General features: G+C 46.9%; 2 protein-coding genes across 2 annotated transcripts in view; both read left to right on the top strand.

Moving 5' to 3' along the window:
* LOC112107416 (SUN domain-containing ossification factor) overlaps positions 1 to 5,029 on the top strand; it is a 78,355-nt gene extending 73,326 nt beyond the window's left edge. The window contains exons 22-23 of the mRNA XM_026656114.2: positions 2,684 to 2,739; positions 3,286 to 5,029. Of these exons, the coding sequence (XP_026511899.1) occupies positions 2,684 to 2,739; positions 3,286 to 3,732 (503 nt within the window). The 3' untranslated portion in view covers positions 3,733 to 5,029. The remainder of the gene's footprint in view (positions 1 to 2,683; positions 2,740 to 3,285) is intronic.
* Positions 5,030 to 44,231: 39,202 nt separating this feature from the next.
* LOC113407502 (tumor necrosis factor ligand superfamily member 6-like) lies at positions 44,232 to 47,022 on the top strand. Its single transcript, XM_026656095.1, has 4 exons — positions 44,232 to 44,495; positions 44,689 to 44,752; positions 46,115 to 46,153; positions 46,628 to 47,022. Exons 1-4 carry the CDS (start codon positions 44,232 to 44,234, stop codon positions 47,020 to 47,022), a joined length of 762 nt encoding a protein of 253 aa, XP_026511880.1.
* The last annotated feature ends 24,762 nt before the right edge of the window (positions 47,023 to 71,784 follow it).

Here is a 71,784-nt window from a genome sequence, read left to right as displayed (position 1 = left end):
GGAATGCTGCATGCTTTACTTAAAAAATAAATAAATAGAGAGAGAGAAACCGTTTGGCATGAGTTACACAGCTGAATTTGGAGTTTCAGAAGTAGACAAGCGTATTCTTTAAGGCAGTCATGAAACATTTTTTTCCTGTAAACCCTGAAATATAGTACTTAAGTTTTTGCTGTTCTAGATTAACATTGAGTTGGATTTCCATTTTTTGGTAGCAAGTGGATACTCTGATACCAGACTAGTAAAAAAATTCTCATTTGTCTTGTTCGTTTTTCTATGTCAGCATAGATACTGGCCAGCAACTATATTTCCAGTCTCTCTCTTTTTTTAATCCCCCATTTTAGTGTACATGAACCTATGTGGAAACTACTTCCTGCTTCAGGAGCAGAGTGTCAGAAAAGAAAAGAGTAAATCAGGAGAGTCCAGTGGTCAATCACCAAGCCTTGAAAATAATCAAGTGGGGGTAGAAATCAGACATTGCAGAGCTGAATTCTTACTCTAAATTAAATGGAGAGCACGTTTATATTTGGGAGTCTTAAGAAACTGGGTTCATTTTAGAATAGTATTGTCAACATTGAATAAACGAATTGTGGTTCAAAGAATATTGCCAAATATTTTTAAACTAAATGAGGGCACAGAATATGTAAACTAACCTCCTATATAAAACCTGTGTATAATTATAGACTTAACTTGAATTTGACTATTGTTATACCTAGTGCCTAAATGCTATGGTGGAAGTTTAATTTTTTTCTCAAAGTTCAAGATTTTCTGAAATGTGAGCCTAAATTTAAGCTCCTAAATAAGTGAGTACACAGCAGCTCCCATTCAATCCATACTTCATCAGAAATGTACACTTACAGTACTCCATACTCTGCAGAGAAGAATGTGCGTTGTTAAATCAGGCATCTGGTTGAGTTTATATAAATTGGGGGATACTAAATTCAAAAAAGGTAATGTTCTGAGATTGCTGTTGAGAGTGTTTTTTCCATTCTTTTGGAGGTCCTTGATGATACTAAGTATACATTTACAAACCCCTCCATTACTCCCCACCAGCAACGGCCAAGCAAAAATATTGTAAACATGTTTTATTTGATATGTTCAATAATATAATATTAAATACCAAGGACTCTACCGTAGTTAGATTTACACTTCATATCTCCTAAATTTGGGGTCACTGTCTTTAAGGAGCTAACATCATCTGCACCTAGCTGTGGAATCTGCTGGTATGTTGCTATTTTTGGAGGATCACTTCCCCAGATCATGTATCTTCACTCTCTAGCACTCCAAAAGCGGGGGGAATTAGCTCATAACTAAGCCATATTATTCTAAGGGGAGCTCTGGAAGGAAAAATCTGAGCCTGATAGAATGTTGACCTTAACTTTAATTTACACTTGTCAGTATCCACAACTCTCTATGTACTAGCATGTTTACAGTTTGTGTGTGTGTGTGTGTATCTGAAAAAAATAAATCCAATATAAAATATAGCATTCTATAATATGTTGATTTGTAACAACCCTGAAGGAGTTTAGGTTCCAAAAACATTTTCTTCAATGTTTTGGCTGCCCAGCTTGAGACCATTTAAAAAGATCATAACTCTCGGTGGTGCTGAACACATCTTAAAATGGCACAAGCTGAGCAACCAAAATATTAAGGCGTCCAATTTCACTAGTGACTTTGCCTCTTTCACAGATGAAATCTTTTTTCCAGCTTTCATGTTAAAGGAAAATGGAATCCAATTTCCTCAGATCAGCGCCCTGCTAAAATAAATGAAGTGCTGCTAATCGCCAATTAACGAAGAAATTGTGCTTTTTTTTTTCCCCTTGTGCTTATGGTATGAGCAAAATCACTTCAGATTTTTTTCTACCTGTGTGAGCCAAAAGAAACCACACAAACAAAAGTGAGAGTGAATTTCGAAAGTGTAGTTATGGAGACCACCTAACGCCCAAATTACTTTCTTTACTAATATCCTACATGTTCTACACCTTTGTGCTTGGCAGCATGATAATGAAAATATTGAAGGCATGGTATGCTGCTGTCGTGTCAGTCTGTTTCTTACAGCCCTAGGTACACATTGTGATGCCTCCAATTATATCCTGCTCTACACATGCTTTCTGTTATGTAGCATTCACTCTTATTGGTGATGTAACCTTTTTCAAAATATTTCTGCAGAAGAATCTTTAGTTATATGGTCTTTCAGCACAAGCAAGTTTGTTTAATACTGAGCTTCTTAGGAAGATGATCAGTGAACTTGTAAGGAGAATTGTGCAAGGAAGCCAAAAAAAAGCACCTTTATTTAATAAAGAAATGCTTAAATCTGCCCCAAATACAGGGTACTTGAACACTCCCCTCTCTTCCCTCTGAAAATATATTCTGCAAATCTTGCCTATGGTCTAATCCTTCAAATGAGATCTGCAATTGCAAAATTATATAATTGGGTAGAAATTAGCTACTCTGGAGAGAGAACTTTATACTGAACGTTTTGATGAGTTTACTTTCCATGCACATGCATCTTGTTAATATCTAATATCTAATCCATAGTATTAAGATATTTGCATGGAAAGCAGAGTAATAGTCCTTGGGAGGAGGAATGAAATCTCCTATATAGTTTCATGGTTTTAGAAATTAGCGTCTGTGGTTTCAGTTAAATTTTATTGCCCTTTCATATGTAGCCTTTCTTTTCTTATAGTGGATCCAGATGACTTCTACATTGTAGAACCTCTGAAGTTTTCACCAGAAAAAAAGGTATAGTAGCTTCCTTCCAGTTTTTGCAAGAAAAAAGTATTTTGAAAACACTACCAGTAGATGGTGCTTTTGTCGGTCACTTATCTACAATCAGGCTTGAAAGAATTGGGCTTTTATCGGTAAATGTCAGTAAATACTGATTTCACCATACACACACAAGCTGATAATAAACATTTACATCAATGATAATAAAAATGTACAGATAGGCATAGCAAGAAAAATGCTGCCTGAGAACTTCAGTTTGATTTAAAGATATTTACTTTGTGTATTTTGCCATGTGATGTTGATGATTTGTTTTACAGTTAAAGCTTTAACTTTTTGAATTTCAGCATCTACAATTATTAAAAAATTCTGGCCCCTCCCCATAATTTACTGCAACTGTGAAAATAAAAATAAAAATTTAAAAATGCTTAAAAATAAACATCAGTATTATCTATCAATTACAAGAGTTCTGCCAAGCCTATGTATGGCCTACCAGTATTCATACTTGAAATTATTTCCTGTTTGCGTTGCACAATCTAATTGTTTCCTTTTTTTCTGCTTTAGAAGAAACGTTGCAAATATAAAAGTGAAAAGATTGAGACTATCAAACCAGCATCAGAGCCTCTGCATCCATTAGCCAATGGGGAAATAAAAGGAAGGAAACCCTTTACGAACCAGAGAGATTTCTCTAATATTGGAGAGGTATATCACTCCTCATATAAGGGTCCTCCATCTGAAGGAAGCTCAGAAACCTCATCACAATCTGAGGAATCCTATTTTTGTGGCATTTCAGCATGCACAACTCTGTGCAATGGACAGACCCAAAAGACAAAAACTGAGAAGAGGGCTTTAAAACGAAGGCGGCCTAAGGTTCCAGACCAAGGGAAGTTCATAAAAACTCTAATACAGACTAAGACAGGATCAATGCCAAGCCTGCATGACATAATCAAAGGAAACAAGGATATAACAGTAGGAACACTTGGTGTCACAGCAGTTTCTGGACAAATCTAAAACTAGTCGAACTTCTCATACAGGAGATTTTTTGTTCATCTGAGAACAGTCTGTATCTTGTGGGAGAGTGGTGGGAGAAGAGATGAACTAACTGGAAAGTATTCAGAAATTATGGTTTCTGCCTCTTTTAAATAGATGGGATTGTGTCAATCTTGGTTATGAGTTTCAGCTTTACAAGGCTGACGACTTCCTATGTGGACAGCTTAGGGGTGGGAGGGATCATTTTATAAAGCCTTTTTCACAATTACTGGGGCAAAGATTGTTGAAGCCCAGTTTGTTGGGTGGAATAGGGATAAAAGCTTAATCCTCTTCCTTTAGCTTTGTTCCTATTTCTTGCACCTTCCCGTATTTATGTGCCTTTTGTCTATTTATAATGCCACTGGAAGAGGGAGAAAGATAAAACTGTCATTTGATTTCTTTTGTAACTTCTCTCGCTTTTTTGAGGATGCAACACTACAGTGCTGTAAAAGGACGTGTTGGCGTTCAGCTGGACTCAGTAATGTGGGCTGGATACTGTAGAAATACTAACATGGTAGACTTGCTGATTTAGATCTCTGTTTTGAAAACTCACTTGGGGAAAATATCTTGTTAGAAGGAATTGTAATGCCATTAATTGCATTTTTAATCAATTTCAGATGTGTATTTTATTTAGATGCGTTAAATTAATGACAGCTGTACAGTAACACTCACTGTATGTGAAGGATCTCATACTGACAAACATGCCTTTGTTTCCCAGACTGACTTTTGGAATTCTCTGTTACGATATTTAACCAAAAAGGATTGATTGCTTTATTTTGGTCACTCTGTTTTCTGTTCTAAGAATTTGGAAATTGGGGACTATCTACAAGGGGAAATGTAAGGGTGACTAGGTACAGCTGAAGATATAACTATCCTAACCAGTGCTGGGTACAAGTGCACATGACAAATGAAAGTGAGTTTGCCAAGCCTTGAAGTCTAACAGCTCAAGTCTATTTAAAAGTGGATATTTCCATAAAGTTTGCTTTTGTATTGGCTAACACATGTGCAGTGTGTGTGTGTGTGTGTGTGTGTGTGTGTGTGTGTTTTGGTACTTTCATATGAGTGTTTTTTTATTTTGACCATGATTGTATATTTGGATAAAATAGAATGTGTGACTGCATAAAATGTTGTGAATGTGTAGCTGAGTGAATGGGACAAAAGGTTATTCCTTTTTGAGAGGAGTTATAGGTTCATGTTGTAAAACTAAGTTAACTTATTAAGCACTTTTAGTGGTACCCTTTTTTAAACAGATCGAATGCCTTTTCTAGGTATTGTATGTAATGTGACTTATTTAAAGCCTTTGTTTTTGCTGCTTTCATGTTAGTTTATAAATACTTTAAAGTGATGTACTTTTAGAGTCGGTCTGCACAATTAGCCATTCAGAGCACATGGATCTGATTTATAGAACATGTAATCAGAAAGAGCTCCAAACAAGAATGAAGAAAAAATGTTTATACTATCTGAGTGCAGCATACAACATTGTGGAACAAGAATATGTAACTACAGAGCTGTAGTGCCATTAGAAACTGTGAATTTCCAAATAAATCTGAACACTTGTCTTATAAATTTAGTGGCTTTTCTTTTCTTTTATAAATCACATGTTAATGGGTTGAAGCTCAAACTCATGAAGCAGTGTGGTTTAGTTCATAGGGCACTGGACTGCGGCCCTAGGAAACCTGGTTCTTCGAGTGCTTGCTCAGGTCGATTCCATTCTAGGTGTGTGCGCGTCCACGTGCACAGTTGTCAGAGACTTTTGTCTTAGCGGTATCCGTAGGGCTGGCTGTGGCGCTCCTTTTGAGTGCCATGCTCATGTGTCAGTATATTAGGCACCGCTGACCCTACGCCCTCTTAGTTCCTTCTTACCGCCCATGATGGTGGGTTGGAGTGCCTTGTCTTGCCTTTAGCAAGAGCATTAGCAGTTCTTCATAGTCTTTTGTTCTACCTAATCTGTACATAGTTAATAGTAGTCAGAGGAGGAACGTAGACTGCATGCCTTGGATGTTAAGCGGGCGCTAGCCTTCTACATCAACAGGACCAAGCCCTTCCATAAGTCTACGTAATTGTTCGTTGCGGTGGCTGACAGTATGAAAGTCACCCTGTATCCGCCCAAAGAATTTCTTCTTGGATCACTGCCTGCATTCGCTTCTGCTACGATCAAGTGAAGGTGCTGCCCCCAGCAACTGTCACCACCCACTCGACCAGGGCGCAGGCCTCTTCCGCAACTTTTCTGGCCCAGGTGCCTATCCAGGACATCTGCAGGGCGGCCACCTGGTCGTCCGTCCATGCGTTTATGTCCCATACGTGCTTACCCAGCAGGCCCGGGCTGATGCTGGCTTTGGCAGAGCAGTACTGCAAGCCGCAAAACTGAACTCTGAGCCCACCTCCATAGATACTGCTTGTGAGTCACCTAGAATGGAATCGACATGAGCAAGCACTCGTAGAAAAAACGGTTACCTTTCATAACTGTTGTTCTTCAAGATGTGTTGCTCATGTCCATTCCATTACCCACCCTCCTACCCCTCTGTCGGAGTTGTCAGCAAGAAGGAACCGAGAGGGCATAGGGTCGGTGGCGCCTAATATACCGACGCATGAGCATGGCACTCAAGGGGGCTGCCACAGCCAACCCTACGGATCCTGCTAAGAAAAAGTCTCCAACAACTGTGAACTTGGGTGCGCACACAGCTAGAATGGAATGGACATGAGCAACGCATCTCGAAGAACAACAGTTATGAAAGGTAACCGTCTTTTCTAATCCTGGCTCGGCCACTGATATGCTATGTGATCGTGGACAAGTCACTTTACTGCTCTGTGCTTTGGTTTTCCCTCCCATCATCTGAGTTCTCTATTTAGATCCTAAACTCTTAGGGCAAGGACTTTTTCTTATTATTTGTTTGAAGAGCACCATGCAACAGGGAGCCCTGATCTCAGGGTCTTTAGATGTTGCTGTAATATTAATAAGCTATTTTACCATTTCTGTCAGATATAAATGTTGATTTATCATTTCAACTTCACTGGTAAGAAATTTAATTTGTGCAACTTTTTCTTGTTCCGGTGTCTTTAATTGTAATTTACCCAGAGCATCATTTGAAGACAAAGTGGGCATACTGTCACAGTTCCTCAGGCAAGAGGTTGTTAGGCCTGTGTTTAGCAAGATGTCAGGATCAAGAATTTTTTTTAATTATTGCCCTGTCTCCTATAGCCTTCTCTTTTTTTGTAAGATTATTGAAGTTGTGATGAAGCAATTGGAGCCTTGAACTTTTGACGCCTTTCAGTTCGGCTTTAGGTGTGAATACAGTACAGGCACTGCACTGGTTGCATTGGTCATTCTCCACAGTGGCCTACAGAAGATAGGTGACCATACTGACTTTTACAGGTGTTGAATTTTGATAATGTTTTTACCATACAATGGTTTTGACTCTATGGACTCTGATGGAGTGTTTGGAGTCAGTTATCTCTTTGAGGTTCCAGTGGGTGGGTTTTAGGTTGTTTGCCACAAGGGCTTTTATTTATGGGTTACCATAAGATTCTATTTGTCATTCTCTGTTCAGTGGGTAAGTAAGGCAATTAGGGAAGTGTGACCAATATCACTGCCAACTCTTGATTCCTGCTTGGGCCTTTGGCGTCTCCCCTTCTGTTCTCCATGTGCCGGTTACTCTGGGATAGGACACCTTTGTGCAGGGTACTTAACCAAGACTACATAGGGGTATGTAGCTTCCTGAAACTTTTTACCATTCAGTTCTTCTCCTTCAAGGTTATGAATATCTCTCTTCTCCGGGGATGTCTGCATGACATTATTCATACAACAATAACTTTAACCAAAAGAAAGATTTATTAAAAACAAGGAATGGGATTTAAAAAACCTGTTTCTTAGGAGCAGCAAAGAGTCCTGTGGCACCTTTTAGACTAAGAGACGTATTGGAGCATGAGCTTTCATGGGTGAATACCCACTTTGTCGGACATCCGACGAAGTGGGTATTCACCCACGAAAGCTCATGCTCCAATACGTCTCTTAGTCTAAAAGGTGCCACAGGACTCTTTGCTGCTTTTACAGATCCAGACTAACACGGCTACCCCTCTGATACTGTTTCTTAGGATATGTCTACACTAGCACTTTTGTTGGTAAAACTTTTGTTGGTCAGGGGAGGTGAAAAAACACACTCCTGACTGACAAGTTTCACTGACAAAAGCGCCGGTGTGGACAGAGCTATGTTATTGGGAGATGCTCTCCTGCCAACATAGCTACCGCTGCTTGTTGGGGGTGGTTTAATTATGCCAGTGGGTGAGCTCATGAGGCCATTTGAGATGTAGTTCAATCAGTATGCAGCGGGAAAACATATTTTTGTCTCTAATCAGAAGCACATACTTTATTCTTCCTTAGGCCTAGCTGAGACAGAGACCTGGAATGAAATCAAACTGGTTGGAGTTCAAGACAGGTGATCCTGGTTGTAAGGAGACGTTTCTAGAGCATATAGCAACAATAGGTTCTGCCCCATTGATTGAGGTGGTATGCCCATATTTCCACAGTAGTGCTTTTGTATCATGGACTGCTTCCAGAATCTTTTATAGCACAAATGGCCACCAGCACCTTTTCATCATACGTTTGTCTTGATAGTAGTGACTGTTTTTACTTTGCCATAGTTGTGTGCCTTTATCTCCAGATAGGATTACTGCCAAGTGCAAACAGGTTATCCTTGAACTTGGAAACTACAGCTAGGGAAGAATATTGCTAATTGCTTGCTTAATTGTTTTGGCCATGTGGAGCATATTACACCTGTTCTCCAAAGGCAGCACTAGCTATTTCTGGTTGCATTTCAGGTTATCAATAAATTCCTTATGACTCGAATCCAAGAAGCCCAATCTCTCCCTCTGTGCTATCATGATAGGTGAGACCAGTGGGGGCTGTTTTATTTATAGACTCTCTACATCAGGGACAGGACATTCTTTCATGAGAATAGAATTGCGAGGAATGCAGTGACCTTTACTCTTGAGTGGAAGTCTTTATCGCTTCTCAATAAGTGGTATATACTGTCTTAGCTCTTGTCTATACTAAGAGTGTGCAGCAAGCTGGGGTATAAATATACATGCACTAGAATGCTGTGAACTCTCTGTATGGATCCTGCAACTTCACACTAAAAGTTCTCTAGTGCATAGTGACCTACTCTTGTTTCAAAGCAGAGTAGATCAAATCGCACTAGAGAACTTGTAGTGCGTGGCAGCGGGGTCCACATGGACAGATGGTGCATTGTAGATTTACACCCTAGCTTACCGTGCACTAACTATTCATCTTAAATAAGTCCTTAAATTTCTACGCATCTCTCGAGACTGTGATAGCTTACCTGGATATTTATAAGATGTGCCTAAGTATTGCATGCCATGCTGTGGAGTCTTCTACGATAAGATCCTTGCCTTCCTGGTAAGTTTAAAATGAGCAATATTTGAATATTTTATGAAGTCACTGTGCATACTACTGGTTGTACTGTACTAGTAGCAGCAGCAGAATTTGTCCTGCCATTGTGGTCGTTCCGTGAGCACAGGCGTCAAAGGTAATACACAACTTGATAGCTCTGTTCCCTCCCCATTGTTAACTTGGATGGAGGAAACTTCTTAAAGACAGTGTGGCTCTTAAAATTCCCCACTGCAGCCTAAAGCCGAAGGCGATGAGAGAGAACTGTTCTATACAATAACTTTTGGGAGTGCTCAGATACCATAGTGATGGGTGCCATATCTAAACCTAGAGCAATAGAACAAAATCCTTCATAAAAGTAAGATTTTTAAAATTCCATTAAACTTCTTATAAAAGGGCATCTTTGACTGAGTGAAATTTGACCGCTCTGATTAAAAGAACCAAAGAGAATGGCAGCTTAGTGACTTTCCACTGGAAGAGAGCTCACATAACCACAACATCATCTTCAAGTAGTGTCTGTGATGCTCCACTTCAGATGCACATGCACCTCTCGCCCTTGATTGGAGATTTATAGCTAGCAACATCTGTTCGGCCCACACCTGTGCCCTCTGCCTCCTCATGGCAGAGACAGGCTACGTGGGGGTTGTGATGGGTTCCCTTTGGGGTGCCACCTGGAACTGGGGTACCTCTGAGCCCTCTGACCCATCAGCCTGGGCTCCCTCTTGCACTGTGCTGCTGTGACAAGCTGCAGACCTACTCCCAGTCTTACACTTCCATCAGCATTCACACAGGCAGGGACAAACCAGATGCAGTTACATGCAAGCTCTGACAAGGCACTGCATGAACCAACAATAGAGAGGCTACAGCCAAAATAGCCACCAGCTTCCCAGCCTAGGACCTCAGAGCTGTACCATCCTGCCCTGGTCCATATCCCAACCAGTATGAATTTATTATCCAGTTCGCCTCCCCCTCAATGGGCAGAGGAAATGCAACAAGCCTGTGTTAAAGCAAGCTGCGACTTCCCCCCTCCCCCCCCACCCCCAACGACTTCACTTAAAGGCACACTGGGTTTAAATTAAAACATAAAACAAGTTTATTAACTACAAAAGATAGATTTTAAGTGATTATAAGGGATAACAAACAGATCAAAGCAGATTACCTAGCAAATAAACAAAAACGCAAACTAAGCTTAACATACTACTTAGATTGGATATGAATTAGCAATTTCTCACCCTGAGAGATGGTACAAGCAGGCTTGCAGATTCTTAAGGGACAAGCAGCATTTGTTTTGCGTCTTGGAATCCCCAGATTTTCATAGGCAGGATAGAAATCCCTTTAGCTTGGGTCCATCACTTCCCCCAGTTCAGTCTTTGTTCCTCAGGTGTTTCCTGGAGTTGTCTTGTATGGGGAGAGAACAACAGATGATGTCACTCCCAGCCTTATATAGCTTTAGCATATGGCAGGAACCCTTTGTTCCAAAACAAGTTTCCAGACCAATGTGTGGAAAAATACAGACTATCCCCAAATGGAGTCCAGAGTCATGTGGCCTGGTCACATGCCCTTGCATACGTTGCTGAGTCATAGCAGCCATTACTTACAAGCTGTCTGGAACAATTACAGGAAGGTTAAGATCTTCCAGGGTCCATTGTCTTTGCTGATTGGCCATCAGCACTGATTGCTTTCTTCATTGTTGTACCTGAAAGGCTAGTTCTTCTTCGAGTGCTTGCTCATATCCATTCCAGTTAGGTGTGTGCGCGCCGCGTGCACGATCGTCGGAAGATTTTTACCCTAGCAACACCCGGTGGGTCGGCTGTGGAGCCCCCTGGAGTGGCGCCGTTATGGCGCTGGATATATACCCCAGCCGACCCAGCGCCCCCTCAGTTCCTTCTTACCGCCCCTGACGGTCGTTGGAACTGTGGAGCGCGGCTTAGCTGATCTCCACACTCCCTAGCTTCTCATTGCTCTTGTTATATTTAGTTATATAGATAGTTGTTCAAGTTAGTTAGTAGTTAGTGTATAGTGTATATATATATAGTTGTATTTTGTTATCGGGGGTTTAGGGGGTGTTTTTCCCCTTTTCCCCCCGGCGCACAGCCGGGCCCATGCCCAAGGCTCCTGGCTTTAAGCCGTGCGCGTCCTGCGGGAAGCACATGCCAACCAGCGACCCGCATAGTTCTTGCTTGAAGTGCCTGGGAGAGACTCATCCAGCAGATAAGTGCCCTATCTGCAAGGCCTTCAAGCCGAGGACAAGGAAGGAGCGGGACTTTAGGCTCAGACAGCTCCTCATGGAGGCGGCTCTGAGTCCGGATCCTCCCTCGGCGCGCCCTGTCCCGGCACCGAGCGCTTCGGTGCGCAGCGCCCCGGCGGGCCCGACCGGTGCGACAGAAAAGACTGTTCGGCACCGACCGACGTCGGCACCGCGCCCGCCCAAAGAGCCTCGGCACCGATCCATTTCTCCGGGCCATAAGAAGACCGCTAAGACACGGGACGTTGCTGCCGCGAAGATACCGGCTCCCCCGGTGCCGGGGGTAGAGCCGCGTCCGCAGCTGGACCGCCAAAGACAGGCAGCCACACCGTCGACTCCGGCACCGAGGCCGTTGAGTCCGGTGCGGACTGTTTCACCACCAAGGCTGGTGGTGGAACCTTGTCTCCCGTCCACCCCGGAGACCTTCGCTACCGCGAGAGACCTGATCGCCCTCACTGAGCCAGCGCCGTCGCAACTCCCGGCACCGGTAGCCCCACGTGTGCTGTAGTCCAGAGGGAAACCTGCCCTGGTGCGCCCACCGTCGCCAGCACAAGTCTCTCGGCACCGCTCCAGATCCCGAAGCAGGTCCCGACGCCGCTCTGAGTCCCGGCGCCGAGTGTCACCTCGGCACCGGTCGTACTCGCGGCCCAGATCTTCCTCGCAGCGCCGTTCAACATCCCGGCACCGCCGTGACGACCGGCACCGATCGGGGTCGAGGCGCAGCTCCCGGCACCGGTATGAGCGCCACTCGGGCTCGAGAGGCCGCTCCCGGTACCACGCCTCCTCCAGATCGTCGTCCCGTTCCAGATCGGGATCCCGGCACCGGAGGGACTATCGGCACCGGTCCAGGTCCCGGCACCGTTCGCCGGAACCGCACAGGGACAGGTCCCCTTACGGTCGGCACCGATCGGCACCGTACCATCCGGTGCCGACGGCATCGGGTTCGGCACCGCCGTGGCCGTCGAGATCGGCGTCGCGGTCTTCTGAGACAGTGGAGCCCGGCCACCTGCAGGAGACCGACGACCCTATGCAAGGACCTGCGCATTGGTCCTTCTGGACTCCTTGGGCCTACCACCAAGCACAAGGAGCTCCCCTATCGGCCTCCCGCTCTGGCCGTTCGGAGCCTAGGGCCCCAGAGTCCACCATCTCCCGCCCTCCTCCAAGGGACGTGGAGGCTCCAGTGCCCGCACCTGCAGAGGCCCTGGACCAGGGGGCAGGAGATGCCCAACACCAGGAACACCTGGAGCAGGATCAACCATTGGACCCCTTGCCACCGGGGGCATCCTCCTCGTCCTCTCCTGATGAGGCCGTAGCGGGCACGTCCACCATCGGGCCGCCATCGATAGACCTTCGGGCCCATCAGGACCTGCTGCGGCGCATGGCTCGCAATCTGGACCTCCAGGTGGAGGAGATTGCGGAGGTCCATGACCCAATAGTGCAGATCATTTCAGCGGATGCTCCATCCAGGGTGGTATTACCGCTGGTCCGCACCATCCAGGCCAACGCCACCACTATCTGGCAGACCCCGGCCTCTATTCCGCCCACGGCCAGAGGGGTTGAGAGAAAGTACTTCGTGCCTTCCAGGGAACATGAGTATCTGTACACTCACCCCCAACCGTGCTCACTGGTGGTTTCATCAGTCAATGCATGGGAGCGCCATGGCCAGCAGGCTGCTGCGCCCAAATCGAAGGACGCTAAGCGCTTCGATTTGTTCGGACGCAAGGTTTATTCTGCTGGCGGACTGCAATTGCGGGCAGCGAACCAGCAGGCGCTCCTGAGCCGCTACGGCTTCAATATGTGGTCCTCGATGGGGAAATTTAAGGAGCTGGTTCCCCAGGACTCGAGGGAAGAGTTCGGGGCCTTGGTAGAGGAGGGCAAGCGGGTGGCATGCACCTCCCTACAGGCGTCCCTTGATATAGCGGACTCGGCCGCTAGGACCCTGGCTTCAGGGATAGCAATGCGCCGAATCTCCTGGCTCCAGGTGTCGGGCTTGCCACCGGAACTGCAGCAGACCCTGCAGGACCTACCGTTCGAGGGCCAGGGCTCTTTTCAGAGAAAACAGACTCGAGGCTCCAAAATCTTAAAGACTCTCGGACAATGATGCGCTCCCTGGGGATGCATGTCCCAGGGCCTCAGCGCAGACCCTTCAGGCCCCAGCCTCAGCGGTTCTACCCTCCCCCGCCTCGTCCAAGACAGGACTTTGCTAGGAGGCGGGGTCGAGGTGGTAGGCGAAGGTCGACCGGCCCTCAACCCGGTCAGAACCAGGGCCAGTCTAGGCCACCTTCAGGGCCTAGACAAGCCTTTTGAAGGTGCGGTCGAGGACGGCACCACGACCGGTACCCAGGATCCGACTCCCCCTTTCCGGGACCGCCTCTCCCGCTTCCACCGTGCTTGGTCCCGTATAACCTCGGACCGTTGGGTCCTTCGCACGGTGGAAAGGGGATACGCCCTCCAGTTTTCCTCGCCCCCCCCTCCCACTCCCCCTCCCCGTCCCTCTTCAGGGACCCTTCTCACGAGCAACTCCTTACACAGGAGGTTGTTGGGCTCCTCGCTATGGGGGCCATAGAGGAGGTTCCATCGGAGCTAAGGGGCAGGGGGTTTTACTCCCGCTACTTCCTGATACCCAAGTCAAAAGGGGGTCTAAGGCCCATCTTAGACTTGCGCGGACTCAACAAATTCATAGTAAAGTTGAAGTTCCGCATGGTGTCATTGGGGACCATCATCCCTTCACTGGATCCTGGAGACTGGTTCGCCGCCCTCGACGTGAAGGACGCTTATTTCCACATAGCGATTTATCCGCCTCACAGGCGCTTCCTGCGATTTGTAGTAAACAGGGTGCACTACCAATTCGCAGTCCTTCCCTTCGGCTTGTCCTCGGCTCCCAGGGTGTTCACAAAGTGTCTGGCAGTCGTCGCGGCCTTCCTTCGTCGACAAGGGATACAGCTGTTCCCGTACTTGGACGACTGGCTGGTACGCGGCCGCACCAGAGACCAAGTGCAGGCCCATGTCCACATAGTGACACGCACTTTCCACGAGCTGGGCATTCTACTCAACAGAGAGAAGTCCACTCTAGTACCAACTCAGAGAATAGAGTTCATTGGAGCAATCCTGGACTCCAGACATGCCCGAGCCATCCTGCCAGACAGCCGCTTTCATACCATTTCAAGCGTCATTCAAGGACTCAGGGCCTTTCCAACTACCACCATAAGGACATGCCTTGCCCTCTTGGGCCACATGGCCTCGTGCACCTACGTAACCAGGCACGCCAGACTGCGACTTCGCCCATTGCAGACTTGGGTGTCATCGGTTTACCGTCCTCATCGAGACGACCTGAGCATAGTGGTCACGGTTCCGGCCGCAGTCTTGGCCTCCATCACATGGTGGACGGATCGCACGGCGGTCTGTGCAGGAGTGCCCTTTCACGCCCCACAGCCCTCCCTCCACCTAGTTACGGACGCTTCATCTCTAGGATGGGGCGCTCACCTGGGGGAGCACCATACCCAAGGCCTGTGGTCGGCGTCCCAACTAGCCCTGCACATCAACGTCCGAGAGCTGATGGCAGTGCGCCTGGCTTGTCAGGCTTTTCTCAACTTCCTGCAGGGCCGTTGCGTGCTGATTCTCACCGACAACACCACGGCCATGTTTTATATCAACAAGCAGGGCGGAGCCCGCTCATCTCCCCTATGCCAAGAGGCCATTCGCCTGTGGGACTTCTGCATCGCCCACTCGATACATCTCACGGCGTCATTCCTGCCTGGAGTCCAGAATACGCTGGCGGACCGTCTCAGCAGGTCCTTCCAGACGCACGAGTGGTCGATTCGCCCGGACATCATATATTCCGTCTTCCAGAGGTGGGGATTTCCCCAGATCGACCTGTTCGCATCTCGGGCCAACAGGAAGTGCCAGGCGTTCTGCTCCCTACACGGGCGAGCCCCGGGCTCTCGGTCAGACGCCTTCCTCATGGCATGGAAAGACCATCTGTTCTACGCTTTTCCCCCATTCCCGCTGGTCCACGGGGTGCTGCTCAAGATCCGCAGGGACCATGCACGGGTAATTCTAGTCGCTCCCGCTTGGCCGAGACAGCACTGGTACACCACACTGCTGGAGCTGTCAGTACAGAGGCCCATCACGCTCCCCTTGACTCCGGATCTCATCTCTCAGGACCACGGCCGGCTGTGTCACCCCGACCTGCAGTCGCTCCACCTCACGGCGTGGATGCTTCATGGTTGAGTCGCTCAGAGCGGCAATGCTCCCAGGCTGTCCAACAGGTCCTGCTGGGAAGTAGAAAGCCCTCTACGCGGACCACTTATTTAGCCAAGTGGAAGAGATTCTCCTGTTGGTGTGAGCAACGAGCTACGTCTCCCTCGCAGGCTCCCATTCCTTCGATACTGGAATACCTCCTGTCCCTAAGACAACAAGGCTTGGCGACATCCTCAATCAAGGTTCACCTCGCCGCTATTTCCGCTTTCCACCCAGGAGAACTCACGTCCTCGGTCTTCTCTAACCCGATGGTCGTTAGATTCCTCAAGGGCTTAGACCGGCTGTACCCACAGCAACGGCAGCCGGTTCCAACGTGGGACCTCAACCTCGTCCTCTCCAGGCTCACAGGGCCTCCGTTTGAACCATTGGCTACCTGCTCGCTCCTGTACTTATCTTGGAAGACAGCCTTCCTCGTAGCCATCACCTCAGCACGGCGCGTCTCGGAACTCAGGGCGCTGACATCCGAGCCCCCATACACGGTGTTCCATAAGGACAAGGTGCAGCTTCGCCCCCATCCTGCCTTTCTTCCAAAGGTGGTGTCGCCTTTCCACGTGAACCAGGATATATTCCTCCCGGTCTTCCATCCGAAACCGCACGCTACTCGCCAGGACCAGCGTTTACATTCTTTGGACGTTCGCAGGGCCCTGGCTTTCTATATTGACCGTACAAAGCCATTTAGGAAGACGACGCAACTCTTCGTTGCGGTAGCCGACCGGATGAAGGGCTCACCGGTCTCTTCACAGTGCCTGTCCTCCTGGATCACATCCTGCATTCGTGCTTGCTACGACCTGGCTGGTGTACCGACGCCACGCATCACCGCTCATTCCACGAGGGCCCAGGCCTCCTCGACTGCCTTCCTGGCTCAAGTACCGATCCAGGACATTTGTAGAGCTGCAGTGTGGTCATCGGTCCACACATTTGCTACTCACTATGCGCTGGTGCAACAATCCAGAGACGATGCTGCTTTCGGGTCAGCGATTCTGCACACAGCAATGTCTCACTCCGACCCCGCCACCTAGGTGGGGCTTGGGAGTCACCTAACTGGAATGGATATGAGCAAGCACTCGAAGAAGAAAAGACGGTTACTCACCGTTGTAACTGTTGTTCTTCGAGATGTGTTGCTCATATCCATTCCAAACCCGCCCCCCTTCCCCACTGTCGGAGTAGCCGGCAAGAAGGAACTGAGGGGGCGCTGGGTCGGCTGGGGTATATATCCAGCGCCATAACGGCGCCACTCCAGGGGGCTCCACAGCCGACCCACTGGGTGTTGCTAGGGTAAAAATCTTCCGACGATCGTGCACGCGGCGCGCACACACCTAACTGGAATGGATATGAGCAACACATCTCGAAGAACAACAGTTACAACGGTGAGTAACCGTCTTTTGTGGGTGTCATCCAGAGTAAGCACATTTGAATACAGATTATATTGTCAATATTCATAACTTTAGATACAAAAATGATACATGCGTACAAATAGGATAATCGTATTCAGCAAATCATAACTTTTCTGATGACACCTCACATGACCCATCTTGTACAAAATGCATCATAATTATGCCATAATCATCATATAATATCACTGTGAAGAATATGGGGTGCAGTGTCACAGGGATTTATGGGCAAACCACCTTCAGTTACTTCTCGATTGCTTCACCTGAGACAGAACACTAGCATGTCTTCCTAGAGCATACTCTGCCTTTTCTCTTTCTCAAAGTTAGTTTGTAGTTTTAGTTTTCTGTTTAGTATAGTTAATTTTAGATGACAGGACTGTTTTTCCCTCATTTCCCCAGGGACACCTGTCTTCTCCTGGCAGAGTGTGCCTGGTTCATCAGTCTTTAAATGTTGCCTCTCTTGCCAGGAGGCTGTAATGGTAAGCCTCAGGCACTCCAAATGTGTAATACACCGTTACATCGATATAACACGACCTGATAGAACACGAATTCAGATATAACACGGTAAAGCAGTGCTCCGGGGGGGTGGGGCTGCGCACTCTGATGGATCAAAGCAAGTTCAATATAACAAGGTTTCACCTATAATGCGGTAAGATTTTTTGGCTCCCGAGGACAGCGTTATATCGAGGTAGAGGTGTATTTCTCAAGAACTAGACCATATGACAAGGACCAAAAATCACTTCTTTTTGGACAACAGTCTTACTCATCCACAACCCTGCAGTTCCAGATGGTGAACTATCAGGTGGTCATGGCCAAACACAATTTTACTAATCACAACAAACTCTCAGCCTTTGTTGAACAGCTGCCACATGACTGCTGGGAGCAATTCCAGTTCATAGCTGGAGGGTCAGCTCTTGGCCAGCGTGGCTCTCCAGGCATCCCTAGATGCTGCAGACACTGCTGCCAGATCCATCTCTGCAGCGGTAGTTATGCACAGGGTGTCATGGTTCCAACTTTTGGGGTTTCCAAGAGATGTTCAAAACACTGTAGAGGACCTCTCCTTTCATGGTCATAAGATTTTCTTGGAGATCACAAATGACTCCCTGAATGCTTTGAAGGACTCCGGGGGTACCCTACGTTATTTGGGCATTTATACACCTTTGAGTAAGAGATGTTTCAGTAGGTCACAGACTGCCCAGAGATCTCACCCAGCTCAGTTTGGAGTACCATCAACTCTCAAAACCCTAAGGAAAGATTTCAGAGGAAGAGGACCACCCAGGTGTCATCTAAACCACAGTTCTGTTAGGTTGGTTGAAGGTTCAAATCCTCTCTCCTCTGATTTCACAGTTGTGCCCGTTAGCCCACCTCCCTCCCTTTGGGGACTGCCTTGTCCATTTCCACCAGGCTTGGGAATGGATCACCATGGAGCATTGGATCTTGGATGTCATAACTTTGGACTACGCCCTCCCTTTCCTGTCCCTCTTTAGGGATCCCTCTTATGAGCTTCTACTGAGTGAAGAGGGTGACTCTCTCCTCTGGCCAGAAGCAATAGAACTGGTCCCTTCCCCTTACAGGAGTAGGGGGTTCTACTCAAAATACTTCCTAGTACTGAAAAGGGATGGATGTTGGAGGCCAATCTTAAATCTAAGACAGCTGAACAAGTTTGTGAAACCTCAAAAGTTCAGGATGGTGACTCTGGCAACTCTTAATTTCTTCACTAGAGGAAGGGGATTGGTTTTCGTCCTTCAACCTACAAGATGCCTACTTCTGTATAACTATACACCCATTGCACAAGAAATACCGATGATTCATGATAGGCCAAGACCGTTTCCAGTATCAAGTGCTCCCCTTCAGCCTATCCTCTGCCCCAAACGTGTTTTTGAAGGTTCTAGTAGTAGTGGCAGCTCACCTTCAGCAGGAAACGATTCTCAGACCTCAGTGACTGGCTACTTAAGGGCTGCTCTTTTGAGGCAGTTTTCGACCCAGAAGGCCCTGGCTCTGTTCTGGGAGTTGGGCCTACAATTAAATGTAAAGAAATCCTGACCATTCCTCATTCCCTGTCTCAGGATATGGGCCGTGCACTTCACCCCAACCTGGCAGTTCTATGCCTCACAGCCTGGCTCCTGGATAGTTGTCAGGAATAGAGGTTTCCTGCTCTATGGAGGTGCAGCAGGTGTTATTAAACAGTAGAAAAACATGAATGCACATTACATACCTGCAGAAATGGAAGAGATTCATCTATTGGTGCACTCGTTCCCTCTGTCCAGAATCCGTTCCCCTTTCCTTCATGCTAGATTACCTGCTAGATCGGAAGACACCTGGGTTATCCATCAAGGTACACCTGGCTGCCATATCAGCCTTTCATCCATGGTTGATGGATTCTCTATTTTTGCTCACACGGTATAGTCCAGTTTTATTAAGGGTCTGGGGAATCTCTTCCCACACATTGGACACCCCCCGCCATCCTGATTCTCAGCCACCTCATGAGACCTCCATTTGAACCAATGGTTCATTTATCTATGAAGATGGCCGCCTTAGTTGCCATCACGTTGGATGGTGGGGTCAAGGAGATTGGAGCCTTGAGGGCAGATTCCCCACCACCTTTTTTGCCATGTTTTTATAACGCTAACGTCTCTACATTCACATCGTAAGCTCCTCCCAATGGCTAAATTGGATTTTCATCTTAACCAATCTATCCATCTACCAGTTATTTTTCCCCAAAATCTCATAGTTCTCAGCATGAATCCTATTTCTATTCTCTGGCCTTTTACCTGGGTGGGATTAAGCAGTTCAGGAGATCTAGACTCTTTTTGGATCTTTCACAAATAGTTCTAGGGAAGCTTCTATTTCTGCTCAAAGGCTTTCAAAATGGATATGCAGCAGACCCCTTTCCCCCCCCACCCCCACTGGTCAGAGCACATTCAACCAGATGGCAGGCATCTGGTACATTTTTGAAGCATGTCCCAGTATATCTGAGCAATGTAGAACTGAACCTGTAGACTAAGGTCCATGTAGTTCAATGCATTATGCCCTGCTCTGTGCTGTCAGATCTGATGCGACATTTGGCTCTGCAGTACTGTCGTCAGTTCTGGAACCTGTTCTGAAGTGCCCTCCTCCTCCTAGGGATACTGCTCGGAAGTCACGGACCCTACTCAAAGGAAATGTTACCCTGTACTGTAACTAATTCTTTGAGATGCGTGTCCCTATGGGTGCTCCACTACTTGTCATCTTTCCCCTCTGCTTTGGTTGTTCCCTAGGCCAAGGGGATGACTGAGTAGAGAAGGAACTGAGGGTGGTTCACCCGTGCACCCATATATAGCCTCGGTGTCTGCCCCAAGGAGGGTGCATACACAGGCCAAACAGACACTGCTAGCTAGAAATCTCTGATGAAGGGCTCCAGAGGAGGGGACACATCTCGAAGAACCACAGTTACTGTATAGGCTGAGTAACGGTTCCTTATGTGGTTTAAAAAACAACTGTTAAACTCATTCTGCTATTCCCAACTGGTGTCCAAGTGAAAATGTAGAATGTTCTAATTAAATAGTACAAGCAGGATAGAAATCTGAATTTCCCAATATGTGGGTAGATCACTTCTGGTATGGTCAGGATTTCAGTTCCTAAATGTTGCAGACACTGGGCCAGATCCAGAAAAACTGGCATCAGGCACACATTCTAGGTCTGTGTGCCTGCTAAAACCACCTGTGTCAGAGGGAATTTATCCAGGGGAGGTTAACTGGTTTGTCACCACTGCTAACAGATCTCCCCCATTTTTTCCACCAATAGGAGGGGGATGGTTCGGGTGTTCCATCAGGTCTCATTTGGAGTTTCATCACCAAGATGTCTTGGGTGTGCCCCCTTTCAGGTCAGTGTCACTATTTTGCAGGCTGCACTGGTCTGACTGTTCAGCAGTGTGGATTGTTTTAAATCAAAACAATTTTAATCAGCGAGCAAGAAACCTTGATTTACATCATTGTTTTTAATCTTATTTTGCATTTGTACTTTTTGGTTATTTTCGTAAAGAAAAGTTGATTCTCATTGGTTAGTAACCATTAAAATGTTGATTTGCAACTAAATAATTTAACCTTTATGCTAAGTTTGGTACTACTTTTTGCTAACTGGGGAATACGCTCTATCTGTACATATGTAACTAATGATATAGCTTAACGTACATTCAGATCTTGGTTTTTACATTTTTATTATGTTAGAAAAAGGTGAATGATGCATTTCTTACCAGCAACGATTAATTTTTTATTTGTGATTTGTGTCAAGCTCTCTTTGGATGGAAATTCAAATAAATTAAAAATCCAGAAAAACAGCATTTTAATTCTATTAAATAAAACTACTCTGAAATGTGCTGAATACACAAGAAAAATGTTTATTGAAACATGTTTTTTATTTAAAACTGATTTAATAAAAGAAGTGTTAGCTGTAGTCAGGGAATTGAACTGGTTGTTTCTGGTTGCCTTGTCCTTCAAGATTTTAGAAGTAGTAGGTCTCATAATCTCTCACCTAGTTTTTATTCATAAATTGGAAGAGGAAAATAAGTGTTCCTGCTTGTTCAGCTCCCAGCTGGCTTCTTAACTTTGAATGAACTAGGCATTGAACTGAACAGGTTGAATAAACTGAAATTAAGAAAATACTCTCGCTGAACCTGCAGAAAAGGCCACTGCTTCAAAAGCTGATTCAGTACTCTGGTTTCAGGTGCTTGGCCAGTGACTTGCACTGTTTTCAGTGGTTTGATTTTTCTTTAAAACTTTGGAAGCAAACCTAGTGTGTAATAATTTTTTTATGTAAATAGTCAATTTAGGCCTTATCATAGGGTTGTCATAATTTTAAAATTAATTTTAAATAGGTTTACTTTTAAAAACAAAAACGTATTTAATTTAAATAAAAATTCAATTTAAATAAAGCTTGTTAAATTTTGTTAATCATTGATTTTTATCTACCCTGCTGTTCGCCTGTGTAGGAGGTTTGGAGTCTTTATGCCAGCACCTGGTTGTCTACCCACCACAAGGGCTTCAGCAGAGTTCATACCAACATCCTTGGGAGAATCTGGTCCACAATCTTTGTTCTGAATTCTGATTTAGTTCTGATCAACTAACCCTGATTTCGCATATGACCAACAACAGGCTCATCACTGGATTACTTATGCTACAATTGAATTCCTTCATTTAAAATTATCTCATATCATGGTCTTTCAAGGTTTGTTCCTGGCAAGTTCATAGTATAGCGGAGCACCAGCTCCACTATATTTAAAGTTGAGAAGCCATCACTACGTAAAAGTTGACTCTTTCAAGTGCTCTAAAATCTGCATGTCTACTCAGAATGTTTACTTGCCTTGAAATTTGGGGTGCCATGCGGGGTCGAATTAGTGATCCACTAGCAAGGGATTCACTAGGGTCTCCCCCCCAAATCCCCCCCTCAGCTTTTCTTAAAGTTGACACAATCTATCACCATTTATTTACTTATTTAATTTTATTGCATTCACCTGGAGCTCAAACCATGGCTTGGATCATCCCCAACTGATCTGTTACTCAACATTTATCCCAGCTAGTGCATCCTTTTGGGGACGCAATATTGAAAATGTGATTTTAAAAATTAGGCACTCTGAATTGGTGCGTGCCAAATGGATTACAGTGCACATGTGCAGAAAGACTAGCCAACAGGGTTTCTAGCCAGCCAGTTGTCCGTGACCTGGATGGCTCGAGAGTACTTGCTGTGGCTATTGAACATGAGCTACAGCCATGCAAATATAAGTTCAAACACTACCTTTAGCAGAAATCTGAGACAGATCTATAGGCCTGTTGCTACAATTTGCCTCTGTCAGGGTCAGTTTTTATTTTAGGGCAATGTAATCTGAATATTGCAGATAATTTGGAGGCATGCAAACTATTTTTGAAAAGAAAATAAATTACATATGTGAAGGCTTGCTGGGAAGGGTTGGGAGCTAGGGACAGAAGGGTGTGAGGCTGCAGCGAGTGGGATAAATGGGAGTAGGCGGTGACACGAAGGGAGGGTGGTAGAACCTGTCAGCTCCACATTCTTCAGACCCATATGTGCTGGGATCTGTGGGATCTGATATCCTCTCCCTGCCCCCAGGTGAGCCAGATAGCAGAAATTTAAACGTGAAAACCAGGAAATAAGGTATACACCTGGCTGGAGTGGGGGCAGGAGCCAGCTTGGAGTGGGGTGGACTGGGGAAGATCAGCAGGGGGTAGGAGGACATAGTGGGGTATGGGGCTCAGCTCAGTGCACAGGTCAGGCTGCAGAACCAAGCAGGTATGCAACCCTCCGTTAAGCTGCTGCCACTAATGTTATGCAGCAGAAGAGGATGCCAGATAACCAAGCACAACTCTTCACATGCCAATAGCTTAATGGGAGAGGAAGAGGAGAGCAAGCTGGAAATGTTGGCAAGTGGCAGGAGGGGCTATATGTTTTGGGCAATGGTGAGGGAGGAGGTGGAGAAGGAGAGACATACCAGTCTTCTCGGATGTGCTTAGTTATAGTACCTACTTTGTCAGGATTCTGTGCCATAGACCATGTCTGGAGGCTTCTCTTCGGCCCATTAGCAATGACACATTCCGGACATTTTGAAGCATGACCATTATCTCTGTTCCACTACAACAGGTTACAGGATGGGGGAGGAGCGCTTAGGAATCACTTAGCAACCATGGGGCCTGGGTGGAGAGAATACTGGATGGGGACTCAGGAGATCTGCATTCTATTCCTGCGGTAAGTCATTTTACTTCTCTGTGCCTCAGTTTCCCCATCTGTTAAATGGGGATAATGATGGTTACCTCCTGTGTAAAGTGCTCTGAGAAGGACTAATAAAAAGTGCTATATTAAGAGCTAGGTTTGATTTACCTCTCCTCAGCAGTATCTCAACCACAAACCTATGTGATAACTATAACAGCCTAAATGGCCACGAACGCCTACAGAAAACATCTTTGTTTAAAAACAAAAACAAAAACCACCAAACAAATCGGCCAATTCACTGATGCAAAGCATTGTTAATGCAGAATTAAGTTTGCCCTGCGGTGTCCTGTGCCTTTCCAGAACTCTAACTTCTAAAAACCAGGAAATAAGGGTATGTCTACACTACGGGATTATTCCGATTTTACAGAAACCGGTTTTTGGCAACAGATTGTATAAAGTCGAATGTGTGCAGCCACACTAAGCACATTAATTCGGCGGTGTGCATCCATGTACCGGGGCTAGTGTCAATTTCCGGAGCGTTGCACTGTGGGTAGCTATCCCATAGCTATCCCATAGTTCCCGCAGTCTCCTCTGCCCATTGGAATTCTGGGTTGAGATCCCAATGCCTGATGGGGCCAAAAACATTGTCGCGGGTGGTTCTGGGTACATCCTCCCCCTCCCTCTGGGAAAGCAACAGCAGGCAACCGTTTCGCGCCTTTTTCCTGGGTGAACAGTGCAGACGCCATACCGCGGCAAGCATGGAGCCCGCTCAGCTCAAGACAGCAGTCATGAACATTGTAAACACCTCGCGCGTTATCGTGCAGTTTATGCTGAACCAGAACCTGCAAAACCAGGTGACGAGGAGTAGGCTACGGCAGCGCGGCGACGAGAGTGATGAGGACATGGACATGGAATTCTCTCAAACTGCGGGCCCCAGCGCTTTGGAGATCATGCTGTTGATGGGGCAGGTTCTATCCGTGGAACGCCGATTCTGGGCCCAGGAAACAAGCACAGACTGGTGGGACCACATAGTGTTGTAGGTGTGGGACGATTCCCAGTGGCTGCGAAACTTTTGCATGCGTAAGGGCACTTTCTTGGAACTTTGTGACTTGCTTTCCCCTGCCCTGAAGCGCCAGAATACCAAGATGAGAGCAGCCCTCACAGTTGAGAAGCGAGTGGCGACAGCCCTGTGGAAGCTTGCAACGCCAGACAGCTACCGATCAGTCGGGAATCAATTTGGAGTGGGCAAATCTACTGTGGGGGCTGCTGTGATGCAAGTAGCCAAAGCAATCACTGAGCTGCTGCTAACAAAGGTAGTGACTCTGGGAAACGTGCAGGTCATAGTGGATGGCTTTGCTGCAATGGGATTCCCTAACTGTGGTGGGGCGATAGATGGAACTCATATCTCTATCTTGGCACCGGAGCACCAGGGCAGCCAGTACGTAAACCTCAAGGGGTACTTTTTCAATGGTGCTGCAAGCACTGGTGGATCACAAGGGACGTTTCACCAACATCAACGTGGGATGGCCGGGAAGGGTTCATGATGCTCGCGTCTTCAGGAACACTACTCTGTTTAAACGGCTGCAGCAAGGGACTTACTTCCCAGACCAGAAAATAACAGTTGGGGATGTTGAAATGCCTATAGTTATCCTTGGGGACCCAACCTACCCCTTAATGCCATGGCTCATGAAGCCATACACAGGCAGCCTGGACAGTAGTCAGGACCTGTTCAACTACAGGCTGAGCAAGTGCAGAATGGTGGTAGAATGTGCATTTGGATGTTTAAAAGGTCGCTGGCGCACTTTACTGACTCGCTCAGACCTCAGCCAAGCCAATATTCCCATTGTTGTTGCTGCTTGCTGTGTGCTCCACAATCTCTGTGAGAGTAAAGGGGAGACCTTTATGGCAGGGTGGAGGCTGAGTCAAATCGCCTGGCCGCTGATTACGCGCAGCTAGACACCAGGGCGATTAGAAGAGCACACCAGGAAGCGCTGCACATCAGAGAAGCTTTGAAAACCAGTTTCATGACTGGCCAGGCTACCGTGTGAAAGTTCTGTGTTTCTCCTTGATGAAAACCCACCCCCTTGATTGACTCGTTCTCTGTAAGCAACCCACCCTCCCCCTTCGATCCCAGCTTGCTTTCAAAGGGAATAAAGTCACTATCATTTAAAAATCATGCATTCTTTATTAATTGATTATAAACTGACAAAGTAGCCCGGGTGGGGTTTGGGAGGAGGATAGGAGGGAAGGAAAAGGCCACTAAAAAAGTTCAATGTAATGACAGCCTTTTGGTTGGGCTGTCCACTGAGGTGGAGTGGGAGGGTGCACGGAGCCTCCCCCCCCCCCGCGTTCTTACACATCTGGGTGAGGAGGCTATGGAACATGGTGAGGGGGGAGGGAGGTTATACAGCAGCTGCAGCGGCACTCTGTCCTCCTGCTGCCGTTCCTGAAGCTCCACCAGACGCCGGAGCATGTCCGTTTGATCACGCAGCAGCCCCAGCGTTGCAGCCTGCCACCTCTCATCTCGAGCGTCCCTCATGGCCTCACGTTCACTGGCATCTTTCCTGTACTTTGATACCGTGTCCTTCCACTCATTCAGATGAGCTCTTTCATTGCGGGTGGATTCCATGATTTCCGAGAACATTTCTTCTCGCGTCCTTCTTTTTCGACGCCTTATCTGAGATAGCCTTCGGGACGGAGGAGGGAGGCTTGAAAAATTTGCAGCTGCGGGAGGGAGGGGAAAAAAGGGAGAGAAGTATTTAAAAAGATACATTTTACAGAACAATGCTTATACTCTTTCACGGTGAACAACACTATTCACATTACATAGCACATACGATTTCGGTACAAGGTTGCATTTTGCATCTTAATATTGAGTGCCTGCGGCTTTGGTGTTAGAGAGCACAGACACAGGTCCGGGCAACAGAATTTGGCTTGCATGCGGCCATGGTAAGCCATTGTCTTTCGGCTTCTGCGGCTTTCCTACAAGCAGCGCCTTCCTTTCCCACATACCAAGCAAAGCCCGTTGAGTGCTGTGGTTTTCCTGTTAACGTGCAGCAGCAGAAAACAAACTAACCCCCCCCCCATCCAATTCTCTGGGATGATCGCTTTATCCCTCCCTCCCACCGCGTGGCTGGTATCAGGGAAGATTCCCACCCCGCCACCGCTTGGCTAACTGCAGGGAAGGATTTCTTTTCAGCCACAGGCAAACAGCCCAGTAGGAATGGCCACCTCTGTCCCCTTAATTAAATTCCCGTATTTCAACCAGGTTACCATGAACGATATCACTCTCCTGAGAATAACACAGCGAGATAAAGAACGGATGTTGCTTGAATGCCAGCAAACACTGGGACCATACGCTGCCAGGCTTTGTCATGCAATGATACCAGATTACTTGCTACTAGCATGGCGTGGTCAAGTGTCCTACCATGGAGGACGGAATAAGGCTGCACTGCCAAGAAACCTTGTGGAAAGGCTTTTGGAGTACCTCCAGGAGAGCTTCATGGAGATGTCCCTGGAGGATTTCTGCTCCATCCCCAGACATGTTAACAGACTTTTCCAGTAGCTGCACTGGCCGTGAATGCATCCCAAGTCCTCAGGGCAAATTACTAATTAAAAAACGCTTGCTTTTAAACCATGTTTTATATTTTAAAAGGTAAACTCACCTGAGGTCCCTTCCATGGGGTCATGGTCTTGGATACTGCCTTGGGAGGGTACTTCAGTCAGGCTGAGAAAAAGATCCTGGCTGTTGGGGAGAACAGAGTGCTGTGTGCTCTCCACAAGCTTGTCGTCCTCCTCCTCCTCTTCCCCGTCCGCAGAATCCTCAGGTGTGGCTGAGATTACCCCCGCCTCGGAATCCACGGTCAGAGGTGGGGTAGTGGTGGCAGCCCCCCCTAGAATTGCATGCAGCTCAGCGTAGAAGCGGCATGTCTGTGGCTCTGACCCGGAGCGACCGTTTGCCTCCTTTGTTTTTTGATAGGCTTGTCTGAGCTCCTTAACTTTCACGTGGCACTGTAGTGAGTCCCTATTGTGGCCTCTCTCCATCATGCCCTTGGAGATTTTTTCAAATGTTTTGGCATTTCGTCTTTTAGAACGTAGTTCTGCTAGCATGGAATCCTCTCCCCATATAGCGATCAGATCCAGTACCTCCCGTATGGTCCATGCTGGTGCTCTTTTTTGATTCTGGGACTGTATGGTTACCTGTGCTGATGAGCTGTGCATGGTCACCTGTGCTCTGCACGCTGGGCAAACAGGAAATGTAATTCAAAAGTTCGCAGGGCTTTTCCTGTCTACCTGGCCAGTACCTCCGAGTTCAGATTGCTGTCCAGAGAGGTCACAATGGTGCACTGTGGGATAGCTCCCGGAGGCCAATACCGTCGAATTGCGGCCACACTAATCCTAATCCGAAATGGCAATACCGATTTCAGCACTACTCCCCTCGTCGGGGAGGAGTACAGCTATCGATATTAAGAGCCCTTTATATCGAAGTAAAGGGCTTCGTTGTGTGGACGGGTGCAGGGTTAATTCGGTTCAACGCTGCTAAATTCGAGATAAACTCCTAGTGTAGACCAGGCCTAAGAGTTAAGGCACCTGCCCACAGAACCTTAATTCTGCCTTCTTTGAGCAATGCCCCAGTACACCCATAACACAGCAATAACCCTCCGCTTGCTAAATTTGACAGCCCCGTTGCTCTTACCCAGGAGATTCCCTCTAACACTGTACTACTGCTTTCACAGCCCTCTCTCGTTTCCTACCTCACTGCTGACAATCTCCAAGGCCAGAAGACTCCTGTGCTCCGTTAATGAGACAACCTACAGGATTCACCACTGAGATGAGGCAGCTTGGCTCTCACGTGCACCTCTGTCCTCTGGTCACACGAGGAGGGGTTCAACCCACCCAGAGGGGAAAGGCCCCACAGATGTCATCAGACTCCAATCAAAACTCGGACAAGCTGCTCCAACTAATCCCCCCACCCTTCAGTACAGCTACAGCTAACGCAGTGAATGCAGCTGGAGCGTACGCAGGTAATTCCCAACGGCTGTTCCCAGCTCCAGGGGGGGCAGAGTTAAGGTTGCATTGGCAGGTATCTTAACTCTTCATTTCCTGTTTTTCTAGAAGCTTAGGTGTCATTTAAACTTTGTGCTAGAAGGGCCCAGGATACAATCAGGCTACTTTAGCTCTGCCTTAATGAAGCGTTGTCAGTGAGTTGTCTATGCCGGGCTAGAAAAGATAATGGGGTTTAGCTCTTGCCTCTCTCCACCAACTGAGAGTCAGGTGATCAAATTATTTGATGGGAGTCTCAGCCCATTGAAACAGGGAAGCAGAGGCCTGCAGCCTCGTTCGAGAGTTCAATAACTATTGACCACATGATGTACTTGAGTGGGTGTGTGTTGAACAACTGGTGCCATGTAAGAACAAAGGCCTTGGCTACACAAGAAAGAGGTTGCTATACCAGCAAACCCTCCTAGTGGAGACGCATTTTATACCAATAAGAGCATCCTTTTTTCCAGTGTAGCTTATACCAAGTCTCCAAACAAAATAAGTTCTGCTGGCAAGGTTGTCTACATGAGGACTTTTCCATGAAGTTTTATATCAGTTAGGAGGGGTGTTCCTCCCCGCCCCCCCCCACACACTACTAATCAACAGAGTTATGCCAGAGTTATGCTAGCAAAACTTTGAAATGTAGACCCCTTTATCCCTTGGGTGTAGCTTGCATCTGGTTTGGCTGGAAGGACCAGCATTCGAAGAACTTCCAAATGAGACCACTTTGCTGAGAATTGTTCAGTGCCTTCTCTCAGCGAAAGCTAGGACAGAGCAAACCACAGCTTCCTCTTTTGCTGTGCTGGTAGTTTTTTTTTATTATTAGCAACACCTCTTTGATGAAAAACCTCTTCAAATTTCAAGCTCCCTCATTGCGTAGTTTTTCTCTTCATGTGGGCTCTCCAGTCATCTTTCATTTCCTATTTCACAGTTTTATTAACATGATGCTGTATTTCAAAATGTCTGTTTCTTTCCAGGCCTCTTTCTCAAATTGATCATAACTCGAGTTTAGAGGTTATAGATCTTTTATTCAAAGTGCTCAACAGAGTCTTGCCTGAAATGACTTTAAAAGAAGGGTCTCATTTCATCTGGGGATGTCTCACAAACTAAGTAGGGTCAGGCTTGGATGGGATGCCCAGCAATGCCAATATGCTGCATTCGGGTGAGCTCTAACTTCATGTTGCCAATTCTTGTGATCTTTTTTTTTTTTAATCACGAGTCTTGCAATATTTAGTGTTTGTAAAGTCCTAGACCCTGGAGTCATATGGATACTTCAGAATCACAGCTTTTATTTATAACCTCCCACCCCCACCCCTCCCAATTTCTAGCCCTCATGGTTACAGAAAAATTCTGGAAAACCTAAAGGTGCAAAATCCAGAATTATTTAATTCTTGTGCTGAGGACAACCAGTCATGGCTCAGTACCCTGCTGTGCTAGCCACTGTACAAGCAGACATCTCTGGCGCCCCCCCTTCCCCCCAATTCCAAATGTTTTATTTCTTATAATCCTGTGATCTTTAAGCCAGTGTCATGATTTGTGGGGGCTGAGTCGTGATTTTGAACACTTGGGGGTGGCGATCCCACATTCCTTCCCTCCCCATTGTATCTCGTCAAGAGGGAGGATTAGTAAGTAGTTAATTTCCAGAGAGCTGGCTGACCTGCTGTCTGGGAGTGAATTTTTATCCACTTGAACACGAGACACTTTGGAAGTGAAGATGCATGTGCCTTGCTACTTTCCCTGGGCTTAGCAAGGGCTGCCAAGATGGATTTGGAGTGAGGGGCTGAAGGTCAGAAAATCCTCTTCAGAAGGAGCGAGGTTTTATGGCATTTTTTCTGCAGCCCTCTGTTTGGTAACAAGTGGTTTGAGCACTTGGCACTCTACCTTGTGTCATGGAAAACTGGGCCCACACGGGAGAGCTTTGGGTGCAGGAGGGGGGTGGGAAACCAGCCACTTCCTTTCTTGCCAACACACTCTGTGCCTGTATCTGATTCAGACTCTCTCACTCAGAAATCATTCTGTACATAGAATCACACAAAGGTAGGGCTGGAGGGGACCTCAAAAGGCCATCTAGTCCCATCCCCTCCCCCCCACGCTGAGACAGGACCTGTAAATCTAGCCCATCCCTGACAGGTGTTTGTCCAACCTGTTCTTAAAACCCTCCAATGACAGATTCCACAACCTCCCTTGGAAACCTGTTCTAGAGTTTAACTAACTATCCCTACAGTTAGAAAGCTTTCCTAATACAATACCTAACCTAAATCTCCCTTGCTGCAGATTAAGCCCATTACTACTTTTCTGACCTTCAGGGGACATGGAGAACAATTGCCCTCTGTCATCTTTATAACAGCCCTTAAAATATTTGAAAATTATCAGGTCCCCCTTTTCCCCAGTCTTATTTTCTCAAGACTAAACAGGGCCAGTTTCTTTAACCTTTCCTCACAGATCAGGTTTTCTAAACCTTTGATCAGTTTTGTTGCTCTCCTCCAGATTCACTCCAATTTGCCCACATCCTTCCCAAAGTGTGGTGCCCAGAACTGGACACAGGACTCCAGATGACGCCTTCCCCAGTGCCAAACCGAGTGGGACAATTCTCTCCCGTGTCTTACATACGATACTCCTGTTAATACACCCCAGAATATTAGCCTTGTTTGCAGCTGCATCATAGTGTTGATTCATGTTCAGTTTGTGATTCACTATAACCCCCAGATCTTTGTCTGCTGTATGACCACCTAGCCAGTTCTTCCCCGTTGTGTAGTTGTGCATTTGATTTTTCCTTCCTAAGTGAAGTACTTTGCACTTGTCTTTATTAAAATTCCTCCTGTTGCCAGACCAATTCTCCAATTTGTCAAGGTCATTTCGAATTCTAATTCTGTCCTCCAAACGCCTTACAATCCCTCCCAGCTTGTTGTCATCCAGAAAGTATGTAAGCATCCTCTCCACTCCATTATCCAAGTCATTTATAGAAAAATTAAATAATACTGGACCCAGGACAGATCCCTGTGGAGCCCCAGTAGATGTGTCCCTCCAGTTTGACAATGCACCACTGATAACTACGCTTTGAGTACGGTCTTTCAATCAATCATGAACCCACCATATAGTAATTTCACATAGACCACATTTCCCTAGTTTGCTTATGAGAATGTCATATGAGACAGTGTCAAAAGCCTTCCTAAAATCAAGATATATCATGTCTACTGCTTTTCCCCTTTCCACTAGGTCATTAACACTGTCGAAGAAGGCAATTAGTTTGGTTTGGCATGATTTCTTCTTGACAAATCCGTGCTGACTATTCCTTAAAACCCTATTATCCTCTAGGTGCTTACAAAGTGATTGTTTAATAATTTGTCCCAGTGTCTTTCCGGGGTGCAAAGTTAGGCTGACTGGTCTATAATTCCCTGGGCCCTCTTTGTTCCCATTTTTCAAAGGTACAATACCTGGCCGCCTCCAGTTCTTTTAGACCTCACCCCTCGAGTGTCTTTGGTGGCCCCAAGCATCTGGTGTGGCACAAAGCAAAGAAAATTAGAAGTGTCCCACCTGACTGCCTATCCCACCCCATAGAGTTTAAGGGGCCATTAATCATCTCATCTGACCTGCATATCACAACCCCTGGACTCCCTCCACATTCAGGTTAGCATCTTTGTACGTCTCTTTCCAATTCCTTTTTCAAACATACGGGTTTTCAGGTTGTTATTCAGGTCTAATGTGGGGTTTTCAACATCTTTGACTGACGCCAGTGACCCAGCAACCCTCTTTTTGTTAAGGGAATCACGTCCGCACCCTAATTCCATGTACTGTAGCCTAGTGGATAGAGCAGTGGACTGGGACTCAGGAGATCTGAGTTTTAGTTCTGGCTCTGCTGGGTAACCCAGGGCAGTCACTTCACCCCTCTCTGCCTCAGTTTCCCCATCTGTAAAATGAGGCTAGTGATGCTCACTTCCCTGGTAAAGCACTTTGGGATCTGCTGATGAAACGTGTTATGTAGAGCTAGGTATTTATTTCTCTGTTTACTATCTTCATATGTAGCACTGAGGAGCTAACTCAAGCAGCTGTGGACTAGTGCAGAAGATCTCAGAGAAAATGAATGGAGAGGAAAAAATTCCCACTATTTAGCTGGGAAACAGAGTTGCGAGGGGACTTGAGTATGAAGTATTCAAAATGAACCAAGGATACAGTGGAAACTGATCAACCCCACTTTTAGCCAGTACTGTAATAGAACAAGAACGCACTGATGAAATTAAATGATAGTAAATGACAGTAGACTGCAACCCCCCCACCCCAAAACACAGCATCAAGTCTCAGACCCAGGGTCAACTCACTGGGGCTCAAAATAACAGTGTAGGCGTTCCCACTTGGGCTGGAGGCCGTGCTCTGAAACCCCCCTCCCTTTCCAGGTTTCAGAGCCTTATTAGCCGGGATGGTGTCCCTAGCCTCTGTTTGCCAGAACCCGGAAATGGGCAACAGGGGATGGATCACTTAATCATTACCTGTTCTGTTCATTCCCTCTGGGGCACCTGGCATTGGCCACTGTCGGAAGACAGGACACTGGGCTAAATGGACCTTTGGTCTGACCCAGTATAGCTGTTCTTATGGTTTCCAGCCTGAGCAGGGGCATCTACATGGCTATTTTTATATGTAGATGCCATGTAGCTGCCCCTATTTTTAGCCATGTAGCATGACCCTGAATCAATTGATCTGGGCTCTTAGACTCGCTGCGGTAGGGTTTTTTGCAGTGTAAACGTACCCTAGAGCCACTGAAATGCAGCATGTAGCCAAGCTGTGGAATTCACCATACCAGGCAGTAATACAGACACTGCTTTGCTGTACTATGAAATTACTGGATGATTTTAATTTGATCATTAATGTTTGTACGTAGGTGAGCAAGGGTAAAGTAACCAAGTTTTATGAGTCCGAGCCTATGCTGTTCACAGCTGGAGTTCAGGTAGGAAGGAATTCCCCACTGACAGAGGCTAGCTGCTTGTGGAAGTGGAAGGAGGAGGGTCCCCTTTGATGCACTGAGTATTGGCTGTTGTCAAAGGCAGGGCACTAGACAGTAGTATCATATGTCCATGCTGTATATGCATAGGAATACAAGTGTACTGCTGGTGATATTTTTCTCCATTCACAATCACATGCACCCTACATCTGTGTATTTTAATCATCCGATGTGTAGACCCAAATATCCAATTTCCACTGGGCAGAAATATTGAAAATATCAGAAGCGAAGCAAACCATCCCGACAGTGGGTGTTGCTGTGAATTGAGACTACTGCATCTGAAATATCAACTAGTTTTGCAGTGGGTTCTGCTGATTATTTCACTGTGCACAGTGAAATAATATGGAACAGCTTAATATCTGTTTCACTGGGTTAAGTATAAATATGTTCCACTTCGCTTGGAACACTTGAAGGGTAGAGCTCAGACCACAAAATGCTGTGTCTCTCTCATCTGGAAACCCTGAGTTTCAAGTTGTGTCAGCTCATCAGTGCGGTGTGATGAAGTGACAGCTGTCCTTCCAGCTGCAGAAGAACTTGGAAAGCTCACAGAGTTTGGGCTGGATTAAATCCTTTGCCTCATTGAGGGCAAGTGCAAGTTGAATGATGCCTTCTTAAGTTTTCCCACTGCATGCATTTAAAAAAAAATAAGGACACTAGCAAAGATTCCTTGTCATCTCTATGCCTTGGGCAATGCTCCATAATTAAGGGTTTTAGCCTGTCTTCTTTTAACACCCCCCGTAGAATGTAGGCAGCCTGGAAGCTGTGGGTACACAGTGTGGTTATGATAGTAGGCAAGCTGTTTGTAGTATATAGTTTATTAAATAAAGCCAGCAAACCCTGCCCTCCCCCCACATCTCGTTTTAGGGACCAAGATATGGAAATAAGAATCCTGTCTTCCACTGTTTTAATGGAAGCTCCTGGCTTATTGTTAATCATTTATATTGAAGTAAGTGGTGGCTGTAGGTTTCAAACTGGAGATGAGCACTTTACAACCCACAGCAAAGCATAGTCCCTGACTCCAATCTGGCAAAGGCAGGGTAGGGGCTGCAAACAATGACTGAGCTTGTAATCGTGTTGTGATTTTTCCTACGGACCCTGGCTGAGGTTATGTGCATTTCCCTTGGAACCACACACAGCTGTGCTGTGAGGGCCAGAAACATCAGAGCTGTGGGGCCCTTGACACTTTGGGAAGTCGGTGGCTGATCAAGCTCACGGTTGGGAGAAGTGGCAGTGATAGCACTAGGGCTGCCCCAAGCTCCCTGCTGGGGAGCTGCCTGTGGCTGTGTGAGCTCCTCTGCTGAGCAGCTAGCGTGATCTCTGGCCATGGAGCATGGCGCAGAAGAAAGCCCAGGGACCTGTTGCGGCAGAACATCAAAGGTGCCAAAGTTCTGTTTACTTTCCATGAGACTTGGGTGCCTAATTCACTTCAAAATGGGACTTAGGCACCTCGGAAAATGTCATGCTCCTACTAGGAGCTGATGAAGGAGCTGTCAAGTCTGTACTGAACCACACACCTCCACCACCACCACCAGAAAACCTGGTTGTATTGTGCAGCAGAGAGCCCTGCTGATTTACCAACCTGCAGAGCTCTGCATGTAGTCTTGCCCTGGTCTGTGGCTTCAGAACAGAGCTCCATGACTACGCTGGAGCTCCTGGAAACTGATCAAGGCCTTTGACTTGAGGGAGACCCTTGGGCTGTGTGGTGGCTGCCAGAGGAAATGAAGTGTGAGAGAACCTGATGGGGGAGCAGTATCCGCTTGCACCTGGAGGGGGTCCTGCTGAGTTGCCTGTTGCCTTGCCACTCGCAGCAGTGGCCAGCGTCTGCGGCACCAGTTGGGGGGGCTCATCCGGGGGCAACGCTATTGTCTGACAGCTGTGGGGGTGCGTGTGTGCACCTAGCCTGCTGGTAGCATTACCAACCCAGCTCTGTCCTGGGGCCTCGAGAGAGCCAGTCTGCAGGGCTCACAACATCCAGGGCAAACCCCTGTTTTCTCTCCGACAGGTCCTGAAACGAGAGCAATTCCTGCCCTTCCGGGAGACATGGCCACTCCCTTTATTTAACACAGAGATGACTGGGTCCTTTCTGATCCAGGGGGCAGGTTTCATTTTAGGGGGTGGGGGGACTGGGCAAGAGTCAGGCATTTAAATTTTTTTAGGCGCAGGGGCATAAATAGTTGCCTGGCCTGGCAAAACATGCTAAGACCAGCCCTGCCCGGTGAATTCCCATAGGCCAACGAAGAGTCGAGCTGGCAACAGCTTCCCATTCCTGCTGAGCTAGACTGGATTGGAATCGCCAAGCTGGAGAAAAGGGCCTGTAGCCCACCGCTGAATCTCCGAGCTGGCGTATCTCAGCAATGCCACTTAGTCTGCAGTTTAGCCACGAAGTTTAATTAGCGGATAAACTTCTTTTCTTATGCAGCTTATGAGTGCCCCTTTCTGCAGCCCCTCAATTCCTTCTGGCAATTCCGTACATTGCTAAGCTGTTCTGCAATGCCTAAATGATCTATTTGCTCCTCGTGCTTTCAAGCTGTGGGTCCCTCCAAAGAATTCCTTTTCCCTGATTGTTACTACCTGCATGTGAGCAGATCTCCAATCCCCACCCCCAGTTCTGCTTTTCTTCTAAGTAGCTAAATGTAACCTTTCCTCATGGGCCCTGCTGCCTAGTCCTTTACCCTCTTCCCCACCCTTGCCTGGAGTGTCTCTTGTTCTTTTATCGTTTATAATGTGGTCTAAACTGGAGGGCAGCAGGCACGCGATTGAGCTGTAAAGCGGCACTGATAGCTGCAGGTGCCGCCGCTCGATAGCCTTCCCAGTAAAGGGGAGCCAGCACTGGCTAGTGGCCATTGTGTAAGCTTGGTAGTTGTTGGTTCTGGGTTCATCGTAGCTCTGCCACTTGCTGGGTGTGTGACCTTGGGTAGGCATTACACCTTTCTCTCCCTCAGTTTCCCTCTCTGTAAAATAGGGATACCATTAAGCGAACTGCCTGGGGGTGGTGTAAGGGAAGGGCTTGGTGCTCGCAGCAATGAAGGTGCTATGGGAAGGCAAAGTGCCCCTGCTGTTGTTTAAAAGAGTTTCACAATTGAGTCAAGAGTGTGACTTCCCGGAGGGCTGCTGATTCAGGGGGTCATGTTCCCCCTACACACGTCACTTCTGCTCAGGTTAATATGTCTCGATGATCAGTAGTTCAGGAAACAAAGTGCCGTTGCCAAGGCAAAGTGAAGTGTTAAAACCCCTGTAATTACGAAACAAAACCTAACCCGTGGTGCTTACCACAGAGTTAGACGCTGGAGCACAAGCTCAGTGCTACGTCAGAAATAGGGCAGGCTCCTTTGGTGCTTTGTTTTCCCGCCCTGGTTCTTTCCAAGATTTAGGTCTGAGTGTTCTCTGCAAGGGACACGCAGCCACATCTCCTGGCATCTATCCATAAACAAGAGAGGGGACAGGTAGAGAGACTACCAGAGAGAGTGAGGGGGGGAAAGTCTCATGTGTCAGAGGAATAAATTCTACACTACAGAATCCACCACATTGGATGACCTAGTTACAACATGTCGCACCCCCATTAGTACCCCAGCACAGACCATTACAATAATCTAGTCTGATAAAACAGACCAGAGAATGCTGCCCAGTAACCCCAGCATCAATCCCATAACTTCTGACTGAGTTAGAGGATATATTTTAAGACATCCGGTCTTGAGTTAAAGACATCAGGTGATAGCGACTCTACTCCTAGATAAGTTGTTCCAATGGTGAATCACCCTCACTGTTAAAAATGTGTGCCCCTATTTCTAGTCTGAATGTGTCTAGCTTTAACTTCCAACTGTTGGATCGTGGTCTGGCTTTTTCTGCTACAGTAAAGAGCTGTTCAAAATCTCTTCCCCCTACAGGTACTTCTACACCAGGTTAAAAGGCACCTCTTTACCTTCTCTCGGATAAACTAAATAGACTGAGCATCTTTGATCTCTCACTATATGGATTGTTTTCCAGCCCTCAGATCATTCTTGTGGCTCTTCTCTGAACCCTTTCCAATTCGTCAACTCCCTTGTTGAAGTGTGGATATCAGAACTGGACGCAATATTCCAGTAACTGTCTCACTAATGCTGTGCATAGAGAGAAAACCCACCTCCCCGCTCCTACTTGATATTCTCCTGCTCATACATCCAAGGAGCACATTGGCCCTCGTAGCTACAGATACTGTGTACAGATGTGGTCTCCTCATCTCAAAAAAGATATACTGGCACTAGAAAAGGTTCAGAGAAGGGCAACTAAAATGATAAGGGGTTTGGAACGGGTCCCATATGAAGTGAGATTAAAGAGGCTAGGACTTTTCAGCTTGGAAAAGAGGAGACTCAGGGGGGATATGATAGAGGTATATAAAATCATGAGTAATGTGGAGAAAGTAGATAAGGAAAAGTTATTTACTTATTCCCATAATACAAGAACTAGGGGCCACCAGATGAAATTAATGGGCAGCAGGTTTAAAACAAATAAAAGGAAGTTCTTCTTCACACAGCGCACAGTCAACTTGTGGAACTCCTTGCCTGAGGAGGTTGTGAAGGCTAGGACTATAACAGCGTTTAAAAGAGAACTGGATAAATTCATGGAGGTTAAGTCCATTAATGGCTATTAGCCAGGATGGGTAAGGAATTATGTCCCTAGCCTCTGTTTGTCAGAGGGTGGAGATGGATGTCAGGAGAGAGATCACTTGATCATTACCTGTTAGGTTCACTCACTCTGGGGCACCTGGCATTGGCCACTGTTGGTAGACAGGATACTGGGCTAGATGGACCTTTGGTCTGACCCAGTATGGCTGTTCTTATGTTATGTTCTTACAGCATCACACCAGGGGCTCAGGTTCGATTGGTTTCAGAGCCACAGTTTTTCAAGATACAGCTCGCCAGCCTTGAAGTGTGACCTACATACTTTGTTCTTAAACGTATGTTCTGGCTGTGTTAAATGCACGCTGTCCTGATGAACCCACCTCACCAAGCAGGTCGTTGTGTATACCTAATCTGTCCCCATCATTATTTACCGTTCTATCGATTTGTGTCACCTGCCAATTTTATCAGCAATGATTTGATCTTTGCTTCCAAATCATTGACAAAGCTATTTAACAGCAATCAGCTGAGAACAGAGCCCTGCAGGACTCCACTAGCAACACCCCCAGCAGATAATGATTTCCCCTTTTACTCTTACTTTTTGTACTCTATCAGTTAGCCAGTTGTGAATCCATGGGCTGCACTGATTTTTCTATACAGCTATTTTTAGCAGAATGTTATGTAGGACTAAGTCAAATGCCTTATAGAAGTCCAAGTAGATTGTCACCAGCGTTGCTTTTATTAACCAAACTTCAAGTATGAAAAGACCAATCTTCCATAAAGATTGGCATGAATTACATTACCTTCTTTTAATTCTTCACTGATTGTATCCTACTTTAGTCTTTCCATGATTTTGCCTGGGAGTGAGGTCAGGCTAGCTGGCCTATAGTCTCCTGGGACATCCCATTTCATGTTTTTAAACAGCGGTACAACATTGGTTTTTTCCCCCCATTCTTCTAGAACTTCCCCAGTGTTCCAAGATTTGTTAAAAACCAACATGAATGATTCAGAGAGTGCGTCTGCTGGTTCTTTTATACTCTTGGGTGCAAGTTATCCAGTCATGCAGATTTAAAAATATTTATCTTTAATGGTTGCTGTTTAACATCACCCCTAGTTACTGATGGAATAGAAAATATATAATTGTCACTGTAAGGTATGAATACATCATCCTTCTTTCCACTCACAGAAGAGAAATATTTGTTGGCTTTTCTCCATCATGATTAATAATTTCATCGTCTTTATCTAGAACTGGACCTATCCCATTGCTATGACTTTGTTGCTGATATATTTGAAGAATTCCTTTTAGTTGTCCTTAACCCTATTGGCCTAGAGTTTTTGTTGATACCTTTAGCTTCCTTTATCAGTTGTCTGCATTTCCCAGCTGCTGAGGTGTACTCCTGGCTATCTGCATCCCCATTTTTTCCATTTGATAATTTTTAAAAAAAATATTTTATATTGCAGCCTTTACCTTTCCTCTTAACCAGGATGGTTTTTAACCAAATAATCCTCCTTTCTTATTTATGGAATTTTGCCGTCTTTTTGGAGCATCTAATAAAGCATAGTTAAACAATTGCAAACTATCATTCACATTTTTATATTTAAATATTTCCTTCCATTCAATTTTGCATTTCATACTCAATATCACTGGGTCCCCCAGCACAGGCAGATGTTCAAATGTAGGTGGGACCTTATGAAGGATGAGAGAAGAGAGACCTCCCATTTTTATCTTTATATCCCCACTTCTGCCTGGCAGCTGTGGGTCTGCCCCACATGAGAGGAGTTTGGATCCAGAACCAGTCTGGTATTTGGCCTGTTTCTAATGGCTCCAAACCAGAAAATATTCAGCTCTGCGCTTTTGAATCTCATGGCTCAGCCTCGTCTTCAGTAGCTCAGTCTACTGTTATTTAAGGCTGTGTGTACTACCGCTGTGTGTAGTCGATGCAGAACAGGACACCAGTGAAGCTCACAGCCAGAAGGCATCATGACGCGCAGGGCCGGCTTTAGGCCAATTCCACCAATTCCCCTGAATCGGGCCCCGCGCCCAGTGGCAGGGCCTCCCAGAGTGAGGGCAAGTGGCAGAGAATCCCTTCCCTGGCTAGAGGCGTCTTTTTAATTTTTACTCACCCGGCGGTGCTCTGGGTCTTTGGTGGCACTTTGGCGGCGGGTCCTTCATTCGCTCCGAGACTTTGGCAGCGGGTCCTTCAGTGCTGCCAAAGACCTGGAGCAAGTGAAGGACCCGCCGCCGAAGACTAGGAGCGCGGCCCGGTGAGTACAAGCCCCACTTGTTTTTTTCGTGTGTTTTTTTTTTTTTTTAAGTCGTCCCTGTCGGGGCCCCGTCGAAACAGTTCGAATCGGGCCCCGCACTTCCTAAAGCTGGCCCTGATGACACGGTACCTTGGAGTAGCCATGCTGCCATTGTTCTCCAGAATCTCTCATCTCAGGGGTGTGATCCTCATGGCAGTGTGTGCCCAGAAGAGAGCGTAATGTTCACTGCAAACAGCTTCCCTGATGCTAAAACAATCAGCTGATTTAGCTAGCCACATTGCGTGTTGTTTGCTACAGTGCTTCTTGTTTGCAACTGCAGATCAAGAGCCCACTAGGGGCTTAGCTGCAGCAGCTTTCATCCGCTTATCACTGTCGCCCCACCGAAACAAAATCAGATGTGTACTAATAGGAAGCAGTGGGTGACAAACAAACAATTTTCTGACATTTAAGATAGGCTCTTGGTGCTTTTGTCCTGCCCACAAACTCACCAAAACGAGCACTGTTGCACTAAGCACAGTACCTAGCACTGAAAAAAGGGATAGCTGCACATGCTCTTTAGCCTCAGTTGTGCAACTGCTGACTGTCTGAAGGTTTATGAAATAATACTGGCTGCCAGTTATACATTCAGTAGTGTGCCACCCGACCTGGTAACATCCAACATGTGGGGTTAAAACATAGGTTATAGAATGAGGGGTAGAAGAACAATATTAATGCAGGAAGCTTAAACCACGGTGTGTGGTTTTGATTATAAATGATCAATAATAAATATGAGTGACAGCCTAGTTCACCTGGGGATCTCAGAGCACTTTCCAGGCATCCTGGAAGGAAGGTAAATATTGGAATATCCGTTTTACTCACGGGTGAGGTGATTCACAGACAATGTGAAGGACTTGTCCCAGGAACCCCACACAATCATTGGCAGACAGAAATAGCCCCTTTGTCTCCTGCTCCAACCCCCCACTCATAACACTTACTAACATTTTCTCTCCCCTCCTTCCTGAGTCTAGGGTTCTCTTGTACTTTAGTAACAATTAAACAAATGAAAACTGTCATATCAATGGGAGCTGGAAGTAATGCGTCTAACCTGGGAGGCTCGGCTGATAGGAAATCTGCGGCACTATCCCAGTTGGTTGTAAGTAGGCAGCTGGCTTTGACATAGGTGAGAAATTGAGCCTTTCCATTGTACTGATAGCCAGGATATGGACATGACACTCCAAAAGTTTGAGATGATTTTTCCTGCTCCATTTGGTACAGCTAGGTGGGTCAAGGCATCATCTCCCAGCTGTTTTATTCATCTCCTCCTTCCAGGCTGTTAGTAACATTTCATATCTTGATGGGCATGCGCTATATTTAGGGATAGGTGGTGTCCAACAGTGAAGCCAATGGCCAAATAAAGTATAACTCAGGTGGAGGAGGGATGGCCTCCGATCAGGCTGGGTGCTTTGGGGGATGGGAGGTTTATGATAGTTTTGTAGGCCCAAGAAAATAGATTTTAATCCACTTGTCCCTCTTCAGTGACAGATCTTATTGTCTCAGCCTAGGGGTATTGGCAGAACAGGGTGTGCTTTAGACGCTGTCTACAATGGCTGACCATCTGAGCTTAAAAACTTGGTATAAACAGAGCCAAACTACTAGCTGTGCACCCAAGCCAGAACATCAGCTCCAAACCAGCTGGAACTGCTAGGAAGTTAAGACTTGGGACAAACTGTTCTCTAGTTCAAACAGCGTAATAAAGTCATGCAGTAATGAGGCCCATACCTAGACTAGAACACAGTCCTGACATGATTGACCTCAGCTTGGCTGGACATTGTGGGCAGCATCAGAACTCCACTGGGACACAACCAAGTTTAACAGTGTAGATAGGACCTCAGTGATCGGGGTGGTTGGGGCGGGGGAACTTGGAGGAGCTTAAGGAAACAGCGCTGGGTTCTGGTGGTTTTATGTCTTTATATATAAAGAAACATAGGTTATGAGGGGTTCCTGCATGGGTTTCCAAAACCTCATTCACTGCAAAGCATTGCTTCAGTGAACGACTGTGGTGAGCATCTTCAAAAGGCAGGCGGGTTGCTGGGGTTGGCGTCAGGGTTTTGAGGACAAGTCTGACAACCATTCAAGTGATAGGAAGTAGAACTGAGCCAGAAGGCTGGGAAAAGCCTGCTTGCATCCGCTGCTCAAATATATTTTACCCCGCAGCTGGAGAACTGGCATGGCTTTTCCCATCACGCTCTGTGTGTGTTTTTGGACCATTTTGATCCCTGCAACGTGTTGAATGCCTAAAAGTCTAATGAATCACTTAGATATGCTGCAGTCATTTTTACCTTTGAGGGTTCAGGCATTATAGAGCAGGGGGGGCGAAAGTTTAGGCTGCGAACTGTGCAGATCAGTAGGATTCAAGAGGGAGCCTGCTCAGCCATCTTGGCTGACTCCTGATGTTCAGCTGGGGTCATGCTGAGTACCCTGGTGACAATAAGCATCCTAGCTGTTGGCTGCCCATGCAACCCAACCCTGATTCTTTGGGATTCTCTCATCGCTAGTTAGTTAATGAAAGGAGTCACATGGGGTGGGAGTGGAAGGACGGTTTGAGAGGAGACTTTGGATCTCTGTTCCAGGGGATGTGTATTCCCTGCCTCAAAATTCACTGTTTCTCTGCTCTCTCACCCACTGGCTGTGCTCGCATTATGTAGGTGGAATGATGGCACCAGTGATCTACGTAGCAAGCCAGCAAAATGGCGAGCTGCTTATTCCATGTGTATTGATCTTATTAGCACTGGGGTAGCCCTGAGAGGCCCCAGCTGAGACTAGGCTCCATTGTGCTTGCCATTGTACAGAGACATAGCCCCAGTCCCCAGCGTTCACACTAGGCAACCCAATGGAGGTGCTGTTATCCCCGTTTTACAGCTGGGGGAGTTGAGGCACAGGGCAGTTAAGTGACTTGCCCAAGGTCACATCGGCATTGAACCAAGCTCTGAGGGTCCCAGTGCCTTAAACCCCAGACCATCCTGCCTTTCTTTTGCTCCTGCTCCATGGCCAGGCCCATGTCTAGCTTTCAAAGCCGACAGCTGCCAAGGTGGGACGGCGCAGCACTGCCAGCGTAGGCTGTTGGAAATTGGTTGCGGAGGAGCAGGCAGGTTCGTGCTCTAATGTGGTTACTCAGCACCCAGCTAAATGGAGGATGGGAACCCTCTCCTCTTCCACCCTCTTAACCCTTTCCTAACTCAGGGCACCTGCTCTCTTGGCCTGGCCAGCGGGCCTGGATCACGGGCACGGCCCGTGGAGGTTACAGTTGCAGCCCATGGCTGAGCTTCTAGCTGCTCACTTAGAAGCACCTAATGTGCCTGCTCCCTTCATGTGGGAGGAGCAGTCTTGCATCAGAGAGGGTGGGCGGAAGCTCTGAGGTTTGCTGATTCTGGCTCAGGGTTTTCAGATTCAGGCACGTATGAGTAGATCTCTCACTGCTAGGGTGATGCAGGCGTATAAAGGCAGATCCGGCTTCCCTCCTGGGACTCAGTCTGCGGCTGGCACAGCCAGATTTAGCTGCCGCATGAAAGAGGAGTTCCATAGCCAGGGCGGCCCAGCCATTCCACTGCCCACCATGCAGCAGAACCTGAATTATGTCTACCCCCAGATCTTTTGGGTGGACAGCTGTGCCAGTCCCACTTGCGCTCCATCGGCGCCCATTGCCACCTGCCCGCCACCCGTGCCGGAGAGGAGGAGGAGAAAACAGAGCAACAAGAGGGATGGCACATGCCTCTGTTTCTTGGTGGTGTTTTTGCTGGTCCTGCTGGCCCTCGCTGGAGTGGGGCTGGGGATGTTTCAGATTGTTCAGCTGCAGAAGGAACTGGCTGAGCTCCGAGAGGTAACATCTGTCTGGTTATTAATAGATATAGAAGTGTCCAGCAATGAGACGCTTAGTGGATGTAAATTGGTGGAACTGGATTGAAGTCAATGTCCACTTGCCCCAGCTGAGGATCTGTCCCTATTACTGATGGTTATTTTACATGCTGTGGTCACTTACTAGGTGTGAACTTGTCTCTCTCCTGTTTTGACAGTTAACCAGCACCGGACATGTTCCTTCGTCTATGGAGAAGCGCATAGGTGAGCCATCCTTACCCAGCGAGTCAGGGTGTGTGGGAGAACCCGGGTCAGGAATTCTGCGAATGGCAGCATCTCTGCACTTTCCCCCTTCCTGTCCCACACCGTGCCTTCAATTTGGGAGGCAGATGGCGGAGTTACATCAGTGAGGCTCTGATGCTTTTTAGATGACATGTTCACTCCTTTGGCTGTAGCAGTAACTGTGCATGTCATGGGCTTGGGGGGCCGGTAGGGGTCTCCCTTCTGCTTAAGGGCTAGAAGAAAGCTGGCCTAATGCAGGCAGCCTGTGGGGAACATTGATTAGAGATGGGCCCAGCCCTAGATCTGAACACACACAAACATTTCGAAAATTCAGATTCCCTTGGATTCCAACTCTGCAGCCAGGGTCCCTCCTTTTCCTTTCTTGGATGATGCATGTGATAGCCTGAGCTTCACTGTAAAGGTGGGATTCTGGTTTTCTTGCCATGCTGTGAGAAACAGATATAGGGAGAGAGGAGGAGAAAGGAAAATGGTAGCAGATGGGTTTCCAACATTACTATATTATTATTTCCTCTTGATTACCTTGACTTTTTGCCTCTTTTGAAGTGCAACTTGATTTTTTTGAGTGTCTAGTGTACAAGCTGTATTGTGGTAACTAAAACTGGCTGAGCATTCTCTGACCAAATGTTTTCCCATCTGGAAAATGTTACCTCAGAATCACAACCTTCTGGATGAATGTGTCAATTTCAATGCAGTTTTGTTTAGAAAACAGTTTGAAAGGAAGTATCTTGGGAAATCATTCTGCCTCTGTCTTAAAATTGTAACTGAGTTAAAACGGATGCATTTTACTTCCATTTGTCCAAAGATTTGATTTTTAAGTTCAACAGAATCACTGTTAGTCTTCAGTGGCCTTCTATATTTAGATGTTGCAAGGCTCCTACTCTCTAGGGACATGGAAATGGTCTTATCAGAAAAGACCAATGATCTGCAGCTGATTGTGCAAAGCTGGATTATACCATATAGAGGGAGAAAGAAATTTCTACTTAAGCCCATCTGGGAATCAGTTTGACATCTTAAAGTGATCTGATAGCCCTTGTATTTTTTCCTAGCTATTCTAGGTACAGATGTTGCTCTGAGTCTTATATATTAACTACCCAATCCTCTTTTTTTAAAATTTACCAAGCTATGGTGTATACCTGAATGCTGTCCTGCAGCAGGTAGTGTCACAGGTTAATTATGCCTGCCTGATGAAGTATATCCCCTGATCCATTATAACTGTGTCTCTCTCTCTAATTCCCCGGAGGGAACCCCCTTCCTAGTCTTAATTTCCTCATCGCGTTTTCTCCACAAAGCCTGAAGCTGTCTCCTTTCTCCGTTTTAACCCAGGACTTCCGAATGTAACAGCAGAGAAGAAGGTGATCAGGAAGGCAGCACATTTAACAGGTATGTGACACAGTGTAAAGAGTCAGCATGCCGGGGAAAGAAATGGCCACAAGAAGCCGGATGTGGATGGGGAAAGTGGTAGCTGGGTTATTTTCTAGCTAGTCATCTGGCTATCGAGCAGCAGAGTTCCCTTTCAGAGTAGCAGCCGTGTTAGTCTGTATCCCAGGATTGACATGTGAGACTCCAGGGTTCTGATTTACTCCCACTTCTTTCCCCATTCATTTCATCTGGTACTTTTACCTTTATATGGGTTTTTTACTTCACTTTTGGGCTGAGTAACCATGTGGCCTGGAGACTGCAGAGCATTTGACATACATGAATGAACAGTCCCCTGGCTCTGAGTGTGGCAGGCATCATGCCTGCTTTACAGGAAGAAGTTGAGGTTAAGTGACTTGCCTATGACTGGTGTGACTTGAAAACTGTTAGCATGCACGTGCCTCTGTCTAAATGCTTCTTGTTAATCTTTATTACTAGGCAAAGCTGATCAGAAAGCCCTTCCTCTGGAATGGGTGGCCACCCTCGGGCACGCCTTCACCTCCAACATTCAATACAGACACCGCAGCCTGGTGATCAATGAAACAGGCCTGTACTTTGTGTACTCCAAGGTGTTCTTCCGAGGCAAGATCTGCAACAATCTGCCCTTAGACCACATGGTTTTCAAACAAAATCCAGCCTACCCAGCTAGCCAGGTGCTGATGGAGGACAGAAAGATGAACTACTGTGCAGCTGGAAAGATGTGGGCCAGGGGCAGCTACCTGGGGGCATTGTTCAACCTCACCAAATCAGACAGCTTGTATGTCAACGTCTCCGAAACGGCTCTGGTTAATTTTGAGGAATCCAAGACATTTTTTGGTTTATATAAACTTTAGAGCTGGCCACCAAAGCATTGCTTTCAGCAAATATGCACTCAGGACTGATATTAACATGAGTTGGGTACTGTACGGTATAAGAAATATTCTGTCCATAGGACTAGTCTAATACTGTGCTGGGCTAGCAAGGATCTAGCTGGAAGAAACCCACCAAGCATCCCTTGTTTGGCCTTTGACATGTGACAGCCAAACTGACTTGGAAACGGATCTCCAAGGATTAAAACTGTCACCTTGTGAACTACTTGGATCACCCTAGGAGAACCTTAAGTGTAGCTGAAACAATCTAGCATGCCAAAGGCCTCCTTTAAACTCACTACTCACTCAAGGAGAGTGTTTACTACCTGAGAAGAAGCTGATGCATTGGGCTCAATTCTGCTCTGTTACATCTATGAAAATCCCGTTTGTCCTACTAAGGACAGCATTTGGGCCCCTGCAGAGATGGTGTTTGGGTGGATCTCCACAGGACTGGGGAGTTCACTGCCTGGCGCTGGATGCGATCATTGCTGTGGGGGGAGATTTATATTATGTATGGCCATTTAGCACCTTAACTCTTTGCTTTTGCAGGTGCTCCAAGTGTCTGCAGGATATGTCAGAGTAGTAGGGTTTTTTTAAGTTATTTGCCATTTTTATCCTCAAATGTATCCCCCTCCCCTCCCCACATTTGACTTAGAAATTGGCATAATTCCCAGGACCAGATTTTATTCCCAGGGCTCATCTGGGCCGTGTTCTATAGAGGATAACAAGCAATAATTACATGGATAATTTGGTATACAGAAGTGTGGAGGGAGGGAAGACCCTGTCTTTAACTGCTTCTCTGCCAAACAACACGCGATGGGTATCCAGCATCCCAGCACAGCTGACTCAGGCAAGGTCCAGCAGCAAGGAAGAGTGCTGGAGAGAATTTAGAGCACAGCATGGTGGGGTTACACCCAGAACTCCCACATAATCCCGGGTGGGGACTCCATTGAGGTCTGTAGTTTAGGAACCAGGAATGAATGTGTCTGAAAAAAATCCAGAATTGTTCCTGGGGGTTGTGAAAGTCCCTGTATCCCCTTCCCCCAGCAGCTGGGATGGGAGGTGCTCTGAGCACAGCCCTTGTCCTGCTCTGCACTCAGGAACTTTGAGGTGACCATCGAGGGATGGGTTTGGATCTGAGCTCTCCCTGCCTCTCCCGAGGTGGGTGATGTTTGCAGCTGGGGAGCTGGTTTAGGCCCATCTCTAAAATAGCCCAGGACACCCCTCACTGCAGAGTCCCTGGAGATCCTGGGTGATGGAGGGGAATTCCAGCAACCCCTGAGTGATGGGGCAGGTTGCAAGGGCCATGCATCCATCTGGGCAACCTCATAAGGCTCCTCCTGGGCCCTGGGGTTGCTGTGGTGCATGCTGGGCAGCCTCTGCCTCCCCTGGGGGATTCTCCCTGCAGGCTTCGCTCCTTGGGACCAGGCAACAGCTGTCAGGGAACGAGGCAAGGATGGGAGCTTCCAGAGAAAGGTGAGGAGAGAGCAGCCCCCTCCCCAAACCCAGCCCTCCTGGCTCCCCTGCCCATCCCCCTGGCTCCAGGCCACCCCAAACCCAGCCCTTCCTCCAGTAGCCCCTGGTACTCCCAATAGATCTCAGCACCTTCCCCTGAGCTCCCCAGCCTCCCCAAACCACCTCAACACATCCCTCACCCACAACATGGTTCCCTTACCCCCTCCTCGCACCTCCCCAACTCACCCCAGCAGCCCCTCAGCCTTCCACGGCTCAACCAGCTGCCACATAACCCCCCAGACCTTCTCCCACCCCCATGGCTCCCCAGCCCACCACAACCCGCCCCTGGCTCCCCAGCTCACCCAGACCCCGCCCCCGGCTCCTCAGCTCACCTTCCTCCGGCTTCCCAATCTCCCCCAGCCCACCCCAGCACCTCCTACAGCCTCCCACGGCTCCTCAACACACGTAGCCCAACCTAGCACCTCCGCTGGCTTCCCAGCACAACCCATCCCCCACATAACGCCCGAGAACTTCCCCCACCCCCACAGCTCCACAGCCCACCCAGACCCTGTCCCCAGCCTCCCACGGCTCCCCAACCTACCTTAGCACCTCCCCTGGCTTCCCAGCACAACCCAGCTCTCACGTAACCCCCCCAGAACGTCCCCCACCTCCACAGCTCCTCAGCCCACCCTAGCTCTGCTCCCAGCCTCCCTAATCCACCCTAGCACCTCCCCTGGCTTCCAGCCCCCCCCCATAGCCTCCCAGCCTCTGCACCTCCCCAGTCTCCCCAATCTACCCTGCACTTACCCCCCCTACAGCACCTCCCCCAGGCTTCACCTCTGCAGCTCCCTAGCACTCCAACCCATCCCAGCACCTGTCCTTGGCCTCCTCTCACTCCCCAGTGCAACGCAGCTCCCACATGACCCCCCAGATCCTCTCCTAGCCTTCCACAGCTCCCCAAAACACCCCACTGCCTTCCCTAGTCTCACCAACTTCTCCCAGCCTCCCATGGCTCCCCAACTGCATCTCCCGCCCCCCCCCCCCCAAAACTCAGTCTAGCCTCTCCACTGTTACCCACCACTCTCTGCTACCTTCCAGCATCCACCCAGCTCCCTGGGCCCCATCTTCCAGGTCCCCAAGCCTCCCAACCCTCCTTGACTCCCCAGGTCCCCCTCAGCCCTCCATGGCCCTTCATCCCTCTTTATCTATCCCCTCACCCCTTTCATCCTTCACAAGGACCAGGTGTCCCCTGCACTCCCTGGGGAGGGTAGGTAGCCAGGCTGCCTCTACCCCACACTGACTCACTGTCAGGTGAGACCAGCTAGTCGTGGGGGAGGAAGGGGACAGGGCGGGACCACACTTGGGGAGCGGGGTATTGCGTGGAGGAGGAGAGAACTGAAGACAGTATAGTGGGGGAAGGGAACAAAATTACTATTTCCTTTCTGGGGGTCCTCCCGATCTGGGTCTCCTAACAAACCCACTCCTGCCACAAACGTCCCTGGGAGAGCACCTCCAAAACCTGACAGTTGTGTGAAGGTTGGTCCCCATCCAGGGAGCCCTAGTATTCAGCAAACCAGCTGAGTGCTCACCCCTGCTTTCTCTAACCCCAGGGGCGTGCTGGAGGAGCCATTGCATTGACATAGGATGGCTGTTGTGAGTATGAGGGAGGGCCCAGAGTTTGCAGGATATGTCCAGGTGTCTGTCCAGTTAGTGCTTAGTCTGGGAACAGGTTCAATATTAGTATATCCAGGAGAAGCAGAGTGCAGAGCTGCTCAGAAGCTGTGATCAGAGTCAATGTACAGCAGTGGGTACAGACCAGACTGCATCTGAAATCAAAATGGGCCAAGCCAACCATTCTTCCCCTGACTAACCTCCACTGACCATACCTGAGATAAAAGCCCGGCTTGTATTTATGCCCCAAGTACTATGTCTCAAATGCCCTTCCCGGAATGAGAACATAGTCTCAGTTAGTTTTCATTGGTTGACTCCATGTTCCATCACTTGGCTGTACTGGTTTTTACTGGCACCTCCACAAAGGATGGGACATGTTGGCGAGCACTATGTGTTCACTACCAGAAGTGCTATTTTTGGGCTAGGTAGTAACTGAAAACCAGGACTTGAAGCTTGCTGAACAGGTTGCAGCATAACCCCAGACTGTGAGTAATTAATGTGACACAAAGCAATGTAGCAGTCAAGCAGGCAATCGTTTAAACTATTGATGTATTATTCCCTATAATATATATCTATATGTACAGTATAAATAATGTTATTTTTATAAGTGTGATTGGCTTCATCTCATTCATATGACTAGGAATGTGAATTTCATGAGAGCTAAGCACTAAACCTTCTCTCCTCAACAGTCTTCATTATACATAGGGCAGAGAGGCGTTCTTCCAAATGCCAGGATGTTCAGATCCAGATTTTTTTTTATGGGCTATTAGAAAGATTGGATCCAGCCATGGAGTCCAGATCTCAGTTCAAATTCCAGTCCCCCTTCAATCCTGCCAAACACACCCCATTGGGTGTTCTGGTGTGGTCTGGCTCATGGCAGAAGTATGGGGCAGGTGTGAAATTGGGAATTGAGCCCCTCACAGGCTGAGCGAGTTCTGAGCTTGGGATTTATTTCAGTCTTTGCCAGCTGTAAGTGTTTACGTGGGTGGGGGGTGGGCGCATGATTTTAATTGTTGGAAGAAGCCACATGGCATCAAGGTGTGAATTGGGCACATCGGCTATCAGGCTGTGCACCACTCCTCAGGGCAGCGTGACTACGGAGGCTCATCTCCTGGTGATTGTTTGAACGGGGAAGGAGAGCGAAAGTGGGTAAAACAATAAGGAAGAGATGAGCCCAAGCCACAAAATATGGCTCCAGATCTGGTTTTTGAACACCGTGCCGTTTGGGAGAGGAGTGGAGATAGGGTTTGCTCTGGGGACCTTGGGGGAAGCAGTGGGGTCTACTTAGTTAAGACACTGGGAAGGGTGGCGGGGGGAGGCTCAGGTAGACCTAAGTTCTAGTCCTAGCTCTGCTATTGACCTGCTTTGTGACCTGGGGCAAGTTGTCTTTCCTCCCTGTCCTCTCTCCTTTCATCTCTTTTGAGTATAAACTCTTTGGGGGCAAGGACTGTCTCCTACAGCACTTAGCATAGTGGGGTCTTGATCTCATGTGATGCTATAATACAAATAATAACAACTGGGCTCCAGGGACCCATGCAGATTTCCTCTGACTCTGGTCCTTTTTAATGCCCTAGTCTGCAATCAGCTGAACAGCCCTTTAATTTCCTGAAGTCACCACATCATTGGCAGCATCTGTACTGGGGGCCTGCTGATTTCTCACTCTCCCTCCACGGGCGAGGCCGAGAGCAGCAGTTCCTGCACCAGGGGCTGTCGGTGGCGGGTGGTCCATGGAACACTTGCTGGTGGTCAGTAGTGAGCTGGGTGGTGATGTGGTCCTGGCTCCTTCTCTTTGCATCACATTCAGAGACAGCTAGAATTACACCAAGGGCTGGATTCACAAGGGAGACTTAGGCACTAAGGCCAACGGTCAGGTGTCGCTGGCAATCACAAAGCTATCGCTCAGCAGCCATTTAAACCCAAGTGCCTGAGTTTCTGCTGGTGAAGTCACCGAGACACCTGAATTTCTGCCCATGGACATGGGCACAGCTACTGAAGTCCTGACAGCACTGAGCTGCTTGGCACCTAATTCACTCCTAAGCCCTGGTAGGATCCATCAGCTAGACGGTCCCCTGCCTAGCTCCCCAGTGGGGCCTGATGTGGGAGGTGTTCTAAGAGCACATCTGAAAGCAGGCCTACAGGATCAGGCCCTATACAAAGCACAGCTAAGGAGGGGATGGGGATGGTGTTCCCTCCCCCCATCCTCAGTTCAAACATTCACCTGGGATGTGGGAGAACCAGGTTCAAATCCCCCCTCTGCCTGATTAGCAGCAGAGGCATGAAGGTGGGTCTCCTGCATTGCAGGTGAGTGTAATAACTGCTGGGCTGGAGGGTAGTGAGATGGGGTGCTGCTCCTTTCTCTGCTAGCAACTGTTCCACTTTGTATAAACAATTCAATAGTCATTGAGCCAGCGAGAAGGAGAAACTGCAGCCGACCGGTCAGGGCAGTGAGATGGGAGATCTGCTCTGAAGTTGGCAGAGGCGGGATTTGAATCCCCACATCTCAGGTGTTTCCTGTAACCAGTACGCTATGAGGGTTCATGGGAAAGGGCTGCCTTAGACACCTAATTCCAGGAGGGGGGTCAGAGACGTGACTCCTGAGCAGTGACAGGTGCCTAACTGCTTTTAAATGGTGGGGCCTAGGCTAAGAACATAAGAGTGGCCATACCAGGTCAGACCAAAGGTCCATCTAGCCCAGTGTCCTGTCTTCCAACAGTGGCTAGTGCCAGGTGCCCCAGAGGGAATGGACAGAACAAGCAATCATCAAGTGATCCATCCCCTGTCGCCCATTCCCAGCTTCTGGCAAACAGAGGCTAGGGACACCATCTCTTTCCTTCCTGGCTAATAGCCATTGTTGGACCTATCCTCCATGAATGTATCTAGTTCTTTTTTGAACCCTGTTATAGTCTTGCCCTTCACAACATCCTCTGGCAAGGAGGCTATCCCCCTTTCCTCTGCATTTCCAACAGGACAGATTAGGCATGTCCTTGCTCAACAGCAGGCTGGCTTTGGGGAATCCCTTCTGTCAGCACCTCTCTCCCCGTGTGCTGTCCGGGGAGCTGGGGCGCCTCACTCAGGGTTGTGAATTCCACTAGGCGGCAGAGCCCCTAAATGTTGAGTGTTGCAGCACCAAAGTCTCCCTGGTGACTCTAGCCCTAGCTAGCTTCCTAACATCACTGGTTGGGGTGGGGAATTATTCAAGTGGCCACAGGGAACACGTGTGTGGAATACTACATTAAGATATGGCCTACTCTCTGAGAAAGTTTGTGATTGCCCGGGTTAGTCAGGTCCTTCCCCCCCGCCCATGAGCAAAACTCAAGTTCAGCTCAGTGACATGTGAAGGGTGGTTTCCTTTTGCTTGATTCTGGGAAGTGCACTTCTGTGAAAGTGGACTGGCTAGTAAAGTGCAGCAGCTGCACTGTGGCCAGAGCTGATTGGGCCGGCCCTGCTTTAGCAGCTGAGACTGTGAAAGAGAGAGTTCCACTTTTTTTTCTCATGACAGAATTGACCACCATAGTGTGGGAAATCACGTGTCCTATCTATGCCCTACCATCTCCCCTTATGTTATGCTATAGAGCAGGGGTAGGCAACCTATGGCACGGGTGCCAAAGGTGGCACGCGAGCTGATTTTCAGTGGCATTCACACTGCCCGGGTCCTGGCCACTGGTTCGGGGGGGCTCTGCATTTTAATTTAATTTTAAATGAAGCTTCTTAAACATTTAAAAAACCTTGTTTATTTTACATATCACAATAGTTTAGTTATATATTATAGACTTATAGAAAGAGACCTTCTGAAAACATTAAAATGTATTACTGGCACGTGAAACCTTAAATTAGTGTGAATAAATGAAGACTCGGCACATCACTTCTGAAAGGTTGCCGACCCCTGGTCTAGAGGAATCGGAGAGCTCAGGGCATGACATGATGTTTATCACTTGTAGATGGAGCAGGTGGCTGCTTTGAATCCAGCCTTGGCTAGTAGGGAGTAAGCATTGTTACCAGCTGCTGAGTGATCTGCTGGAGTTGGTGGCCTCAACTATGTTCCCAGTGGACAAGTATCCAAATGAAAAAAATCCCCCAAAGTGTAAGAAGGGCCGGCTCCAGGGTTTTTGCTGCCCCAAGTAGAAAGGGGGGGGGGGAAGCCGCGATCATGATCTGCTCTACCACCGCTGCTTCAGTTTTCGGGGGCAATTCGGCAGCTGGTCCTTCGCTCCGAGAGGGACTGAGGGATCCGCCGCGGAATTGCCGCCGAAGAGCCGGACATGCCGCCCCAAGCACCTGCTTGCTGGGCTGCTGCCTGGAGCTGGCCCTGTGCCTGGAGCCGGCCCTGATTGTAAGTTTAGGCATTTCTGCAGAGAATGCAAGGGTTGAATGGCCCATGCAGAGCAAACTCTTTCCCCATCCCTAGAGGTGGTCTCTCTAGGACAGGACTGAATCATGTTGCTGAGATATAGGTTATGAGGCACAAATTTACAATGTTATATGGCTTACTTACCTCTTCTGTGGATTTAATCCTCCAGCTTGTATCAGCACCCTATTCATACACATGTGTAACAAAAATCTTATCGCACTTTTCATCTGGAAGGCTCCCAAAGGTTTTTGACAAAATGCCACACATTCATGGACCAGTTGACCCAAACCTGTCATGCAGCCACTTCTGGTGCAGAATGTTCCAGCTGCTATTACAACATACAACAGCAGTGTGAGAGAAGAAGTGATGAAAGATAAAGCCCTTTTTCAGCTGAAATTGCTAGGGGAATGTAGACAGGGAGATTCTAATTAGGATGGGTCACTGGGTCTAACAGGCCTATATTTGCAGAAAATACTATGAGATCTTCAATTACCATTAATGGCAGGACTTAGTGTTTCCAACTGATCCAAAGGCTCCCTCCCCAGTAGTGTAATTCCAATTAACGCTACGCTGAGTACTGGATTAAAGGGAAGAATGTCACCTGTTGAATCACAAGCATCACTTCTTACAGCTGCCTGGGATCTCTAGCACAGCCGTGGTCAGACAGAGCCCAAACCCTCACTTAGCTGATGAGATCTGATTAAAGTGTCAGTGTTATTTCCTGATGTGATCAGCCCTCTTTCCAATCAAGCGGTGTTCGTTTCCTGGATGGCGGGACCCATAATGGTTTTGAAAAGAAGTAGAGCAGAATTACCCCTTTAAGAGCTCTGTGCTGGAATATGGCCCTTAGAAACCGAGGGAGATCTCTAGATGGGTGAGAAATCCCAATTCCCTGGGTGTTCAGATGGGCTGTGGGCACGGGCAGATTACCATATGGGCCCATGAGCCCCAGCCAATTTGGAGCCCCTGGAAAAATCTCCCCCTGCCGTGGCCCTGGGGCTGGAGGAGCTCTCGCTCCCTGCCATGGGGCTCAGGCTGCAGCAGGGGCACAGAGCTTCTCCAGTCTCAGGGCCACAGCGGGGGGTGGGTGGGGGAACTGGGCAGAGCTGTGGGTAGAATGGAGATGGGGCTGCAGGTGAAGAGGTGGGGCAGGGCCATGGCCCCCCACTTGCTTCAGCCCAAGGCCCCAAGAGACCTTAATCCACCTTTGGCTATGGGCATGGACGCTCCTCCCCCACCAGATAGAAGCTTGGTAGTGGATTACAGGAACCCTGCCAAACTCAAGCCTGCCCTATAACGGACTGACTGCTCTGCTCCTCACTGGGGCTGTGGGAACGTTGCCTTGACTGTGGAAGAAATTAGCTTCCAAAAGGAGCCTTAGCCCAAATTTTTGGGAGGAAGTGCTTAAAGTTAGTGGACTAATTTTCAGAAGTACAGAGCTCCCATAACTCCCGCCTTTGAAAATCAGGCCATTGAGGGAGCTAAATACAGATTTAGGTGCCCAGGTTTAATCCCCCACTTTTCCAAACGTTGGCTCTTGCTGTTTGCTGCAAAGCCGAGCTAAGGTTTACGCACCAGCAATAAAGATGAAATGTGGGAGGAGGAAGCCGGGAATGGTGCATCCAGTCTTAGAGGCTGGAGGATCTGCCCTTATGTTCCTGTCTCACATTGGGGGGGCATAGAGCAGGCTAACGGTCACCAAGTGCCATTTCCCCAAGGGCCTCTGCTACGTTAATGTGTTAGACAATAACTCTGACTGCTCGTGAGATCAAGCACGAGTAGAGGGATTGTGCCAGGTGCAAACTCACACTTGTAGTGATGACAAAATCCAGTGTGGTCACTTGCCCAGCAGAGAAGATGGATCTTGAGTATTGATAAAAGAACCTCAGAAATGTCCGAGGCTTGATTCAGATATTGGCCCAAACCTGAACTGGACTACCAAATCTCTAGGGGCCCTATGCCACCTCCTCATCCCTTAAAACCACTGCCACAGAACCTCTTGTCTTTTGCCTTTCACCATGGCAGGAGCCATCCTGTCTTTCCCATGTGAGCCAGCCTGGGGGCCTCTGTTGTCCTCTACCTTTGAGGAAGTGCTGCAGTGTCATGATGGGTATCTGCTGAGTCTTGGTGCCTCAGGGTTGAATTCTGGGATTTTGTGGCTCGTGGTGCATTGTGGGACATACCCAATGCACACCAGACTTGAAAGGGTGGGAGGACAGGCCCAAGAGAGAGCCAGCCTGGCCCCACAACAAATCTTGGTGGTTGAAAAGGAAGGCAGGGGTCCAAGGACAGGGTACAAGAAACTCAGAGCAGAGAGATGGAGCTAGAAGGGTGGGTTTCTCCTTAGCTGTGCTGATCCCAAAGTATTAAAAGTAGGGTTGGAGAAAGGATGGAGTTCGGTTAGTTTTTAATCTGACAAGGGTCAGTTGTCCACCATTAATTGAGGCACAAGTGGCAGATTGGGGGTGGGGGCAGGACTACCCAAACAGCTCACGTGCATTGGGGTAGCTTGTACCAATCTTGCATGCTCTCTGCACACTGCCTGTGGGTGCAATCAGTTACCTCTTCCCAAGGACATCAGGTTTGCACTCCCACTGATTAAAATAAAAACCAAGTGACTGGTTGGCCCAGGGTTAAACAGACTTTTTGGCCCCAGCGAGACTCTCTGAAAGCAGCTCCTGCCAGCAAAGGCTTGTCTGAGCCATGCAGCAGCCCATCAGTGTGAGGCTAACCCTGACCCAGAAAAGGTGCTACATAGTGAAGGCTGTAGTGAGTAATGTCACCGAGGTCTGAGCCCTTTTGTGGTTGATTTGTATCAAGTCTCTGCCCTAGCAGAGAAAGAGGGGATGGGGGAGGGGTGGGGCGCCTGCGGAGTTCTTAGAAACACTGGACACTTAACGCTGCAGTGGGCCTGTTTCCTGGCAGCGAGGGGCCAGGAGGGAGCACTGTGTCAAACGGGCGATGGAGAGGTTTTTTCCATCATGACAAGAAACGCTTTGTGCATCATGGGGTTTGAAGAAGATGTTGAGTGTAGAGTAAGGTGCAGTTCTAGAGGAAGGAGATGCACAGCCCTAGAGGCTAGATGGGCCCACTACAATGGGCATCATTACATAACCCCCTCTAACTGGAGGCAGTATAGCATAGAAGGTAGGGCACTGGACTGGGACTTAGGAGACCTGCATTCAATTCTTCGGTCTGCTGCTAGCCTGCTGTGTGGCTTTGGGCAAATCACCCCTCACTTTTTTTGTGCCTCTAGTTTCCCGATCTGTAAAAGGGGGATGATGACACTGACTTTTGTAAAGTGCTTTGAGGTCTAAGAGCTGGGTATTAAAGATTGCTGCCAATATTATCCCACAAAGCAGTGGGCTCCTTTCAGACTCAGTGGGAGGGGGCTGGAGGGAGCTGATTGCGGCTACTTGGTCTAGTGCTTCCTGGAGCCAGGGGAAGCTAGAGCTGGCTGCTAGCCGCTCTAACCTACGTCAGTGGTGCATAGGTGTAGTGAAGCTCTGCTTTGCCATGCCTCCTTCCCAGCCCCTCTCCTGGGGACGTGGGGCCTGGCTGTGTGCTGTCTACATCAGCCATAGACCAGTGGACAGTTCCCCTGCACAAGCTGCAGCGGGAACCCATCCACTTTGCACTGCCTGAGGAGTGTAAAGTGGGCAGAGCCAACGGGAGAATCTGGCCTATTCCACTGAATTCTGCCCTGCCGTAGGTGGAGGTCAGACAAGTGGAGAGTCTTAATGTTGGCCATGAACGCTGTTAAACCAGGGGAAATTTTCATGCTTCTGGATGTCGTCTCAAAGCCGAAACTCAAGCCAGGTTCTCCAGCGAGCCTGAGGTGAGCTCGCCTGGGCTGATGGACATATAGAGGTGGGAACAGTGCCAAACTCCTGAGTGTGATGGAAGCTGAAATGAAAGGCCAGTGTGCTGGCTGATTGTCACGAAGCACAATGATTCCTGTGCTATGAACCTCCACAGAGCAAAAGAGGAGGAAGAAAAGGCTCCGCCCGTTCTCCAGCCCAGAATGCACTGTGGGGCCAGATGGCTGGAGATGTGAACGCTCTGAGCTGCCACTTTGTAGCCAGCAGCTCAGGTGTACCTCTGTGACTTAGCCCACCCGCAGTTTCACACTGCTTGGCTAACACTGTTAGCCTTAACGAACCATAGATGAAATGTGTTATGCAAGGGACTGTTTCTGCAGCCCTGACAGAGAGACAATGAAACAAAACCGAAATTTTAATGTTTCTAAAGCAGCTGCAGGTACCATCTTGGGTTCAGAGGGTTCCTCCTCATAGTTGCTACTTTGATTATCTGCTCAGACAGGCTATCTGAAGCTAAAACAACACTTTTTAAGAGTCTACAGTGACATCCTGAACTTCCCTTGTCACTATGGGGCTGTGAAGAGGGCATGTGTCTGTGAGCCAGACTCTTAACTGATGAGCAAGGAGTATTGCCTAATGGCTAGAGCAGGGGACTCATTATTAATGCTGTTCTTTTTATAGCACTCAAAATTGTGGGGGGTGTTTTACAGCATGGATGGGCCCTGCCACAAAGAACTTAGGCCTAAATCCTCAAAGGTATTTAGTCTGTTAATACCCATTAATTCCATACCTTTAGGTGCCGACATACCTTTGAGGATCTCGGAGTTAGGTGCTGACATACCTTTGAGGATCTGGGGTTTAGAATCTACTTTTACATAGGACTCTCTGAATGAGGTTAAGCAATAGGGAGGGGGAATGTGGTGAGGAAGGACAACTGGTTTGGCTGCAAGTTCTTGCAGATGCTCAGCTTAGGTATGTGAGTAACTTGATGATTCAGGTAACCTCTACCCAAAAGAAAGCCAGCAACCTGTTGTTGAGTGATTTCTTGTAGGTGTCATGGAAATAATGAACCAGGACTCAACTTTCTATTCCTGGCGTTGCCACTGACTTGCTGTGTGACCTCAGGCAAACCACTTCACCTCTGTCTGCACCTTGCTTTCTCTCTATCTGCAAAATGGGGTTAATAATGCTGCCTGACAGTGCAGGGGGCTGAGGTTTAATTTAATTGATTGCACTGCATGTACTTTCCTTACCCCACAGTTAAACATCAAGGAGTATGTTTTAAGCAAATGTATGTTAAACAGCTTCCAGCCAATGGTTCAATTAAAAACTCAGTTACTTGATCCTGCTAGTAAAGGCAGGGGGCTGGACTCGATGACCTTTCAAGGTCCCTTCCAGTTCTAGGAGATAGGATATCTCCATTAATTTAATTTAATTCTTCCTTTCTGCTGGCTCCCTTTCGTGGCTTGCCTGATGATTGCTGGACAGACACTGGCTGTCCTCTGCTTCGTCAGTCTGATCCTGCTATAGTTCATCTAGGGCAGAACGTCTGTTGCTGGTGCCCATGTTCTTCGCTGGTTTGTTACTATTTTCCTTTGTCTTCCTCCACCCTTCTCATCTATCCCATAAATGATCTCAAATTTGCTGTGCCACTCCAGAGGATGCCTCCTTAATGGGGTTTATCTGATTCAGCTTCCTGGGTTTCTCAGAACAACTTCCGCTTCTGCTCGAATTCCCTCTGCCTCTTCATTCAGAATGGAGCCAGTGCTGGGCAGATACTGCCAACAGCAGAGTTTCATAATGCAACTTCACAACATCAATCAGAATTCATAAGCTGTACAGCTATAGCCTCAGTCAATCATACTGGGCAAGTCACTTAGTTCCTCTGTGCTACAGCTCCCCATCTGTAAAATGGGTCAGTACTTCCCTACTTCATAGATGTGCTTGCACTGATATGAGGTGCTCATATGCTTATAAAATCAGGACAAGGGATATCACTTTCTTTCCTCTAGTTGTGAACTTGAGTCACTAGAAAAGACTCGACCACGAGGCTGTTTCCCCGAAATAAGAAACCATAGACAACTGAATGGTTTAGGTGATTGGCAGGAGAGCCTGTCCACCAATGGTACAAATCTGTTTCGTCTGGTTGTAAATGAAAGATGTGGATGGAGCATTGGACTTCTGTGTTCTGTGATGGGGCTCGGAGACATAGATTCTATTCTTGACTCTGTCATTGGCCTGCGGGTGACCTTGGGCAAGCCAGGACACACCTCTGTGCCTCAGGTTCCCCATCTGTAAAATGGCGATGATGATCACGACCTCCTTGGTAATGTGCTTGGAGATCCATTGGTGAAAAGTGCTAGGTAAGGACTAGGTATTCTGTATTATTTGATGTCTGCTCAGTGGAGTAGGTGAATCAGTGCGAAGTCTCAGTACAGGTTCTAGCTGAGCAAACCACTTTCCCAATTAGCACCAATTCTTCTTACCAAGCTTAGCCCAGAGTCCGAGGAGTGGCAGGCTGATGGAGACCAAACTCCCCTCACACCGTGCTAAGTGCTCTTCCAGGTCAGGGCTGGGATTGCCACCTGTGCTGTGGTTAAAATGGAGAATTTGGGACTTGATTCTCCTGGACGCTGCTTTACACTGTTTAAAAAGCCCTTAGTGTCTCATCCCTGTGGCTTTCTCTTTCCTTTGCATGACATAAAACCCAGCAATGTGAGATGTCCTAGTCCCATTCTGTGCCAGATTAAGCGTTCAGAGTGCGATAACGTGCAGACCTATCTAGGTCACATTGTGGTGGTCCGCCTGGGGGTGCTGGGCAGTGATCCCCTGGAGGAGTGCCTAGCAGCAAAGGCTGTGAGTGTAATTGAGCCCAACTATTTCCCCTTTTGTGTCGGATAGCTGAGGGATAAGGCCACGCTGCATTGAGCTGCGAGACCAAAGGCAAACCACACTGTTGAGAACTGAGTCTGGTGACTGTACTGGAAGATAAAATTAGAATGGTTTCTAGATATGGTCTGTCGAATTAAACAAGTTGTGGGCCATTTGGTTTCTGTCATTTCTACCCATTAGCTGATCAGTCAAGTGGAAATAACAAATCAGAAAGCATGACAGACAGCATGAAACCCAGGCTTGGAACCATGGGAAAGCAGTGTTCCTTCTGCAGGGATGCTGATGCAAGCAACATTCACCACCACACCGCAGAGCTAGTCAGTCTATTGAAGTGTGTTTGTGAGTGTGTGTGAGTGTGCAACAGCCCTTTGTACAGTAATTCATGAATAGACTTATCCCTCTCCTTTGCAGGACCCTTATCTGAAAGGTTTAATTGTTAGTTCAGTCAGAATGATCTTTTATTCTGTATTTTGCTGGAGAGCAAAGTAATCAGTTGAGGATCAGACCCAAGGCCCAGTGAAACCAGTGGAAATCTTTCCATTGATTTCAGTGGCCATTGGACTGAACTCTGAGTGCCTCAAGGAATACTGAGAAGGCAGCTGCTCTTTTTCTTTTTACATGACACACACACACAACAACTAACTTAGCTGAATGTTCAGGTGGCAAAATGAAGCAGGCAAAAGTTAGGAAATGCCAGACTTAAGGTTTTTCTGTACAATTGGAATCCAGCCCCCTTGTGTGTATGCATTATGATGCAGTCTCCCCAGACATTCAGTGCACAGGATGGACCTGCTCTGGGGAGGAGGCAGGGCTGTGTAGTGGAGGACGCAGTTGTCTGGAGGATCCCTGTCTTATTTGTTGCAGCATTTGGAAGGTGTGTGGTGAAGAAGGAAGGGGATGAAAGAAGACAAAGGATGGTATCATGGGTAAGGCAGTTGAATGACACCTGGAGAGTTGAATTCTATCCCTACCCCTGCCACGGAATTCCTGTGTGAGCCTAAGAAAGTCACTTGAATCAAACTGTTCTCAGGCAGTTTTTAACATTTTGGGTTTAACCTCTCTGTGCCTCCACTTCCCATCTATAAAATGGGGCAAATAACATCACCTAATGTCACAGGGGTGTTGTGAAGATAAAATCCATCAATATTTCTGAAGCACCTAGAAATTACGTAAACGCTCACCAGAGACAAAGCCTCTGAGGAAATGAACACTTATGTATTAGGTGATGGAGGTGATTTTTCCCCTACTAGCCACAAAAATCATTCAGCATAATAACAGAACATGTGTGGCTTTAATAAGAAAGAGGAAAATTAGGTTACATGAGGGAAATGACTTAGAATGATGACGGGACTGGCTATTGTCATGAGTCAGTGACCTGCGATATCCTCATTTAGCCAGGACACGCTTCTTATCACTAGGATCATCCCTGTAACTTGTGCTCCTTTTCCAGTTAGTTAGTTCCCCTCCGTTGTTTGCTGACAGTTTGCTTTGGGGACCGTGAGTGCTCCCCCTTTGTGCATTAAAGTGAGAAAACCTCTTACAAAGCCGTTGAATTGCGTCTGTTGGCAACATGCTTTGCATAGCCAGTTTGGAAAATTGCTCTTCTTTTTTTTTTTTGTTCTTTTTTACCCCTTCCTCTTCCTCTCCACCTCCCTCAGATGCGTTCGCTCGAATTTCCTCTGCAAATAAGAGAATGTCACATCGACCACCATGGCCCCACATTCTGAAGCTGCTACTTCCTGTGGTCTTTGTTCGGCTCGTGTTGATTACAGAGAAGAATCAGATCACGAATGCCTTTTAGTGTCTGTTGCTGAGTGCAAAAGGGTGTAGGTGGGCGGGCAGAGCCCCATAACCGCTCCCAATAACGACCAGCCTCACCCATAACCGCTGAGTCAGCAGCTCACGCCTCGTTATTCAGGGATCTCATTCCTGCACTGCCCAAAGAAGGGAATGTTTCAAGGACTTGTCTGCACCAAAGCAATGTTGCAAAATTGTTCCAGCCATTGCTACCATGTGAAACTCTGTGCCCCAGTTTCCCCTCTGGGGTTAAATAAGAACTGCGGCCCAGCTCCTCAAAGGTATGTAGGTGCCTAACTCCCATTGAAATAAGCGGAAGTTAGGCCCCTACATACCTTTGAGGATCTGGACCTACCTACCTCTCGGGGGGGGGGGGGGGGGGTGTGAGGCTGGTTTCATTAGTGGCTTTTCAAGGGCTGTGAGATCTTCAGATGGAATATACTATAGAAGGGGAAAGGGCTATTACGTGTATTTGACCAGCTGTGTGGGGCTTTAATCATGTTAGACAAATGCCTCACAGCTCTTTGAATATTTACCCCATAATATCAATCTGGACATAGCGACATATTAGTAGAATGATTATAGGATATAAAAATAGGTATGCGTTGCAGGGGATTAATGAGGGATCAAAGAGAAGAAATTCCTTAAATGCTCACATATTGATGCTAGGAGTCTGGGTAATAAACAGGACCAACTGGAAACACTCTTGAAGAAGCAATGTGATGTAGTTGGTGTTACAGAAAACTGGTGGGAAGATGCACATGACTGGAATGTTAAGTTTGTTTAGGAAGGAAAAAAGGAAGGGCTGGGCGGCATTCTAGATCAAATCCTATTCCCTGTTTTAGAGCTACCGACAACTCAGAAGCACAGGCTCTTGAATGCTTATGGATCAGTGTTCTAGCTAACAAAGTGCCAGATGAGTTACTAGTGGGCGGGTCTGCTACAGACCATCAAAGCAGACTAGAGAACAGGATGAATGCCTCCTTAAGCAACTATCTATTATGTGTGGAAAGAAAAACTGTGTTATCCTGGGGAATTTCAATCTGGGGGATATATGCTGGAGGTTTTATGCTGCCACTAGTAAAACATCCTTGGAGTTTGTAAAAATTATACAAGATAAATTTCTAACACTAAATATTGCAATCAATGCAGGGTAATTCTATATTAGACTCATTCTTGTTCAATCTGATCAGCTAGTCAAAGTTCAGGGCACTAGAGACATTCCAGTTGGAAGTAGAAATTGATTTGCTTTGATGCCATCTTGTTTATTTACAAGGAATATGCAAAGTTCTGCTTCTCTGAATGGAGAAGAAACCAAGAACAAGAGAAGCAGTTTCTTAGACCCAAGCCTCTTTAGCCAACAGAACGAAAAACTCTCTCTAGTTTTCCCAGGGTCACATTGTGCTCACCGGCTACTACTGGGCTTTCTTGCTTTTTCCCCTCGGCCTCTCTTTGGTCTGTCTGTTCTTATTTTTTGTATGTTCTATCTTTCCTAAAACACACTCTAAAAATCTGCTGGGTGGGTTCACATACTCCTTTAGTTATAGGTGGGGGGCTTATCCTTACAGTTATATTAATTGGTAGGTGTGAACGCACCCTTCAATCTTAATGAGGTTTTAACTCAACCCATAAGAAGGTTTCACCCAGCTCATATCATTATAAAGAGGAATTGATCACTGAACTAAAAAAATGAGTGGTTTATTAGCTGTAAGTGATTATGACCTGATTACATTTTTTATGTGCAAGCAGAGTATAGTTCCAGCCATAAATAAGGACTAATACTTAGGGTACGTCTATACTTACCTCTGGGTTCGGCGGTAAGCAATCGATCTTCTGGGATCGATTTATCGCGTCTTGTCTAGACGCGATAAATCGATCCCGGAAGTGCTCGCCGTCGATACCGGTACACCTGCTCCGCGAGAGGAGTAGGTGGAGTCAACGGGGGAGCCTGCCTACCGCGTGTGGACCCGCGGTAAGTACCTTGTAGTTCGAACTAAGATACTTCGACTTCAGCTACATTATTCACGTAGCTGAAGTTGCGTATCTTAGTTCGAACTGGGGGGTTAGTGTGGACCAGCCCTTAGTCCTGCCATGAGTGCAGGGGACTGGACTAGATGACATCTCGAGGTCCCTTCCTATGATTCTAAGTATACTTGGTAATTTAAAAGGGTCAGTTTCCCAAAGCTGAAAATAATGATGAGCAAAATTGACTGGGAGTGAAAATTTAACAGGAAAACATGAACTGTTGTTGTAAGCTGTTTAAGAATATTTTGTTTGTTGCTTAAAAAGCCATGATAATGTAAGAAGGCTATGATTAATTAAAATCCCTCTGGTTTAGAAGGGAAATGAAAGCCATCACAACAAGTACAAGACAGTATATAATAAGATGGAACAAAGGGGAAGTTTGTACCAATGAATATAAATTACAAGTCAAGAAATGCAAACATAAAGGGTTAAGGATACTAAGGGGGATTTTTAAAAATACATCACAAACAAACAGAATGTTAACAATTCTATAGTGTGATTGAGTGCACCCTTGTATTCATACCCTACCTGGTAATGTAATAATCTTTGTACAAGGCATGCTTGGTGAGGTGGTATTGGAAAACTTGTAACTTGCTGATCAGTAATATCATGGTAAAATGCATATTGCAAAATGATGTGTAAAGTTATGAGCGTAAGCTGAAACGTTGACTGAAGTGTTTCCCAGATAAACCACACACACACAAAAAAAAAGGTAAGAGAACAACAAAAAACACCCCCCTCCCGAAAAAAAACAAAACAAAAAACCCAACCAAACAAAAAAATGCCACCATGGCTAAACAGCAGAGGAAAAGAGGTGATTAGAGACATAGTGACATCTTTTAAAAATTGGAAGTCAAATCCTGCTGAGGAAAAAGAAAGGCACATAAGCTCCGGCAAGTGAAGTGTAAAAGGACAATTAGGCAGGCCAAAAATAAATCTGAAGAGTGACTAGCAAAAGACTTAAAAATTAACAGCATTTTTAAAAAAAAATACATTAGAAGCTGGAAACCTGCTAAACAATCAGTGGGGCCGCTGGATGATCAAGGTGCTAAAGCAGCACACAAGGAAGATAAGGCCATTGCGGAGAAGCTAAATGAATTCTTTACATCAGTCTTCACTGCAGAAGATGTGAGAAAGATTCCAACAACTGAGCCAATCTTTTTTGGTGACAAATCTGAGAAACAGTCCAAGACTGAGGTGTCAATAGAAGAGGTTTAGGAACAAACTGATAAATTCAACAGTAACAAGTCACCAGGACCAGATGGTATTCACCCAAGAGTTCTGAAGGAACTCAAATATGAAATTGCAGAACTACAAAGTGTGGTATGTAGCTCATCGCTTAAATCAGCCTCTGTACCAGCTGGCTGGGAAGAATTGGTAGGGGAAGGAGAAGTGGGTGGCAATCTGGGCAGCAGTGACCATGAGATGGTCAAGTTCAGGATCCTGAAGAAAAGGAAGAAAGGAGAGTAGCAGAATATGGACCCTGGACTTCAGAAAAGCAGACTGACTCCCTCAGGGAACTGATGGGCAGGATCCCTGGGAGGCTAATATGAGCGGGAAAGGAGTTCAGGAGAGTTGGCTGTATTTTAAAGAAGCCTTATTGAGGGCACAGGAACAAACCATCCTGATGTGCAGAAAGAATAGCAAATATGGCAGGCGACCAGCTTAGCTTAATAGAGAAATCTTCGGTGAGCTTAAACTCAAAAAGGAAACTTACAAGAAGTGGAAATTTGGACAGATGTCTAGGGAGGAGTATAAAAATATTGCTTGAGAGTGCAGGGGTGTAATCAGGAAGGACAAAGCACAATTGGAGTTGCAGCTAGCAAGGGATGTGAAAGGTAACAAGAAGGGTTTCTACAGGTATGTTAGCAACAAGAAGGAAGGTCAGGGAAAGTGTGGGCCCCTTATTGAATGGAGGAGGCAACCTAGTGATAGATGATGTGGAAAAAGCTGAAGTACTCAAAGCTTTTTTTTGCCTCGGTCTTCACAGACAAGGTCAGCTCCCAGACTGCTGCACTGGGCAGCAGAGTATGGGGAGGAGGTGAGCAGCCCTCAGTGGTGAAAGAACAGTTTAAGGACTATTTAGAAAAGCTGGATATGCACAAGTCCATGGGGCCAGATGCTATGCATCCAAGGGTGCTGAGAGAGTTGGCTGATGTGATTGCAGAGCCATTGGCCATTATCTTTGAAAAGTCATGGCAATCAGGGGCGGTCCTGGACGACTAGAAAAAGGCAAATATAGTGTCCATGTTTAAAAAAGGGAAGAAGGACAATCTGGGGAACTACAGATTGGTCAGCCTCACCTCAGTCCCCGGAAAAAAGATGGAGCAGGTCCTCAAGGAATCCATTTTGAAGCACTTGGAGGAGAGGAAAGTTCCATGAATTCACCAACGGCAAGTCATGCCTGACCAACCTGATTGCTTTCTAGGATGAGATAACTGGCTCTATGGATATGGGGAAAGCAGTGGACCTGATATAGCTTGACTTTAGCAAAGCTTTTGATATCGTCTCCCACAGTATTCCTGCCAGCAAGTTAAAGAAATATGGATTGGATGAATGGACTATAAGGTGGATAGAAAGCTGGCTAGATCATCGGGCTCAACGGGTAGTGATCAATGGCTCAATGTCTAGTTGGCAGCCAGTATCAAGCAGAGTGCCCTGGGGGGTCGGTCCTGGGGCCGGTTTTGTTCAACATCCTTATTAATGATCTGGATGATGGGATGGATTGCACCCTCAGCAAGTTCGCAGATGACACTAAGCTGGGGGGAGAGGTAGATGTGCTGGAGAGTAGGGATACGGTCCAGAGTGACCTAGACAAATTGAAGGATTGGGCCAAAAGAAATCTGATGAGGTTCAACAAGGACAAGTGCAGAGTACTGCACTTAGGACGGAAGAATCCCATGCACTGCTACAGACTGAGGACCGACTGGCTAAGCGGCAGTTCTGCAGAAAAGGACTTGGGGATTACAATGGACGAGAAGCTGGATATGAGTCAACACTATGCCCTTTTTGCCAAGAAGGCTAACAGCATATTGGGCTGGATTAGTAGGAGCATTGCCAGCAGATCAAGGGAAGTGATTATTTCCCTCTATTCGGCACTGGTGAGTCCACATCTGGAGTATTGCGTCCAGTTTTGGGCCCCCCACTACAGAAAGAATGTGAACAAATTAGAGAGAGTCCAGCAACAAAAATGATTAGGGGGCTGGGGCACATGACTTATGAAGAGAGGCTGAGAGAACTGGGCTTATTTAGTCTGGAGAAGAGAAGGATGAGGGGGGATTTGATAGCAGCTTTCAACTACCTGAAGGGGGGTTCCAAAGAGGATGGAGCTAGGCTGTTCTCAGTGGTGGCAGATGACAGAACAAGAAGCAATAGTCTAAAGTTGCAGTGGGGGAGGTCTAGGTTGGATATTAGGAGACACTATTTCACTAGGAGGGTGGTGAAGCACTGGAATGGGTTACCTAGGGAGGTGGTGTAATCTCCATCCTTAGAGGTTTTTAAGGCCTGGCTTGACAAAGCCCTGGCTGGAATGATTTAATTGGTGTTGGTCCTGCTTTGAGCAGGGGGTTGGACTAGATGACCTCCTGAGGTCTCTTCCAACCCTAATATTCTATGATTCTTTGACTGGAGGACAACTAATGCAATGCTGATTTTTAGAAAAGGCACCAGAGGTGATCCTGGCAATTACAGGCCAATAAGCCTAACTTCAGTATCAGGCAAATTGGTTGAAACTATAGTAAAGAACACACTTCTCAGACACATAGATGAAGATGATATGTTGGGGAAAGTCAACACAACTTTTATAAAGGGAAGTCATGCCTCAGTAACCTATTAGAATTCTTTGTGGGGGTCAACAAACATGTGGACCAGGGTGATCTAATGGATATAGTGTACTTGGACTTTTGACAAGGTCCCTCACCAAAGGCTCAGAGTCATGAGCAGTCCTGGGGTTAGAGGGAAGGTTCTCTTGTGGATCAGTAACTAGTTAAAAGATAGGTTTCAGAGTAGCAGCCGTGTTAGTCTGTATCCGCAAAAAGAACAGGAGTACTGATAGAAAACACAGGGTAGGAATAAATGATCAGTTTTCACAATGGAGAGAGGTAAGTAGATGGGTCCCCCAGGGATCTGTACTGGGACAAGTACTGTTCAACATATTCATAAATGATCTGGAAAAAGTAGTAAACAGTGAGGTGGCAAAATTTAAAGATGATACAAAGCTATGCAAGATAGTTAAGTCCAAAGCAGACTGTGAAGAGTTACAGAGAGTCATCTCACAAAACTGGATGACTAAGCAACAAAAGAGCAGATTAAATTCAATGTTAATAAATACAAAGTAATTCACATTGGATAATATAATCCAAACTATATCTACAAAATGATGTAGTCTAAATTAGCTATTACCACTCAGGAAAGAGATCTTGCAGTAATTGTGGATAGTTCTCTGAAAACATCCACTCAGTGTGCAGCAGCAGTCCAAAAAGTTAACACAATGTTAGGAACCATTAGGAAAGGGATAGATGATAAAACAGAAAATATCATAATGCCACTATAGACATCCATGGTACACCCACTCCTTGAATACTGTGTGCAGTTCTGGTAGTCCCATCACAAAAAAAGACATGATAGAATTGGCAAAAGTACAGAGAAATGCAACAAAAATGATTAGGAGTATGGAAGAACTTCCATATTAGAAGAGATTAAAAAGGCTGTGTCTGTTCATCTTAGAAAAGAGACAACTAAGAGGGGACATGACAGAGGTCTATAAAATCATGACTGGTGTGGAGAAAGTGAATAAGGAAGTGTTATTTACCCCTTCACATAACACAAGAACCAGGGGTCATCCAATGAAATTAATAGGCAGCAGATGTTAATGAAACTCATAATGCACAATTAACCTGTGGAACTCATTGCTAGGGGATGTTGTGAAGACCAAAAGTATAACTAGGTTCAAAAAAGAATTAGAGAAGTTTGGCTATTAGCCAACATGGTCAGGAACGCAACCCTACGCTTTGGGTGTTCCTAAACCTCTGACTGCCAGAAGCTGGGACTGGATGACGGGATGGATCACGCCATAAATTGCTCTGTTCTGGTCATTCCCTCTGGAGCATCTGGCATTGGCCACTGTTGGAACACAGGATACTGGGCTAGATGGACCATTGGTCTGACCCAGTATGGCCGTTCTTATGTTCTTGTTATAGTAATATAATTAATACCAGTCCTTAAAGTGAGAGGAAAACAAATCTTGTCAGAAGAACTGGATGTTGTTGGTTTTTTTAGATTAAATGTTTATTGAAAAAGGTAAATGTGTTAACTAGGGCTGTTGATTAATCACAATTAATTTTTTTAATCACGATTAATTTTTTTTTGAGTTAATTGTGTGAGTTAACTGCGATTAATCACAGTTTTAAACACACTGTTAAACAATAGAATACCAATTGAAATTTATTAAATATTTTGGATGTTTTTCTACATTTTCATATATATTGTATTCTGTGTTGTAATTGAAATCAAAGTGTATATTTTTTATTACAAATATTTGCACTGTAAAAATGATAAACAAAAGAAATAGTATTTTTCAATTCCCCTCATACAAGTACTGTAGTGCAATCTCTTTATGGTGAAAGTGCAATTTACAAATGTAGATTTTTTTTTTTTGTTACATAACTGTACTCAAAAACAAAACAATGTAAAACTTCAGAGCCTACAAGTCCACTGAGTCCTCCTTCTTGTTCAGCCAATCGCTAAAACAAACAAATTTGTTTACATTTATAGGAGATAATGCTCCCCTATTCTTATTTACAATGTCACCAGAAAGTGAGAACAGGCATTTGCATGGCACTTTTGTAGCTGGCATTGCAAGGTATGTACATGCCAGATATGCTAAACATTTGTATGCCCCTTCATACTTCGGCCACCATTCCAGAGGACATGCTTCTATGCTGATGACGCTCGTTAAAAAAATGCTTTAATTAAGTTTGTGACTGAACTCCTTGGGGGAGAATTGTATGTCTCCTGCTCTGTTTTACCTGCATTCTGCCATATATTTCATGTTATAGCAATCTCGGATGATGACCCAGCACATGTTGTTCATTTTAAGAACACTTTCACTGCAGATTTCACAAAACGCAAAGAAGATACCAATGTGCGATTTCTAAAGATAGCTACAGCACTCGACCCATTGTTTAAGAATCTGAAGTGCCTTCCAAAATCTGATTGGGACGAGGTGTGGAGCATGCTTTCAGAAGTCTTAAAAGAGCAACACCTCCAATGCGGAAACTACAGAACCTGAACCACCAAAAAAGAAAATTAACCTTCTGCAGGTGGCATCTGATTCAGATAATGAAAATTAACCTGCGTCGGTCCGTACTGCTTTGGATTGTTATCGAGCAGAACCTGTTGTGACATTCTATACATTGGGGGAGCATCCTGGAACCCCCATATGCCTCATTTTTATATAATCTGGATCTTATATATAAAGCATGCCTTGTAAGGTTATGATCTGCTGAAAGTCACTGTTCTATCTAAATATGTGTATCATCAGCGCATATTAAGTTATGAGAATTGCGTTGTATGGTTGTCACTAAAATATATTGTGGGTTTGGGAGCTGCCTAAATACTGGCTCTACAGAGACAATGACAAGGGAGGTAACCATCACCCGGGGCCGGATGGGTGCTGTTGCACAGAAATCACCAGCCATTGTCCATCACCTGCATGAGGCCACACCAGGGGAATTGCTC

Source organism: Terrapene carolina, unplaced genomic scaffold (genome assembly GCF_002925995.2).
Source record: "Terrapene carolina triunguis isolate 2854851 unplaced genomic scaffold, T_m_triunguis-2.0 Scaffold212, whole genome shotgun sequence".
Lineage (NCBI taxonomy): Eukaryota > Metazoa > Chordata > Testudines > Emydidae > Terrapene > Terrapene triunguis.
Note: the sequence above shows the minus strand (reverse complement) of the source record. Positions and strands in the feature narration are given on the sequence as shown.

Coding starts and splice junctions, on each gene's coding strand:
- LOC113407502 (XM_026656095.1), top strand. CDS start 44,232: ATGCAGCAGAACCTGAATTATGTCTACCCCCAGATCTTTTGGGTGGAC. Junction 44,496..44,688: donor AACTGGCTGAGCTCCGAGAG/GTAACATCTGTC, acceptor CTGTTTTGACAG/TTAACCAGCACCGGACATGT. Junction 44,753..46,114: donor AGGTGAGCCATCCTTACCCA/GCGAGTCAGGGT, acceptor CGAATGTAACAG/CAGAGAAGAAGGTGATCAGG.